Source organism: Echeneis naucrates, chromosome 17 (genome assembly GCF_900963305.1).
Source record: "Echeneis naucrates chromosome 17, fEcheNa1.1, whole genome shotgun sequence".
Lineage (NCBI taxonomy): Eukaryota > Metazoa > Chordata > Actinopteri > Carangiformes > Echeneidae > Echeneis > Echeneis naucrates.
Window position 1 is genome coordinate 16,410,584 of NC_042527.1, and position 64,362 is coordinate 16,474,945.

A 64,362-nucleotide genomic window follows, 5' to 3' on the forward strand; every position below is an offset into this window, starting at 1 on the left:
GACCGAAACAGTTTCTTGGGAAGCCTATATATCTGACAAGTCAGTGTACTCCATGATACTATCCCATAAAACCTTTTGTGAACTACTGTCAATTACATCAAGATTTTACCTCCCATCAAACAAAAATGAAGCATAATCCCATTTTACATTTTTGTTTAATCAGTGGGATTTGGTATTTGATTTGGTAAAAGCAGAGCAGAGGACTTTATTCCAGTGTTATTTACTCATTGAGCTGCTGTTTCTACTGGCTCAGTTAATGATTAACTTGTCATTGATCTGCTAAGAAAATGCCAGTGAATGAGTGCAAACATCACAGATTAAATACAAAATACCATTCATCCTATCTTTGGTCCTAAATATATTGTAAAAGGAATTTAGCCTTTTGCCTGCCTAATCCCTGTGTGAGTTACAGTTGACATAACTGCACAATAAAAAAAACAATCCAGCATCAGAAAATGATCAACTCTGTCCCCCTATTTTTATTTATTTATTTATTTATTTATTTTTTATAAAGCAGGTTTCAGGTAATTGTTTTGGCTGAATTGTCTGGCTGTTTCACTGAGTCTCTTATTTATTGTGCAGTTAGCAACTACTGATAGATCATACTGAGGCATGTCCTTGAGTTAAATTCTAGATATTTTTGTTCCAAATTAGAACCGACATAAATTCAATATCAAATCAAAATCAATTTGACCATCAAAATCTAATCAGCACATTTTTAGTCCTTGTGAATGTTTGCATCAAATTTGAAAATATTTCCTTAAAACGTTGCTGAAATATCACCATCACAAAAATACTTACACACTCAGATAATAGTGAATAAATTCTACTGTACAATAATGTAGCTGACATGACGCATTATTTTATTTATTTATTTATTTGTCTTTATGTATTACAAATCCAGTGGAATGTCCAGATTTAGAAATGGGGTCATGCACCCATTAACAAAAAACAAACAAACAAAAAACAAAAAAATATTTACTCCTTGACTAGACTGTGCATGATCTTTGGACTCAGATTAGATCTGGTTCAACAAAAATAACCCCTGAAGCCAGGTATAGTTTTTATACAAATGCATTGGTGTGCACGAGACAGTTTGAACTTTTCTCGCCTTTGTGGTTACATGTGATGCATGTGTGACATCATTGGATGCAAGGCAGGCTTACAAGGTGGCTTTAGGTGGGGGTTTATTTTCTCAGGGCTCAAATTAGCCAGAGAAGCAGATTAGGCTCCGAGTGTAATAACTCGTCAGGGCACGGTTTCAAAAAGCCAACATTAAACATGTCTCTTAGCCAGTGTGCTTTAAAACAATAATTATTTAATCACATTACAGCCTAAAGTGATGCTAATTTGTTAGTATTCTTCAATTAAGTAAAAAGACTAAATTTGATGAAGTCTTGCTGTCCAATTCATAGGACAGCGAGACTTCATCCCACTGTCACTTCCTCTCACTGTAGAAGGATGTAAAAGACATGTAATCATTTCTTTTAATTCAAGTGGAATGTTCAATAGTAGTAAATAGCAGCATATCCTTAATATTAATACTTTATGCTTCCCTTTTTAGTTATATTTTATGTTTTTCTAGAACCAATTAAACGCAAAAGCACAAAAAAACTACAGATTATTTGATGAAGCTATTAAAGTTCAACATTAAGAGTCGAAATTTAGTTTTATTTTGGTCTGTGACTGGGTAACAGTTTCAGTAAAAGTGATGAGACTGACTCTAGAACAAAATTGTTCTAGTAATAGATTTCTACAGTTTTTGTGGTTCCCATAAAGTTGTAATCTAATAGCATTTTTTTTTTGTATGAAACTGAATTTCAGTGAGTGCTGAGATAGTCTTTGTGCAAAGATAGCACAGCAGTGGGCGGTAATAAGGTGAAGAAGTGCAGTCCTGGCCAAGACATCAAGTACTGTAACTGCAGATCTGTGCCAAGCTGCAGCTCTTGGTGCAGCTAATCTTATTAAAACAGGGTCAGGGCCTCAGCAGACCACCCTTAAAATAGACAGTGATCAGATCTAGTATCAAAATAGTAATTGATGACGACATCAGTGCTAGAACACCTACATGTTTTCCGACCAGACAGGTAAATAAGTAGATAAGTAAGATGAATGTGTGCTTCAGTACCATACAACCATTTTTAATGTATATTAAAGTGTTCAGACCACTAGCTTTTTCATATTTTGTTATGTTGCAAACTTATGCTTAAAAAAAAGGTGCTGCAATGATCGTTGTCTTTCTGGAGCGGTCAGAACATTTATGCCAATAATTATTTATTATTATTTTTATTTACAGAATATCGGAAATCTGATATCAAACTGCAACTTTCCTGATGCACCAATCCCTGTATTGAATTCCTCCACAGTTACATTCGTCCCATCAGGCCAACAAGTTTCATTCGAGAAACAGTGACTTTGATGAAAAAATGCTAAACGCTAAAATATATGCAGCAGCCATTTATGTTTATTTCGGAAGAAGTAATTCCTGAGTTTGATAACTTACAACCCATTTTTTCCCAAGTTGTTAAGAATGCAGCATCACCTGCTGCTGGAGCTCAACCAAGTTCTCCCAGAAAAACCCACCCTACTTCTGATTGGCTGAGGTGGACAGAGTACGCAACTTCACTGCCTGAGTAAAAGTACAGATGCTCCTTGTCAAATATTACTCCAGCACAAGTAAAAGTAGCTTCGTCAAAGTATTACTTACGTGAAAGTACAAAAGTATTTGCTTAAAAAATTACTATAGTAAAAGTATAAAAAAAGAAAATACAGGAAAAGAAAGTAGCTTTATTGTCAGTCTCTCGTTTGTACATGGGCAGAATAAACAGTCTCAAACTCCGGGGGGGGGCAGGGGGTCCAGTCCGTGGAGGTCTGTGGGGGGTCTGGTCTCTGCTGGTCGTGCTGTGTGTTACCTCGTGTTGATTAATAGACTGCCCTGTGTGCTCAATGTCCAGTTCCTCCTCTGCCTCCTTTTATGATCGTACTTCTTGTCATAGATTCAGGATGACGGCAAAAAATGGAGGCGAGAATTAGTGAGTTAGAGTCGCGGCTCTGCACTTTAGCTAGCTCAGCTTATGCTAATGTAGCTAGCTATAAAGCTAGGTCTGTTTCACCTTAGCTTGGCTTGTTAACGCTGGTAACCATGGTAACTAGCAGTCCGGGCTACAGTCGCACACGCAGAGGAGGAGAGGTGGAGTAGGTGAACACAACACAGTACTTTTATGAGTTTCATCACACTGACTATAAACATTACAGCGGCTACAGCTGGCGTTACTTCTCACACCATTCACCGGAGAGAGAGAGAAACATGTTTCTCAAGCAAGCGTATACACAACATGGCTACGTGCTGACTACGTCACACATTACCCACAAGGCCACCTGCTTAAAGGGGAATGCTCAGGCCGGTCACACTGCGCAGTGGCCATGGGACAAGTGAACGAGAAACTGAGGACAGAAGACCCGGAGTCAGATCCCCTAAAGTGGAGCTGTGTGGATATTAACCAGCTGTTTTAGCACAACATCATTGCTGTGCCTATTTTGTGTTTGTAAGTTTCAATAAACTTGTTCCCAACAGGTCTTGGCATTAAAGGCAGTACAGTTCATCTGTTGTGTTCTTGAAATATTACAGCTGTACAACAATTTGGCTGTAAAGGCTCTCCCTTGATCACAAATCATATGCTGAGGGGGGAAATGGGAGGGTCAAACTGTTGTGTCAAACCAAAGGATTATCAGTACCCAAATGCTCTAAATATTTATTTTACCATGACTTAATGACTTTGTTGTAAAGTTGCATCATAATGGGACAATAGCAAGGTGATAAATTAAGCAAATTTGAGGAAGCACAGTAAGATATATCCACAAAGACACACCCTAAACCTGCACCTGCAGCCGGCTCTCCCTGCACCTTGAGACAGAGGTTGTACCTATAGAGCACATTATAGGATATACCGTTTAATCTGGGATTAGATTTTTACCCTGATACCTGCTTGTCCCCTTCAACTTCACATTCAGTTTTGTATTATTTTTTGTGGGTTGATAATTAGACAAACATTTTCATCTTTACTGCCATTTGATGTACCTTTAATTTCAAAGTTGACACTGCAGGACTTTATTCTGCTGTGAATAAAAGTTTAGTTTGAAGTCCTGCAGAAGTATATATTGATACTGAATTAGCAAACCTGTGACTGTACAAGTGACAGTGAGATTTTCCTTCACATTTCTGCTCAAGATGATCATATAAACAGGCCCGCAGAATTTCCATCATCTCTGTGTCATCCCCCTGCTGCTCACCATCCCCCTTTCCCCCTGTAAGCTGACACAGCTCCTTTAAACATTAGCTGCTTTCTTCATAATAGGATCTAAAGGGCTTTAATTGTCATCTGATAAAACTAAGGAGCTTGATAGTTATACTGCACCCTCTTAACCAATTTATACTCAATTAGGATAATGGGGAAACAAGCAAAGAGGGACAGCTTTAATATATTAACGTGATAAAATCATTATCAATTTCCTTTTCTATGATCTGTGTCATCTAGCAAAGTGTCCTCTAAATATTTGACACGAAGTAGTGTCAGAGGAAGTGCAATCGTATCTGAAATTTTGTTAAACATGATTTATCTTTTGTGAACTTTCCCCCCCCAAAAAAAGGTGCAAGAGCACATACGTAATTGTCAAATAGGTGTAATTTATAACCATTCATTTTAGGTTGAGTTTATTTTGGGCCCATTCCAATGCTTGTGCACATGCCTTGTACAAATATGCATGTTCAAACAATCAGATGGAACTAAATCATTATGAATGCTGAACAACTGAAATACAGCAGTGGTCTAATGCAACACAAGGCAACTGACAATGTCTTTTCTTTTACTATGTGCACACCTATCTCTCCCTCTCTCAACAACTGCCTGTACTGAATCCCTCACTAATCACCACCCACTAAGTCCACTGGCTGTCCAAAAGTATCATCTTATTGCTGTCATTTATATATATATATATTTGCCATTGGTAGAAGAATATTTTTAGATCCTGGTGTACCTTTGACTCATTTATTTGTTATGAAAAAATTCAATAGCAACAGCTCTACAAAACACCAAATAGGCCTTAGTTTCATGTCCTCATATGCCACCAAAATCCTTCATGTCATATCCCCACCTGAGAGACGTCTTTAAGTTCTTTTCTTTGTATTTGTAGTAGAGAAGCTTGAAGCTCACAGGCAAAAGTAATGGAATTAGCTGTCTCTAAATTCTTGGAAAACAAAGTTGACAACCAAGAAAAGATGTGCAGCCAAAGCTACTTAACCCAGAGCCACTGAGAAGAATGACAACAAGGTCTTTTGTTGCCATATGGCTTTAAACTATTTAACGTTTAAATTTCCTTAGCTGCTTGGAAATATGTCAAATGCCAAATAAGTGTGAAGTTCTCCACGTGTCAGTAGGTCTCCTGTCCTTGGACACGCGACATTAGGAGTGTTTAATATATGACAACACCTCAATAAAAATAAAACAAAAACAAATTCCCAAACCACTGTTCTGGTAACACTAGTAAAATAAATAGATTGACCTTGACTGACATGAACATGCTGCAAACCATTAGTAGATTAGAGTTTTGCTCTTGAAGCATCTGTGAAAAGAATTCTTCCACCACAAGAAAAAAAAAAAAAAAAAATCCATGAAAACATCAAGGCTAACACTGTCATACAATTTCTTTGTCAGAATGCAAATAAATTAATCCAAAGGATGTGAGCTCTAAAAATTTAACAAATGGGTAACATAAAGAAGTTACTGACTATAGATACAGCTAAGTTGATGCTTGATATTCAATCAGAGGCATTTTTTTGTAAAAAAAAAAAAAAAGAGCTTTTGTCAAACCTTTTTTCATGCACATAATACACCATCAGAAAAAAATCACTTTCTGCAGCTCGTTTTCATGTTGCATTTTGTGTTTGACAAGTAAAAGAGCTCCTAAATATATCTTCAGCTAGGAAGAGTGAGGTCAGAGGAAATCTCTAGTGAAGTCTTTAGGCTAATTAAGGATGGGATTGATCTCTGCAACACTTACTGTAGCACACTTACTGTAGCTTTGATTCTGACAACTGGAGAGGAGGAAACTTTCATGCCACAGGAAAAACCACTTTCTTGTAAGCATCAGATGTCTATTATTATTTCACAGGGCATCTTATTAGTTTTTACTATGTATAATAACTTGTATTCGCTGTAATAACATTGCTTTTTAATTTTTTGCCACTGAAAGACACAATGTGATCAAATCTTTTTTCATTTTGTTCTTAAAATCTACAATTTCAAAAGGCGGCCCTGCTCATAAAGAATTAGGTGCATATTTGAATTAAATATATTTTATGAATACAAGTCTGTACAGTGTGCAGCCACTCGAATTAAAAGTCGATCTCTCTGTCTTTTCTCCCTTACATTGTCTATAATGAAGGGATTAGCGAAAAAGTACGAGCCATTATCTTTCACACAATAGATTTTTTGAAAGAAAGTTTTGTCAAGGCTTCATTAGCAATGACCTCCCTCTGTGGTCTGAATTTAGGACACATTTGGAGCAATTACTTGACCAGAAAACAACTGTCAGTCATTCTTAAAGGGGAAGGATGTCCAATTAATAAACCTCTTAAACCCCGGTTTTACTACCATTCCCCTGCTTTGGTGTCCTGTGTGGTTAAGGAGAGTTTTGTGAGGAGAGAACACCATTATAAGTGCTTGCTGCTCATGACAGGTCCTTTACTAACTTATGTGCAGGGGATTTCAAGGACTTAACTGGGAGTAACAAGTGCGCACACTAGATGTTATTACTGTCATTTGTTTACTTACAGACTACAGAGACAGCATGTGCATGGCATAATCTGTGGTAGGAACCTGAAGGTAAGATTACTTCCTGCATTCTTCATGCATTGTGTTTATTTTGACAGTCATAACAGGGGTGTTTCCATAATGTTCATCTGTATTCTGCTAAAATATGAAAATATTGTAGCTTGTGTGTATCTTGAATTTTGATGCCTTTAAATCTTGGATTTCTGTAGAATACAAAACAAAAACTGCATACCTATGGTACTGTATATACATGCTGAGGTTTAAAATGTACAAGGGTAAACTGATCTAATAGATGATTTATTACTAAATTACTTTTTGATTACTATGAACTAAACATTTACATTTATCTAAATGATGTCAAAGGGCACAAACTTTTTACTGACTTGCTTCTGCATTCTTCCTACATTTTTTTCTTTATCTGATAGCTGCTTGTCATCCATGTCTCCACTGTGTAACTGTTCATTGTGATTATCAGTTGTAACAGAAATTGTGTGACAATAGCATTCCTTTGTGAAGTCTCTTGTGGTAGAAAAAGATGAAAGTAATAGAAGGTACCATACATGGAGTATTTTATATATATTTTTAAAAAGCAAATTTTGAGATCCCACCTATATATATTTAATTTCTGCTTCAATACTTACAAAAGAAGTCAAACCTACTCATAACCTATAAAATGACTCTATAAATGGAAGTGTACAACTCCGCTGTATAGATGCTGACTTGTGCTTTTTTTCACCTCTCTTGTAGATGAGGATGTGAGCTTGTTCTACTTTTGTGGAAACATCTCATTGAACCTCACAGAAGTTATCCTTTGAGGATACATTCCTCTTCTTCACATAAAGCTGCACCATTGCATGTGTAGCAGAAAAAGACCTCTGTACAACAGTTTGCCCCTTTTCACTTGGTAGCAGTTGGATTTTTTCAGACAAGGAAGAGAGAAAGAGGATCGGATGCATTTATCAATGGATACCCTTGGAATTGTGGACGATAGTTGCCTGGAAAACTATGATATGGCAAAGGGTGCTGGTTCAAACAGTGGAGGCAGGGTCCACAGTATTGATGTCATACTGGGGTTCACTAAAGACCAGGACCCTTTACTCCATTCAGTTAGAGATGACAGCCAAAAAGCCAATGAAGAAAATCCACAACACCCTGATAAACAGGCTCCAGACCCATATGGGCACCTTCCAGAACTGGCCGACAGCTCCCAGCACTCGTCCTACCATGGTAAGTCTTAAATAAAATAAAATGAAAAAAAAAGAAGAAGCTACCATCAGGCCAAAGACTCTGACACATTTCATCACAATCATAATGAGTTCAGGGGGCTTTGGCTTTAACCAAGTAAACAAATAAAATCAGAGTTACACATGCCAAGTTTGTCACATTTTTTACGCATTACTGCCACAAAGACTTACGAAGTCTGATGATTTACTTTGTCCAAATGGTTATATAAAAAAGAAAACACTTACATTTGTACACCTTGCTCAAGATGATTAAACACATAGTCACTGGATGCTTGCATTTGCAGGTTCATGCCATAATACTTATATGCACCGCAGTAAAAGAAAGATGAATTCATAACAATCATATTCCGGTTTCAAAATCCAACATAATATACATAAAGCTTGCACTACAAAAGAAAAAAAAAAGCTGTGTGTGTAAGCTGTAATGTTCCTGGCATGAATAAAAGTTGGATTCCATTCAAGTGCTAATATTGTTACTTAATTATACACCAGAGTGGAAGTTAACTGAAAATGTAATGTAATTAGTTAAACCTATGCTTTTCTTGCTGTGTTGATTGGAAGAAAGCTCTATTTAGGCCATCTTATGTTTCATATTTTTCAACTTTGGGTTGTTGAGAGTGTAAAAATACTCAAAGAATTACGGCAGTGCTTGCCCATGCTACTGACTGACAACGACTGACTCAGTGCTGAGTCTTGGCTTAAAAAAAAAAAATGCAAGTGGCTGATGCCTTCGGCGAATCTGTTAAATTTCGGTGTAATACGTGAAGTTGTCCAATTTCAATTGCATTTGTTTTTCAATTACTAATAACTTAATATTATTAAATCATGTTGTAGATATGACCCTTTATCAGGAACTCATTCATCTGCTCAAGATATCTAATGAAATATTGTGATAATCTTGGAAATAATTCAAAACTCAATCTGAGACTTCTCTGTCTGACGAAAGAGGAGGAAAACATCAGCAGTTTGTTGTAATTTTTTCTTGTTTTAGAAGTTTTTCATTTTTGGATTCTATTGTAAAATATCTCATCTGACCACAGAACCTAATCTAAACACATGCTGAGGACTTCACTACAACCAGCAATAAGTCACAGAGTATTTTCTTTTTCCCTAAAGATTGATTATTTACTTAATATCACATACTTTTGTCTTAAGAAGCTTTGAGGCCTCTCAGAAATGGTTCACTTGCTCTACATCAGTTTCTCAGAAGACCAAATCTGGACTATCTCTGCATGCTGCCTGTGCAGAAGCCAACCAAAGTCCCTAGTTAGATTAGAAGAGGCAGGCACTTGGAGATTTAACTGGTAGCATCTGTTACTATGGGATTACTGCAAGGGAAGAATTCAGTGAAAGAAGTGATGCCATTTGGGGTTCACAAATGCTCAACTGCACAGAGGGTCATTAATCTGTTTTATAACGAGGAGAAGATTTCACTTTTTGACCAGACCACATTAAATAAAATAATCAATCACACATAGACAAAATACTTTCTTTTGCTGATATATTTGGTTTAAAAATAGATAACGCAGTATAAAGTAGGTATAGTGTTGTGACACAATTTTTCTCCCCTTGATGTCAATGCCAATATCCAAACTTGTTTGTTAGCCAAGTTCAAAACTGAATGGATATTACTGCTACAGCTCTATAACTTACTACTACCAGTATATGATATGATAGCTGCAAGTTGTCCGCCATTTGTTCATGACATGAACAAATATACTAATGGCAAATAAGCTTATTGATATACATTTAATTTCTCTTTGAAATCAATTCCTTTTTGATGCCCTAAAGCAGCAGCAGTTGTACAAAAATGAAAACTAACAATATGTATGCTCTCCTTCATTAAAGAATCTGACATTTACTCTGGTGATAAGTGTGATGGAGATATGAGTGATTTACAAAAGGAAGAGGATGTTGCTGAGGGGTCTCCGGATGACATGAAACAGGAGCACACTAAAAAGAAGCATAGAAGAAATCGCACAACCTTCACCACCTATCAGCTTCATGAATTGGAGCGAGCCTTTGAGAAATCCCACTACCCAGACGTCTACAGTAGAGAAGAGTTGGCAATGAAGGTCAACTTACCTGAGGTCCGAGTTCAGGTAAAGACTCAAAAATATCTAGCCCTCTAACACAATACTAAATCATCAGATCATTTATTTTATTTTTCCCTCTACTACAATATCAACTACAAATTTCAATATGAATATTTTCAACTACTACAACCCCTGACAGGATCAGAATATAAACAGCAGATAGTCTCTTAGACATTATGTATTCATCGATTCTTCCGTCATAGTATTGTTTCATCTCATCACATCTCTCCAGGTGTGGTTCCAGAACCGAAGGGCTAAGTGGCGACGTCAAGAAAAGATCGACACTAACACCATGAAACTACAGGATTCCCCCATGTTATCCTTCAGTCGCCCCCCAGTGCCTCTCAACGCCAGTCCTGTGGCCAACCCAATGCCCTTAGATCCCTGGCTGACCTCGCCTATCTCCAGTGCCACATCTATGCATACCATCCCTGGATTCATGGGCTCGCCACAGGGCTTGCAGCCTGCCTATCCAAGCCACAGCTTCCTCAACACCCCTCCTGCCATGGTTCAGGGTATGCAACCCATGGGCCCACCTCCCTACCAGTGCCCTCCCAGCTTCAATGATAAATACCCAATGGAAGACGACAGGAGTTCCAGTATTGCAGCCCTTAGGATGAAGGCCAAAGAGCATATTCAGTCAATGGATAAGACCTGGCAGCATATGTGATCTAGTAAGGTACTGAAAACATTCTTGAGCTGCTCCTTTGAAAGTTTACAAACTGCTTTTCCACTGTTTAATGTACAAATGGAGAGGACAAATGACACTAAGGAGTTTGGAGTCTGCTTCTTTTTTCACTGATGCAAATAAGCAACTCTTAATGAATGTGATTTTGTATTTCCACTTAAATGATTCACTTTGAAAGAACCCTATTTCAGCCCCAAGGATAAAGGATCAGATTTCTGTGGGTCATTTATTTTTGGTTTGACTTACTTAGGAATAGACTTTTGTTTGAGTGAGAGAAAAACTTAAGTCTTTGAATTATTACTTGGTGACAAATTTCAACCCATTTATACAATTTTCTGTCTTAATCTAAGGCTGTTCTAAACTTTTTTGTGGAAATTTACTCAAAAGAATACTAAAAAAAAAAAAAAAAAAAAGAAAAACAACAAAAAAACCTATTGACCCTAACTTTGTCTACAGGAACCTGGATGTTCCCCTGATGTGATTTATATGAGGTTTACTATAATGACCACTGCACGGCGCTTTGAGGATGTTTGTTGGTATCTAGTCTTTAGAACTAGATGGTTTTAGCATAAAATTAGTTATTTTTCATGAATGCCTGTTTGGAGTTTCTCTTTGCTCATTTTTATGGACAGCATGTAAATTCTTTATTTCTGTTTTTTTTTTTTTTTTTAAGTTGCAAAAGCGTGTAAAAATGTGTATTTCAAAACTATTTACCCATCTCGATTTCACTTGTGTATAAAGGATGTACAAGTGTTTTTTATTTAATTAATTCAAACAGCCTTTGTGAGAGCATGGAGTCATGGAGGGGGAGGTTAACAGAAGTCACAGAGTGTAATCTGGCTTCAATGCTAATTTAAACAGACAAACTTACCTCTTAACACCTAATTACTGCTTTTAAAGTGATTAACCTTGGATTCTCAGCCATAGACAAAATGCGCTTAGATGGCCGCGAAAACCCTTTTTCAAGACCTCGTTAAGTCATGTCAAATGTGCCCATTTATATAATTTCCAATTTACAGGTACAGCATTTCATGTGCTGTTTTACTTCATCAACATGCTAATTGGTAAAGAATGCTTCTGATTGCATTGATTGGAAAAGATAAATAAATAAAAAAATTAAATCATTCAACTCAGTTGGTTTTAGAATGAGAAAGTTAATGAGTGCTGGTAACCATCTTACGTCTTGGAAAGAAAACAGGTTTATGTAACTGTTGGACCAAAATGGAAAGGAGATGACGTTGCACTGGTGATGAGAAATGAGTTCATGGTGGTACTGGGTGTTTCATTTTATAGTGCATTTGTTGTGCGGGCATTTGATTTATGCAAAAGGGTTTTGTGTTGAAAAGTAAAATGAGCTAATTTAGGTTTTTCTGTGGCTCTTGAAATAAAGCAAATGAAGGGAAGAACTTGCAAAGCACCTTACCAATCCTTTCATTATTTTTTGTCAAAAATATAATAAGAAACAATAATTTAATTGTCATTAAATTACATTTATCAATACCTAACTCGATCAATAAAAAGTACCATTGTCAGTAGTAATCTAAAAGTAATACTGGGTAAGCAGGAAAGACTTGGCACACACATGCCACTGAAAGTCCACCGTGGACACCTTAAATAAGCATAGAATTATCACCAACTCTGCTCCAAATGTACGTCAACCATCTCCATGTTTTGGCCTTTAGAAATGACAGCATCCATACTGTTAGTTGTACAGGTTTTGTTTGTTTTATGATCATCCCTGTTGACAGCAGGAGATGAAATGGCCAAAGAAATAAAAAGGAACATGTCTTTTTACTAGAGGAAACATTTATATGTGTATTTGAATGTTTATAATTATTTTACATTGGTTTTCAATATTATTATATACCATTTATTTTAGGTTTTGAATTGTAACATTGTTTCATGTGAAAAGCACAAAATAAAGTAACAGCAGAAGTAGTCTGTGGATTTTTTATTTATTTTTTTTTCCCCTGTATTCACAACCATTAGTGAGCCACCAACATGACTTAGTGCCGTTAATGAGTGCTGGCATACAATAGACCATGTAAGCTGTGACAGAGCAAGCTGGTCTGACGGAGGCCTGTTGTGTTTGACCAGGACTGTGGAGCTTTGCCAGGCCGTTAGGCAGATGAAGCTCCACTCCATCAGGCCCAACCAGGGGTGTCAGGAGGCCCCGCCTGCTAGGCCGAAGAGGCCGAAGAGGCCACAAAGGCGCAATCTCTAATGGCCCTCCAGTAGCCCAGCAGTTTAACTGGTCCTTTTTATTTGTGAATTTATTTTGAATAATGATCTATTTTTGCATCTTCTGTTAACATAAAAAAAGTATATAAAAGTCTTCATAATAATATGTGGGCCAATTAGGAAACCAAATGACGCAATGAGGGGATTTATTTGTATAACTTGATAAATATTACAATAATAATTTTTTTTTAGGGAAGCAGTTGATAAAGATTCATAGCAGTTATATGCTTCAGCAACTAGGCATAATCAATCAGTGGAAACACGTAGATACAAAATGCATGACAATGCTATCTTTCCCCTCTCATCACACCTGTCATGAAGACTTAATGTGGCAACATCAAGAAATAACAGAGATAAATCCAGAAGGAGAAATTAATTACACACATTATGATGTTATTTTGCTTGGTCAAGCATGACCTTCACTGGGTCCCAGGCTCTAGTTAACAGGCTGACGAGCGGGACGTGGTCCATGGTGGAAATAATAAGGGAAAGGAGCGGAATTAATTGGGTTTGATTAAGAACAGCTTTCAAAGGGACACAATTTTTCCCCCTCTTGACATAATTGCAAATCATTCAGAGGATGGGGGAAAGTTGATGGCTGGCGCCAGCAGCTTGTCTTTGACCTGGTGTATGAGAAAAAGTCTGTCCCTTAAAGAGTTCTCTCTTCCTTGCCTTACACAGGTGCAAGTTTTGTAAAGTTTGTTAAAGACTAAACATGAGAGAAGACTACAGTACATCTTAAACTGCATATTCACTTTCGCTAGATGTCATAGTAGCATGCCAGCATCTCAGATGAAAACAAATACTCAAAGCAAAAAGTCCTGATTAGGCCTTTCGGTACTTACTCTTAGATTAACTATGCTGTACTGGGTGATGTCTTTTGCTTGCTGATTTAATCTCTACTCTCATCCTGTATACAAATAAGAGTCAGCATCAGCAGCTCATTCATTTTACAAAAAGCAGCAAGATCACATTGGAGACTACTACCTTTACCCTAACCAAGTGGCACTGGCTTCAAAGGATGGCAACACAACATGTTTGTGGTAAACTGTACAGCTAATCGCAGCAAATCGATATTTTTATACTCCTAATTATATTTATTAGGCTAAATCTGGGACCTGAGTCCAAATTTCACACATTTAATGTGAGCTGGTATGACAATAAAAGTTCCTTGAATCCTTGTGTGTGTGTGTGTGTGTGTGTGTGTGTGTGTGTGTGTGTGTGTGTGTGTGTGTGTGTGTACAAAACAGGGTTAATGGGTTGCTGCAGGATAATGGGATCTTTAGATTTATTTTTGCATCTCATGACAAACACCCACCAGTGGAACTGTTTGCTTCTCTCTAGAAGCTCAGTGAACCAAAAACCCAGTATGGATGACTCTCAGAGATTTTCTAGTTTTGGCACACGCACATCAAAAAACATTGTCATGGGCAGGGTCAAGATCCTCACTTATGTGTTCAAAAAATACCAAAATGGCATTTTAATCATTATTGCATTTAGGTGTCAACAATGGAGGCACATAATATAATAAACAAAAATGGCTGAAAATGGGAAACAGATGAGCAGACAGTTCAATGACAAGAAAAAAGTCTGAGGCCCTCTGGTGGGGGAGTACAGTATGGCAAGAGACAGCGATAGAGTGGGGTTAAAGCAGACGTCATGAGAAAATAAAGTTTTAAACCCATAAATTAATAAGTACAGGCCCTCCCATTGACTGGCGACCTGTCCAGGGTTTACCTCACCCTCGGCTAATGTGAGCTGGAATAGGCTCCAGCACCCCCCGCAAAAGGATAAACAGTAGAAGATGACTGATTAATGAAGTTAAGTGCAATGGTCACCTATGTCAGATCTACATTTCCAAATGATTTATGCCATGATTAAGACTGATTTTACCTTGAGTGGAAGCAGTTCTTTGTCAGTGCCAAAAAGCTGCAGCAGTTCTACCATTTCCTCATTCTTTTTGTCCTCTTGGGAACTGCTGGAGTCTTTTGATGGTGCACACTCATGCTTAAATGGAAAGAAACAAAAACTGAAAAAAAGAGAATCAACAATTATTATCATTACTATTATTGTTGTCATACAGAACCAGCATAGTAGCAGATAAAAACAGACATCTGCATCTTTGTTTATGTATTTACAGATTTCAATTCAAATAGAAACTAGAACTTTCTCTTCAGTTTTGTTTTCTTTTTTGCTTCTACCCACGACAGAATAGCACAGCCTAGTTCTGGATTAGAGAGACAGGGTGTAACCTCTCTGAAATAAAAGCAGGCAACGGTTATTAATCTTAATCATCATGCGGGTGCATTGTTTAAGCTGTTTTCTCTAATGATCTGTGAAAAAGCATGCTACAGTAAATTGACAGTGGTGCCCAAAGCACCCAGACATGCTTACAGTCACAGATTCACCGTGAACGCTTAGCCTCTTTTTATCATCCACCTGGAGGAAAGTTAAAGACACTAATGAACCTCAAACCTCCGCGTGTCTTTTGACTCTGGGAGGAAGTCAGCAAACGCCTTCCAGCAACAGATAAGAAAATATATGCAAAAATAACAAAAGCACAAGGAAGAAAAGTTTTTTTTTTTTTTTTAAGTTGGTTGCTTGTATTATATATGCCTACCAGCACTTGCCGATAGTGAAGCATGCCACTGTGACATTACAAATGTAATTTAATGTCAGCAACTAGACAGTTGAACTGATGCTAAACCGGTTTTGTTCCATGCTAACTCACAGCTGGATAAATAAGAGTGTAACATAAGCAATGTGAAGGATTTCCCCGGTACTTCGGCTATATTACCATTAGCAAACACACCTTCCACTGAACTTAACCACCACAATCTGGAAAACGTTTGAGAAAATTTAAATCCAGAACAAACTAAGAATCAACTTTTACCCCAAAGCCACGTCCTCCATAACAGGCACAATCCGCAGCTGTTATTTCTCTTTTTAAATCTGCATTGCTGCTGCTGTTGACTTATCACAGATTGCTTATGCTTGTTTTTGTTGTGTGCCCTTCCCACTGTATATTATTTTCTTATAAACACACCTCGGCCTCTGCTCTTGAAAAGTTTAAGGTTGAGAGTCGCAACCGTTTGAATTTACAATTTTAAATCCGGTTGCTACTGTTTGACTTCATTCGTGTCATTTTTCTCATTCCAACGATTCGGTTTTGTTTAGAGTATTTCCTTCAGCCGTTAACCAAACAATTGCGTAAACTTGTGCGGGCTGGAGTGAACTTACTGGAGGAATGTGAGCCGTTTACAGGAACAGCAGTAATGGCTGCCGGTCTCACTTTGGGCCATTTCGCTTTCCGTAGTTGCACGTTGCCTCCCTCTGCCGGCCTGTTGCCATAACGACACTGCCGATCCTGGATCAGCCGCCGGATGAGACATGGGTCTCGTGGTCCACTGCGATTGGTCAAACCGCGGAATGTTGCCGACCAATCACAGGCAGACATCTGTTCGCTGGAGCGACTCTAAAATATCGCCCTCTCTTCCTCCTTCGGCAGGTAGTCAGACATCAGACAGGGCAGCACCGGCGGCGAAAGTCAGGCTAAAGTCAGGCTAAAGACAGGCAAAAAAATGCAAGCCTTGGGTGTAGTTGCGGTGATATTGGCAGTATACTGCGTTAATGCAAAGGTTTACTTTCGGGAGGAGTTCCTGGACGGTGGTAAGTCTGACTTTTGCAACAGTGGCTAATTCGTTGCATGTTAGCTTGACTGTTATCCATCAATCTTTCAGAAATATCGTGGAGTGTTTTGCTAGAAGGCCCTTTTACTCTTTGAAAAACGCGATTATTATTCGTTGACAATGAAAAATGCCAAATTTTTCAAGTTGGTAACTTTATTTTAGTTGTAGGTAAAATAAATAAATAAATAAATAAAAATCAGCAAGGCCGCAATGGTACTTAACGCTATATCACACTGTCAAAGTTAACAATCCTGGCCGAAGTTGCACGGCAAAACTGACAAACCAAACAAATGAAACCGGTTTTACAGAGTAACTTCAATTGATGGACTGCGGGAAACAACCCCATATAAGCGAAAGAGAAGACTCTTCAGGTGGTAATCCCCAACAAAATAACTTTTTATTCCTGCTCAGATGAATGGAGAAGTCGCTGGGTGAACTCCAAACACAAGTCCGACTATGGAGAGTGGAAACTGACGGCTGGCGACTTTTACGGAGATGCTGAGAAAGACAAAGGTAAGAGTTAAATACTACATATCATTAAACAATTATTTGTTTACACCGGAAATAGGTTTCCATTGACATGTCACTAGATTTTGGCGTCATAACATCGCTTATAATTGTATAAAAAAAGGTAACATGTTTCTCTTGCTAAAGGTTAGTGTGTGTGCCCACCCCTCCCCAACCCCTCCAGGTCTTCAGACAAGCCAGGATGCCCGTTTTTATGCTACCTCTGCCCGTTTTGAGCCTTTCAGCAATGAGGGCAAGTCTTTGGTCATTCAGTTTACAGTCAAGCATGAGCAAAAGATCGACTGCGGTGGTGGCTATGTGAAGGTCTTCCCTGCTGATTTGGATCAGGCTGCAATGCATGGAGAATCCTCATATTACATCATGTTTGGTAAGAGATGTTCACAGCACTGCACAAGTCAGTGATTATAACAATGGGATTTGGATAAAGTGGTAATTAATGTATCTTACCCAGGTCCTGACATCTGTGGCTACAGCACCAAGAAGGTCCATGTCATCTTCAATTACAAGGGCAAGAATCACCTCATCAAGAAAGAGATTAAGTGCAAGGTAATTCTACCTACTTAAATGTGAAAAAACAGATTTACTGTATATTATAAATAGGTACCATTGACTTAATTCAAACACTTTCTTCTAGGATGATGAGCTGACCCACCTGTACACACTCATCCTGAATCCAGATCAGACTTATGAGGTGAAGATTGATAATGAAAAGGTAGAATCTGGCAGTCTGGAGGATGACTGGGACTTCCTCCCTCCCAAGAAAATTAAGGACCCTGAAGCCAAGAAGCCAGAGGACTGGGATGACCGTGCCAAAATTGACGATCCTGATGATACCAAGCCAGAGGTAAATGATCCTGCAGATATGACTTGGGAACGTAGTTCTACTTTGCATTTGCAAATTGTGCTGCTACACCCATGGAAATTACTGATATGAGGAGGAGGAATAGTTATTTATGTTCACAGCAGTCCAGATCTTTAAAGAACTATAAAATGTATTCACAGTTTTGTCATTCAAGTTAATTTAAGGATTATTTGTTTGCATTTTTAGGACTGGGACAAACCCGAAAACATTCCAGACCCTGATGCCAAAAAGCCTGAAGACTGGGATGAGGATATGGATGGAGAGTGGGAACCACCCATGATTCCCAACCCTGAATACAAGGTAAATTAAAAGTAGGATTCTCATGTTTAGAGTGTCTGAGGACAATCACTGCTAATGTCTTTGCAACACGATTAATGGCGTTTCTATTACAGGGAGAATGGAAACCTAAACAGATCGACAACCCCAATTACAAAGGGGCATGGGTGCATCCTGAGATTGACAATCCTGAATACGGTGCTGATTCCAACATCTACAAATTTGACAGCATTGGTGTTTTAGGTCTTGATCTTTGGCAGGTGAGAGAGCGATATCGTCATTGGGGAGGGGGGGAAATGTTACTGATGCAATGAAATGGAGTATAACACTTGTTGCTGTTTTTTCCCAGGTGAAATCTGGAACCATCTTTGACAACTTCCTCATCACAGATGATGTGAAGGAAGCAGAAGACATTGCCAAGGAGACATGGGGTGTGACAAAGGTATGCTAATGTCAGGACCCTCTTTAAGGCACATTTTTGTATAGGCCAACATGAAACCATTGTTAAGAAATGTGGTTTGTGAATATATGTTCACTTTCCTTAGGAACCAGAGAAGAAAATGAAGCAAGAACAAGATGACCTGAAAAGAAAAGAGGAGGAGGAGAAAAACAAAGAACAAGACACTGAGGGTGATGATGATGACGATGAAGAAGATGGGAATGAAGAGGAGGAGGAAGATGAGGAGGAGGAATCAAAGGACGACGTAGAGGAGGCACTTTCAGAAATGGAAAAAGATGAGCTTTAAGGAGCCATTAGAAACTGTCCTGTATTTCCCAGGGGTATTGTGGCTGCTGTGCATCCTTTCCCTGAGATCTGGACACAACTCAACTTGGTTGGGAGGGGTTAAATGTAGTGAAGTGGGGCATGTGGGTGTTATTGGACTTAGTTTTGCTTTAATTCTGGTCTTGATGTTACCCTTTTGCCCCTGAACAGCTCAATTGATTGTAAGGTTTTCCACAGTCCATTCCTCATTTTGTAATAGAACAAGGCGGCACTGACAACCACTGGTTTCTTTATTTGATTGATCCACACATCTAATTTATGTGCTTATTCCCTTACACACATGTTCCTTCATTAGAATATTTTGACAGCTGACCATAACCTGTGATTAAAAAGTGGTAATGATTACAAAAAACTGAGCTCAGCAAGACTCCAATGTCACTCTAGTCAATCAAAATGCACATAAAACGCAAACTACAAGAATTACAGCAAATCAAAAAATAAACAGTAACCTCAAATTAAATGTAACTTATTTTGGTTATGTCTTTAGCACTGACTTTATTTTACTTTCCATGCCCTGGAAGATCTAAGTGCATAATGAACCGGTGTTCAAGGTAATGTGGTGGGATCTGCATTTTATCCTGAAAGTCTGGGCGAACAGACAGGGAGCCTCTGATGTGACTTTTGACATCACGAAAGGTCACATTTCTTTTTATTGGACAGAATGTTATTGATACCAAAGTTTTTATTAAAAGACTATACCTTACTGTCTGGTCATACTTTACTGTATATGCACATATCCGAAGTTCATGGTTTATATGCAGGTTGTCACCAATGAGCCATGAGTAAATATTTAGAAATCTGCCGTCAGCTCAGATTCCATGTCTTCAGATGATGACGGTACACAATTACAGGCATTTCATGTGCAGTCACACTAGTTGAGATCTGGAACGCTAATGTGTGCGTGCGATAAATGGTCCGGTTGCATCACTTCCCCGTACTTTTGTTCCGCCTCTCGCTCCATGAATGGCCTCCATAACGGTTCATCAAAAGAAGAAATTAATAAATAAAAATAATAATCATTACACTTTCATTTCCCATGGAGGTCTGGTAAGACAGCCGGATCCCTTCGATTAAAATTAGATTGAGATTTTCTTCAATTCCTTGTTTTCTAATAGTTTAATACTGCCAAACTCAGGTCAGCAGAAAAGGTATCAAAATTAAATACAGCCAGAACAAGACAGGTCTTCCTATATTTATTAAAAAAAATACTTTATACTATCCAACATTGGTATATTTATACACGAAATTGTGATAGATCGCTTTACAATGAATTGCCGGCTTGCTGGAAAAAGTATAATTGCTTTGGACTTCATGAACACAATATCAGTCTATAATATAAAAAGAAACTGATAAAGCAGCGATATCCAAAAGCTTGCAAGCGCAAACAACTGCGCGGTTAAAAAAAAATATTTCTAGCTCCAAACCATGTCAAGTAAATGCAAATTGGAAGGATATTACTGGATGGATTGTGTTATTTGTGTTGTATACAGCTAACTGAAGTGTATAACTACCTTCAGTGACTCCACCTGTGGCCCGTGATTCGGTGTATTTTATTCTAGGTCGCTGACTCAGTCAGGACTAACCGATGACTCACCTGTGAATTAACAGGCATTAGTTGTTGCTGTAGGCTCTTTCCCTAATGCTGTGACCGCCCCGGATCGGATCCCCCCTCGAACCAGATCCCACTTGAACCAGAACCATAACCGCGAGCCGTCCGGGCTCGTTCACGCTCGGTTAAGGGGCGTGCGCGCGCTCCCGATACACCAGGAAATATGGCGGCGCTCATGACTCTCAGTCAGGTAAGAACATCCAGTATCTGAAGAAAAGTCTGTGAATCTTAACATCTACCAGCATCAGCTGACCGTGACAGGGGTGGTTTGCTCCCCCCACATCGCCGTTTCATTAGCGGTGCCGGACTTTGACCAGTGGATCCGTATTAGCAACCTTTCGCTGCCAGCTAAATTGACATGGGTGGCTACATTAACTAAGGACAGCAAAGTTAATGTGCGTTTTAATGACAGGAGGAATCTACGTTTAGGATAAAGACCCTGTTGTTTGTGGTGAGCTGAGGCTTTAAGTAGTTAAGTCTGAAGAAAAACAAAGCCAAAGTTAGCTAACGTTAGCTGTGTGTAGCCAGTCTTGCCTCTCCTAACGGCCATGTATGTGTGCTCGATGACACCTTCATTTATAATTTAGCAAGCCTTACATTTCATTCCTCTCTGTGATTTGTTTTTTGTTTTAGTTATCCAGTGGAAATCCAGTCTATGAACACTATTACAGACAGGTAAAGTTGTGGTTACTGCGCTAATCATCACAACCATGCCCAATGAGATTAATGTTATCATACAAATGAGTTATCAGACATGGTTCACCTAGTGTCTTGTTATTGAACCTCTGCAGCTGGATCCAGGGAACACAGGGAGAATATCAGCTGGAGATGCAGCTCAGTTCCTAAAGAAGTCTGGGCTGTCGGACAGTACACTGGGGAAGGTGAGTTTCAGACACGCACACACACAAAACAATCTGGTGTGTATATCATTATCATCTGATAATCTTTAAAATTAATTGTTGTCTTCTTAGATTTGGGATTTGGCAGATTCAGAGAGAAAAGGCTATCTGGATAAACGGGTAACACAAAATTTCAGTGTAAATTTGCTTTGTAAGTGATGCTGATGTGTGCATTATATACCAGACTTGTGTTGTATTCTTCCTCTTTTGTAGGGTTTCTTCATTGCTCTGAGGCTTGTGGCCTCAGCACAGGGTGGAAATGACATCAGCCTTAACAATCTCAACCAAAATCTAGCTGCACCCCAGTTTGTAAGTCCCAAAATGCAGTCCATCTCACAAAAAAACTGTGCAAGTAAATGTGTTTACTGTCTTTTCCTCATCCTCATGCATCTGCTGCTGTGTAATACTCAAATCTTCACTTTGTCTTTTACAGAAAGACTGTAACAGCCCATTATTAAGTGTTTCATCGACAGCGCCTGACTCACAGTGGGCAATAAAAGTAAGTACATTGTTTTCAAAAACATTCATGAGGCTATTTGCAAATACAATTTATCATCTAAACTCAAGTGTTTTCTTCTTTTCCAGCCAGACGAAAAAGGGAAGTTTGAAGGCATTTTTGAGAGTCTGTCTCCTGTAAAGGGCCTCCTCTCTGGAGATAAAGTTAAACCAGTTTTGATAAACTCAAAGCTACCTCTGGATGTGCTAGGAAAGGTGATATGACATGTTATGATGATGTGTGCATAAATAACATGGTATTAACTATCCAAAACAACATGTGCTAATTTACGCTTTGACTGGCATTTTTCTCTAGATTTGGGACCTAAGTGATGCTGATAAAGATGGACATTTGGACAAAGAAGAATTCATCGTGGTAAGATGCTAGATTTAGTCTAGCACAGGAAATGTTTGGAAGTAACTGCTTATGATCCAACAATGTTTTTAACAGTTCATAATAAAAAAAAAAGAAAAAACAGTTTTTACCAGTATGTATAAAATAAAATGATTTCCCTGCTGTCTTAGGCCATGCATCTTGTGTATAGAGCCATGGAGAAGGAGCCAGTCCCTGCTAGTTTACCTGCTTCCCTCATACCCCCTTCTAAAAGGAAAAAAACCGCAGGTGCTCTGCCAGGAGCTGTGGCCGTGCTGCCTGCTCTGGGCCTCTCCGGGCTGATGGCTGGCCCACTTCCTCTCAAGGAGACCCTGCGAAGCACCCCCCCACTGGGCAGTGCTACTCCCCTCAGCACCAGCACTGTCAACCTCTCTCCAAAACACTCCTTCAAATCTAGCTCACCGGTATGTCACCTCAGCTCCTCCCCTGTGTTTCTCTTGACGTGTCATTGAATGACAGCTTCACTGCCTTGATCAGTCTTTGAGGAATCAAGTTCAAGGGTTGAAATTAATGTCACAAATATATAAGAAATAAATGAATATACAGCCAACTAAAGAAACAGTAAGAAATATCACACATTAAATAATCAAATTAAAGTTGAATGCAATACTATATTATATAGTTATGATCTAGTTTTTTGTGTTTACAGGAGCTGATGTCATCATGCATGTGATATTTTACGTTTGACGCAATTTAATTTAATCTTGGGCAGGTATCTCATGAAGAGGTTTTTTTTTTCCCCTTTTCTCCAAATGGGTATTAAATGATTAACATAGATGTTTCATTAGCTTTCAATTCCAACATACCCAGAAGAATTAGACAACAGAATTCTGTGATTTACCCCCCCCCCCCCCCCAGATATAAATGTAATAGAAATTCATAAATGTTAATATTGGAATTATTTCTCAGCCTTCTCATATATATATATATATATATATATATATATATATATATATATATATATATATATATATATCTTGTCGAAACAAACAAAACAAACTAAAAAAATAACGAGTTGTCTGAGGTACTTTGACAATGCAGGTGCCTCATGGATTAGAGTTAGTTTTTTTTTGTGTTGGTTTTTGTAAATGCAGTGGCCTATAGTCCTGGGTAATCTTGGGATGTATGACGATGTAACTTTCTGAAGGGAGATAGTTTATTAGAAATTAAAGGTAAAATTGTGTGCACCAACTTCTTATGGAAAAGTCAATACAATTTCGTCTCCTTGCTTCTCCTGAAATAAGCGTGACCAGAGTGGAACCCAGTGGTGTTTATAAACCAGTGTTTCATGTATTGATTGTTTTCCTGCTGTTAATGGTTGGACTTGTTTTGCCACATAGTTCTAAGCATTGTTCAGAGACCAAGGTACTACAGTTGCCCAGATCTTTCACCTGTGGCTTTTGGAGAAACAGGTTTTCTTTAAGGAAAGAGGCATAAGGTTCTCTGTTTACAAAAGATCACCTGACATGGCACTTGTTGAGGTGTCCTCATTTTTTTCAATGACTATTCTCTTCCCCTCCTTTAAAACCTGTTATGATTTCCCCTAGGTGGTAACAACAAGCTAAACTGTCCACACCACATTCTTCATTCTAGGCATTCTTGTATATAACTTCTGTTGAAAATAATACATTATATTTCCAGTATCTGCTAAAGTTCTCATTAGGTTTTGCAGTAATCAGATTTTTACTCCTAAATTTGATATCAAAAATAACAAATCCTCATTCTGTTTGTGGTGATCATTTGAAAAGCAAACTAATGCAGATTCTTAGAAAGTGGTTAGTGGTGACTTGATGGTATCTATAGCAGATATATTCTTGCTTTGAGTCCTAGTGTACTAAATTTTCTACATACTACAAAAAAAATTGTAGCAGATGTCCCTTTCATCTGAAATCTCATAAATGTTATTTTTTCATTTCAGCCAGTGGTGAACTGGGTGGTACCAGTAGCTGATCGGGAGAGATATAATGACATTTTCAAGCAAACAGACTCTGACAATGATGGCCTTGTCAGTGGCGCTGAGGTGATAGAGATCTTCATGCAGTCCAGTCTCTCCCAGACAATGTTGGCGCAGATATGGTGAGACCACAGCTCTGTTCAGATCACATTCACATTTTCCTCATTACCTCCACAACACTTGTCATTAACTAAGAGCATCACAGTGGCTGAAGAGATCACAAGCAGAGAAATTCCACACAACAGAAGTTTATGATCGCTCAAAAGATCAGAAAATTTATGGAAAATAAATATTGTTAGCACTTTCTTTAGTGCTTTTTAGAAATGGGTGATGTTGAGAAGGACTTGCATGATTTTTGTGTTTGCTTGTGCATTCTTCACCTGTTGCCTCTATTTACTGTGCACACGTAGTTGGGATTATTAAGGGATGTGGGATTTGACCTAGTTTGTTTGGTTTAGTTTATTGACATGTTTTCTCAGGTTACAGCATTGTGGTGCTGAGCTCTTCCAGCCACTATAGGATGTAATACATATGTCGACAGCAAAAAGAAAAGGCAAAACGTTGAAGTAAAAATGTAGTTAAATACAAAACACTCTACATGTCGATGTTTCAAAGTAAAATCGTCACACAAAGCACAAATCATTTGGCCACTGTATTGTATACCATAGCACCATCTTTTGGCCAGTTTGAGTCTCTACATTTTCTCATGGTGCAAAACAAACCACAAAAGTTATTTTAGTATGCTCCACCAAGTTAACTGGAAAATGTTCTTGGAGTTTTTCTGTGGATGTTGAGTATCATTTTCTCACCCTTCTGTCTGCAGGGGACTAGCTGACACTAAACAGACAGGGAAGCTGAACCAGGAGCAGTTTTCTCTGGCCATGTATCTGATTCAGCAGAAGGTCACTAAAGGTGTGGACCCCCCCTCCAGCCTCACTCCAGACATGATTCCTCCCTCAGAAAGGACGACAGCATCAATGGCTGTCTCTGTGAGTCCCAACTTCAGTTAAATTTCTTGTTTTTACTTTCATCTGTACCGTAAGAGTCTTTTCTTCGCTGCTGCTATTTGCATTTTAAATGGTAAGATCTGCCATCTGGTTATCTAATTCTGCTTTGCAAAACTGTTTTTTTTTTTTTTTTTTTTCTTTGTATGCTTTTTTCTTTTTTGAGCGCTTTTCTATCCTGTCAAACAGAGCTATGTGGGGCTTATGGCTTCTTTGAGACCTGAACCTGCTGCACTAGCTAATATACGAAGAGTGAGTAGTTGTGCTTTGTGTCACAAGGTGGCGTGTTTGTTCTGTCATATGTTTTCTGTCTCTGTCTGAACTGACAGGAGCAAACAGAGCCATGTTCTTTTTTGTTATGCATCAAGTTTCCCACTTTACTTTGCCAACTAATTGGAACACAGAATTTATGAGATCTTTGCTTTTTCAACATATTGGTGCTTTGGTTTTTGTTGGAGTTTCCGCAAATCAGTTTTTTCTAAACCTTTATTAAGAGCCACAATGCCACCTGCTGTTCTGTTATCAGAATTGCTCTGTCTCTCATGGTATACTATGCAAGCTAATGTCTGAGTATTTCACTTCATTATTGAAGGAGCCTTGAAATATATTATGTTTTCCATATTGTGTTTGTCAAAGCTCACTTCCTAAAAGTCTATACAGATTAAGGACCTGAAAAATTATAAATTAGAATTTATAAAAATGGTTATTTTCCTTTTCACTGTAATGCAGAAATGAACAAACGCTTTGAATAAGATACCTTAATATAGATTCTGCCCTTCTGCAGTATTAACCAATTACTATTGTAAAGTCTATAAACAAATATTCAAATGAACGATGTACAAATACATGAGCTTTTGTTAATATTGTGCATGTATTGTCATTGGCAACAAGTAGCTCTTTTACTTTCCGAGATTGAACCTGAACCTTAAAAAACAATTAAAAGGGAAAATTTGATTCAAATCAGGTCAATTTTCATGCATCGCCCTGATTTGAAAACCATTAATTACCTCGAAGCCCGATATGTTGAATATTAGCATATGGAACAAATTTCACTGCAGAGATAAATTGTTTTACCATGTCCTGTATGAATTTCTTCCCACATATGTATTGTCAGGATCCCTTGCTCATTCCCTTGCTGTGCAAGCTGTTTGTCTTTCCTTCCTGTGTCTTTTGTTTTGTTAGACATATCAGTGGGGAGCTCCTCTCTCCCTCCATGTACCTCTCATGACCCCCCCCCCTCCACCCTCCCTTTTGTCCCCCTCTTTCTGTCAGAACATTCCCTTAATGTCTTTATTGCATAAGTTTCATCCTTTCCATGCCTCTCTGTATTTTTGATCCCACCGTCTGCCTGACTCGCATCCTTGATCATACCCTGTCACCCAAATTACATTTTCTCACATTCAACCACCTCGATGTCTCTGGCCTCAGGACAGCGCCAGCTCCACGGGGTCGGCAGAGCTGACAGGCATCAAAGAACTGGATGACCTCAGCCAGGAAATAGCTCAGCTGCAGAGGTGAGCCCTTGCACCCTGAGTAACAGGACGATAGCTTTGTTTCACTTCCTCTGAGAAAAAGGAGGGGAGCTTGTAGTAAGGTGATGTTTGGGTTAAGGATCAAGGCTCTTTTAGACTATTAGTTATGTCTGTTTATGATTTTTAGCATTTTATCTCACACAGTGTCCATTCTTCCACAACAGCGCTTAGAAAACAACGTGATCATGGAGCCTTTCTGATGCTTTTGTGGCTATCTGAGATGGTCAGAGGAAGTGTCAGTTGGACTAAAGATAGTACAGATGTAAGGCAAAGTTACATGAACCACATCAGGACAATGTATATCATCTGAAGAAAATAGTTTTTATGACCTGGTGTTAACAGCCATCTTGGGTGATCAGATCACGTTTGGACAGCTCTGAGAACAGATGTGAACACATCCTCAGACTCGAAGCTCATTTCCTCATTTGAATGTCATCTAGGGCAGATGTGGCCACATTATTTTACATTTATGAACCCAAATGCAAATGCTTACGTTTTTATTTCCATGCAATGTGAGTGCGATATGAACTCAAATGGAAACTTCAGGCAGGCACATGTTGCACACATTTGTCAATTTTATGACCACCTGAGGTGGGTATTAATTCTAGCTGGCTAGGGTTTGTCACAAACACTGGTTTGTCTTTCAGTTATGCACATTGCTTATGTTGTCTTTTTTTTTTTTTTGTTCTTTTTTTAAGATGAAATAGTTTAATATTCTTACTCTTTTATCGTGTACTTCATTCATAGAGAGAAATTCATTTTGGAGCATGAGATTAGAGAAAAGGAAGATGCCATCAGGCATCAAAACAGTGAAGTTCAGGTAAGACGAAGCAGAAATTTACGAATCATCCATTTATTATTTAAAAATCCTAGAATCCATCTAGGTGCTTGGAATAGGACTCTCTTGATGCAAATAAGCTGTAGGAGAGTAATAAAAGCTTGCAACTTCAAACAACTGTTTGTTTGTGTTTGTCGTTGTCTTGTGGACCTTCAGGACATGCAGAATGACCTGGACAGAGAAAGTAGTAGTCTGCAGGATCTGGAGTCCCAAAAGCAGGATGCCCAGGAACGTCTTGAAGAGATGGATCAGCAGCGCTCTAAGCTGGAGGGGATGCTCAATGATGTCAAGCAGAAGTGCCAGGAAGAGTCACAAATGGTTTGACACTTGACTTATTGCTCCCCATACAGATCTTAATTAGGCTAGTGCAGTCACTTTATGAAGCATATTATTATTATTATTATTATTATTATTATTGAGTTTTGTTTTGTTTTAGTTTACTCATTATTATTTTTATTTATTTATTTTCTTTTTCAAAAGGTCGTTGGGTGTCCTCAAGTAATGTGGCTGTTTATGGGCTTTGCTGACTTTGTGTTTTGGGGAAATTACACACATATTAGGCCATGCAGTACTGCATTGCTAATTCATCTGGGACCACTTAAGTAAAAAGTACGTTTCATTTAAGAAGTACATATAACGAGGACCACCATCATACTGCACTGCACGGCTTTGATCTGTTCTAACAGCAAACCAAAATTTGAGTTAAAGCTATAATTTCTATATGTGTAGCAATTTAACCATTACGCAATCAATGCTTACAGATACAGAACTCCTTCTTCTCTAGATTTCGTCCCTGCAGAACCAGATCCATTCTCAGGAGACCGACCTCCGAAGCCAAGAGGACGAACTGAGCCGCACCAAGGCAGACCTAAGCCGGCTGCAGGAGGAGGAGGCCCAGCTGGAGCAAAGCCTGCTCTCCGGTCGTGTCCAGCTGGACAGCATCATCAAGTCGCTCAAAACCACCCAAGAAGAGATCAACCAGGTCAGTGCAGATGGACAGACGGCAGGTTTTACAAGGACATTCTGCCCAATAGACCTTTAACTGGTTAACTTATCATTATGAAATTGTAGAGATTTTTTAGTCAGTACAAATGAAGCTCATTTGCTACTTTGTTTGCTTCCACTTATTTAACCATTGTTTTGATGTACCTCTTTGAAGTGTCATGAAGTGAAACTATTGTGTCACAGTGGTTTTGGTTATTATCTTCACCAATTCAACCACTAACCACCACTTGTATAAGCTGCTGAAAATTTGGTAAATTCGTCAGTCTTGTTTACTGGTAGTGGAGAAAAATCTATTAAAATTTCAGAATTCTGACCAGATGTACTTTAGTAAAAAGTTTTGAAAGTAGTAAATCCATCTGTGAAAAGGAAAGGGAGTTTCCAATGTTAAACCACTTTTTTTTATTAAATGAAAAAATTATTTGCATCATATACTTTTGTGATCAGATAAAACTGTCTTTTTTTTTTTTTTTTGTATGTTTAGGCCCGCAGTAAGCTGTCGCTGATCCAGGACAGCCAACAGGAGATGACCAAGACCATTGAGCAGTACAACAGTACTCTGAGCAGCATGAATGGAGGGAACTTCACCAACCTCCCAGACTTGAGTGAAAGCTTTACTGAGAATCGAAATGGGGGTTTCAGGAGTGTGGTGAGAAGATGATGAATTTTCTTTTCTGGCACAGGATTTTTTGTCTTAATTTAATAGTGTTGTTTCAAGCCGAATTTCACAAAAAATATCAGACACTCCGTATTTGTTCTCCTTTGTTTATAATATGGATTTTCTCTTTTCATTGTCATCTGAATGTATTTCACTCTGTCATTTGAGAAAATGTTTAATTTGTGTTTTGTTTTTTCCCCACTAGGATGATTCTTTCAAGTCTAAGATAGCCATGTTCAACAATAGCAGCACTAAGGAGCCCTCAGCGGACCCCTTTAAAACAGAAGACCCCTTCAAGTCCGACACCTTCAAAGGTCTGAACACCTAATATGTTTTGATGCACTTCTGTATCTTTATTTCAGTAAGGATTGTGTTTCCTCTATACTCGTGTTCTCCTGCACTCTCCTGTCGTCGTGTCACTTTGACTAGTCAGCATTATACCTAAATTATACCTAAATTAAGCATAAGTGCATTTGGATATCAATGCAAAGACCAGAGTTTGTTCTGATTAAAAAAAAAAATAATAATAATAATAATAATAATTACAATGACAACTTATTTTCAGAGGTTGAAGCTGAATGTCTGCTCTTTTCTTTTTTTGAATTTTTTTATTATTATTATTATTATTATTATTATTATTATTATATATATTTATTTATTTATTTAAAGATCCATTTGGTGGAGACCCTTTCAAAGAAAGTGACCCCTTCAAAGGCACCTCATCTGAAGATTTCTTTAAGAGAACAGACAAATCAGACCTGTTTGGATCTTCAGACCCGTTTGGCAGAAAACCTACCATGGCTGCCAAGGTATCAAACATATATTCTTCAGTAAAAGCCACACAATATTTTTATTTAATGAAAACACACCTTCACTATCAATAAATAGATAAAACGTATGAATAGTTCATTTAATATCCTTGTGCTTTGCATCCTTCTGTTTCCCAGCCAAGTGCCTTCAGCAGTGGTGACCCTTTTAACAGCCCAAAACCGAAGGATTCAGGTACTTTGCTATTCACAAATAGCACTAGATGTCAGCACACAGGGGAAGATTTTATTCTGGGTCCTCTGAGGTGTATATGTAAACATTGTGATGAGGTCATTTATATGTGACCTCATAGATCACATTTTAGGGACTGTTGAATGTGATATCACACGACTACGTTGTTGACATGCAGCAGTTTCTTCACATTTGCTAAAAACATTCATTTGCACTCGAAGATGAGGTGATGACAGTTTCATGAACAAAGTTCAAAGTCCAGATGACCTCATGTTTTTGTGAAGGTGTTGTATCAGAGTGCTGAGGGAATTTTCTGTTTCATATGGAGACTGATTAGACTAAAATTCATATTCTAAATATGACACTACAGTATTTGAGACAAAGGTGCAATGTCTAAATTGATGAAGTGATTATATTTTCTTTTGGCCATTAGTCAGTGATGTAACTCAGGAAGGGGACAAGATGGCAACATAGCTGCTTTAACTATAGTTCTTTTTAATTTTGGTAATCATCAGCCCAGTAGATTTGTTGTATATCCTTTTCTCCTTATAGAAGAGGTTCTAAAATATCCAGTTTTTCTTTAATGTTATTTGGGGTTACACTAAATATATTTCAAGTTATGTACCTAGTGAATAAGAAAACAAATGCACAAACAATGTCATCATAATGCTCTAAATGCTTACAAATTTTTCCCTGAAGATTTCCCGTAATCTGACAGCTGACTATGAGAGAACATCTTTGTTTTGAAACTCATCTCAAAGAGCCATTCTTTGCCATTCTGGGTGATGTGTTACATTTAGATTATATTTTGGGGGGCATTAGGGGCAAACAATTTTTTACTCACTGTGGCTTCAATTTTTCCTGTGGTTTAGGGCTATTTTTAGTTGAGTACCTACGCATTTAACTACAGGCCAACTAAAAATACTCCCCCTACCCTGGAAAAACAGGAGGCCTGCAGGAGCCAAGCATAACAGAAACTCTGTGACTGCTGGTCCTGCTCTACTATAATACACTGCCACTCCTTTAACCAGTTCATTCCTGCCTCTGTCCCGTTTTTATATCTGCTGCTATTGAAGTGTTCTGTCTCCTTTTGGTGGAAAAGTTGTTTTAAGTTGGTGGCCGTTCCTGGCCAGTGCTCTGCCATGTTACACACCTTCAGAAGAACACAGAGGCAACTGTAGACCTGAGCTGAGTTACTGTGCGTAAAAGAAAACACTGCGTACTTCACATGAATAGGGTCTCTTGTGGTTGCACATTTACAACAAACATATTCTATTACATTATTTTGTTTTTTCACTGTAACCATCTGTAGTTTGCCCCCCCTCCTTTTTTTTTTTTTTTTTTTTTTCTTTTCATTAAGCGGCATGCCACTGAGCTTCAAAACAACCCGGGCACAGTTCTGGTTAACAGTACACCAACTGACGCCTTTAATTAGATGATCAGTTGCATACGTCAGGTTAAACAAAACCTCTGCTTTCCAGGTTTTTGCAAAATGTCATGGAAAATTAAACAGTCACGCTACACAACCTCCCACCCCCCCCCCCCACCCCCCTTTGGAAAGCACACGTAGGCCTTTTCAGAATAAGCAAGATGTAGAGATGATTTTTGAATTTGTGGTTTGGGGCTAAACTTCATTATCGTTTCTGGGTCTTTCCATAAATATATTCAAATATTCCAATTGCTTTTCAATGTATTCATGTCACAGATGTGTTTGGGACAGCAGACCCCTTTGGAAGCAGCTCTTTTGGAAGCAAGGCGGGGGGATTTGCTGACTTTAGTCAGATGTCAAAGGTAAGGTCTTGGGATTCATGAACCAGTTGCACCATAAAGCATAATTTTCCACTAGAGTTGTAAAAAGCTGCGTTTTTAATTTTGCTCCTATCATGGCCGATTTCTTATTTTTCTGCTAGTTCATCACATTTATGAAAACATTGTCTTTGGTATGAAGCCAAAGACTTTAGATTTTGGCTGACATTTCTGTTGGCATTCTTACTTTGTGTGATAGTTGAGTTTTTCATATTTTTTTATGTTGTGTAAACAGAAGTCGGACAACCCTGTACTCCCATCAAAGAAAAATGTGCCTAACCGGCCTGCACCTCCTTATGGTAAGCCCTAATTTTATTGGTTGTGTGTGATTGCTTGCTGCTTAATGTGACAGTAATGGTTCATCTGTGTTCATAAATACAATAATAATCATTCACACCAATTTTGTCAGTCAACCTTGCTTGTTAATTTGCCACTTGTCACAAAAATGTGATGGCAACAACATTTTTGTGTACTCCCTGTGGCTGATCTGTTTTCCTACCTAACTGGGTTTTTTTTGTGGCCCAAATGGGGAAAAAAAAAACTTGCCTGTTCAGCTGTGTGGCTGCAGAGAAAGTAATTTCTTTGAAGTTGAAACAGGAAAGCCGGTGGCAGCAGCAGTATGGCTTTTAAAGAGATGCGGCACGGCTGGTGTTATAAAGGCATGACTTAATTTTTTTTTGTTCTCAGTGTGGTAAGATTAAAAAGACACTTATCTCTGCCACTTGGATGCATTCAACTTTATGCTTATCTTGTTCCATTGTGTATTGGTGAAGTCACACAGCACTCACAGTCCATGCCCAGCACATGCCCTTCCGCTGTTACCTTGCACTTACTTTTTTAGCAGAAGCCTCACCGTGAGAAAGTTGGTGTTCCCCTTTGCTTCACAACACACAGTGGGGGTAGAGATGAGTGGCTACCGTTAGACAGTAAGCCAACTTTGAAGATAGTCATTACGATGGGGAAGTGAGAAGCCCACTTTCATAGTCATTTCTGAATGTGTAATTGTCAGTCAATAGCATAATTAGTTTTGATCGAGTCAGGCCGTTGTGGTCAAGCAAATTGGACAAATCAAACTTGATTTGAATGAAAATGCTGCAGCTGATTTGATAAGGTAATAGAGATAATTTCTTTACTGGAAGCCCTCAAATTTGCACATGCAATTTACTGCAAGGTAATGAGATGAGCAACCGTGGCCAGATGACTGTTGATATAGGAAAATACTTTGAAGCTTACTGTGAACACGGGTGGGTCAACCTTTTGCAATTCTGTTTTTCCAAAAAAGCAACACTGCTTCAATGCTTCATTGAGCCTTACTAAAAAAATGTGGTAAACACCTTTTTTTTAAGCCAATGTCACCCCTTGTTAACTACTTTGAACTTAAGGCTCATGACTTCCTGAAAAATGTATTATTACACAAGTGTTAAAATTGTCAGATTGTTTCCCCAAGGGGGGGACTGTTGTCAGCCTCTATGATCAGGCCACCAGAAGTGTTTTTGATATATTGATTTGGTTATTAGTTTTTCTTTAAATGTCTTCCTTCTCCAGTAGGTGCTCTCAGCTCAGCTGCGTCAGAGCCACTCCAGAGTGTTTGCTCCACAGCAGACAGTAAAGACTCTTTTGTTACGACAGACTCGAGCAAAACATCCAAAGACTATCCTGTGGGTTTTGCAGATTTTCCCTCTGTAAGTGTAGCGTGCTTACAGCTTTCTGTTAGAACAAGTACCTTTGCATAACCCACTGATCTCTTGATCTCACTCTTCAGACAGTAGAGCTGAAGGCTCAGGGGTGTCAGGTCTCTGTCACTAGGTCCAGAGAGCGTTCACACAACTGCTGTTTTTACTGGCTGTTGACTAACAACTGACAGAGCAGCTAAGAGCTTTTTAGCGGCTTCGCATAGACAGATATTTGCATTTGCATGAGTGACTTCGTTCAGTTCCAGTGTTTGTGTGTGTCTGACGGCCTGCTCCCGTTGTCCAGCTGGTTTAAAGGAACTTGCATGCTTGTAACTGGCTTCAGCTTTACCAAGAGGTTACGATCAATACATTTTTACTCAGTGAGTTTGCCTGGTCAGGTAGCACATGAGGAATGTTTCTCAAGATTTGATGTCCAACCTAAAGTCTTACTCTCTGTCAAAGCATGATATGCCTCGAAGCGGAGCACAGCAATGTAAATCTGCCTCTTTGTCCTCCACCTTCCGCTTCTTTGCCGTCATGTATGGGCTAAAAGCTGAGCATGCTCTCGAGTGGAGAGTTGATGCATGGAAGCTTTTTGTGCCTGGTTCGTATCATTTGACTTGACACAAATTTATTTTTCCTTCTCCCGCCAGCATGATAGTTGTGAAAGGGATTTGTTGAGGGTTTTCTTTTTTTTTTTTTTTTGCTTTGTTTTGTTTTGTTGTTTTATATGGAGCTCTGTATTGTAATCTTTGTTTTTCTGCCAGGATCAGAACAAGTCAAGGTAAGACTGTACAAGGGTGTGGTGGTCAATCCTTTGCATGTGAAAAACCTGTGTGCACGGCATAATCTGAAAAGGGTTATTCATGAGCACGGTCATTTTCAATCTATATCATCAATCCAAATACTATAATAGTGCAGCTTTCTTAGCTTTTTTTCATAACATCCCAGTGAATTCTAAATGTGTATATATTGCAAATATTTTTTCTTGACTAACTTTAATATTTCAGTTTTGTGTGGACATATTGGTCAATAGTCTGCCTAATTAGAAAAACAGAATTTTAAATTTGCATCTGTCATTCCTTGTATATCAGCCTTCATCCAGTGATTTGTCTCTTTTTGTGTTGACTTTTCATCTTGCATTCCTGAGTTTTTGTCCACATGTAATGTTTGTTTTCCTACCTCAGTTTGGAAGTGAGAGCCAGCAGCTGGAGTGGGCCAAGCGGGAGAGTGAGCGCGAGGAGCAGGAGAGGCTGATGAGGCTGCGGCTCCAGGAGCAGCAAGACCTGGAGCTCGCCATCGCTCTCAGCAGGGCCGACATGCCCAGTGCCTGAGTAGGCATGTCACACAACATCTTCACGGTCCTATCCCTTTCCACCGATAGCTCTCCCGTCCACAGGCTCATGACAGAAGCACTGACACTGGCCCGAAATTGACTAGCAGCCCCTGTTACCAATTCATGTAAGAGACCAGAGTTTCTCCCGCCATGACTGGACTCCTGTCAAATGACTCCATATTTAGCAACCGGTTAAGGTTCATTGCTCCCAAACTACATGGCAACTATAATCAGGGACAATACGGAGCCACTCGATTTAAGCATGGCTTCATCCTGCAAGAACGTAGCGATTTAACGCAACCCAAACCAGCAGGGTACCAGACTACAACCTATATCTAGCTCCATATTTCGTTATGGTTAATCACCCTGCCTTAACCAAAAGCTTGTTTGTTGCAAACAAAAAATGTTAAGAATATTTTACTGTTTTATTTCTATACAAAAGCAATGAATCTTTGGTGTATGAAGTACTTGTAAAATGCACTGTATAAACTGTTTTATATAACCTTTAATTACTCTGAAAAATTCATGCCGAAGGTTGAACCGTGGGCACTGCCGAGCCCGCTAGCTTGTGTTTAGACACGTACTGTAAATATTGTTTGATATCGATTTTATGTACTAGCCATCTTCGAGCAAAGATGAGCAAAACCTGAGTTGGATATAGGCATGAATATGGCATGATTTTGACTTGTTCTTTTAAATGTTACAAGGGATTCCTGCCATTTCTGATCGTACCTGCTATTTATGAACTTTAAATACATGACTTGGAGAAATGTTTGAATATAATTACCCCTCAACAGGGGGCACATACACACATGCTAATAGGAAGTTTTGGCAATCCCTGAGTATTTTAGTCCTAATTAAGCTTTGGTTAAATATGATTTAGTGCCCTATCATCAGTTGCCACTTGTATTTACAATAATTGAAATGCCAGTGATAATCATTGACGTCTTCCTTTCTTATAAAGTCCAGTGAACCTGGAGCTCTGCTGCACCATCACTCCGATGGCAGAAGCCTGCATGTGCACTCCCATACAACTAAAAGCCTCTATAAAGTGGAAAAAGTGTAAAAACTACCTTGTTAATACTGGTGCTGTTAGATTTACGCTTTGTCCTTTTTACTTCTGAGACTTTGTCACAGTACCACTAATGCACGGTGACATCTGCTTTCAAACTTTTTGCTTTTCTCTCCGATCAACTCTCCAGATTTTCTTGTCTGGATTTGTTTTATTTACTCAACCATTCATATCTTATGATTCAGTCAGAGGAAATTTGCTTAAAAGCCTTAAAATATTGCTTCCTTGGAATCATATAACACTAATCAGGTTTATTCGGCACATAATGTATGCACTGTACATTCCAGACCTTACTGGACATATACAGAGTGACGACGCCTTATTTATCTACATGTCAATATTATGACATAATATTGCACAATATGTATGTGATTATAAAAATATGCTTACTTTTAAGTTGCTGAAGACTGTACCTACTTTTAACTGAATAAAAATGATTTCTAACATTCCTGGTATAAAGTAGGTATTTTAGTTTTTAAATGACATATCTTACAGTAACCACAAAAAGGAGGGGTCAGTCATATGACACACAAAGCCACAAATAATTGAATTGAAAAATAAAGATATCCTGATGAATAAAGAACAGAGACAAAGAGAGTTTGTGGCCTCGACTGACAGCAGTTTAATTCTATTTTTAGGTTTTAATCTCCTCTCTAAAATAGTTCCCCGTAATTTAAGACGTATTGTTTATGTCTTCAAGTTCTGTATTAATATTGGAACAAAAAAAAGGTGAAATGAGAGTGATACATTTGCATCCACCGCTTCAGATATTTTTTGACTTGGAGTGTACTTCCTCTTTTTAAAAATAAGATCAATTATAGCTCAAGTTCGATCAACATGTTGAATTCAAATTCTGATTTGTATATGAAAGCTTGCGGGTTTGGTTCACAGGCCTGGGGCCTTTCTGTGCAAAGTTTGCATGTGATCCCTGTGCCTGTGTGGGTTTCCTCCCACCGTTCAGAGACATGCATGTTTAAGTTAATTGGTGACTCTAAATTGTCCGTAGGTCTGAGTGTGAGTAGTTGTTCTTCTCTATCCGTCTCTGTGTGTTAGCCCTGTGATGGACTGGTGACTTGTCCAAGGTGACCCCGCCCCCTCTCCCAATGTGAGCTGGTATTGGCTCCAGCACCCCCGTGACCCTGAAACAGATAAAATGGTTGAAAATGAATGTTATATATGAATGCTGTGCTGTAAATGTGGGCTAGGATGACAAAAGGTGTTGTTTGAAGAGATTATATTAGGATAGTCTTAAAATTGGTATTCAAAAAACCAACCGCAAATTTTAATGACCGACGTTTAATAAGTATCTACTTATTTTAAAAAAAGAAAATGCCGCCTCTTCTTGATGCCTCGACTGAACTCTGCCTTTGATGCGGCTGAAACAAATACTCCCTGACACCGTGCAGACATAATATGCAGAGACCCAGATACTTTGAAACTGTAGTGCAGAATGACTCTGTGTAATTGTAGTATTAAGGCCCTTTGATGTCCTACTATAATTTCTACCCATCAGAAATGGAGTCTAAGGGTTCCCTGATGAGGGTTTGCTGTGCCCCTCTGTCCAGACGGCTCCTGGCTCACTCTGTAATTATGGAAATGGAGTGTTTGTATTTATAGGCTAAGCCCACAAGTGGCTGCCCTTCTATGTCTTGCAGCTGCATAACATCACGGTGGAAATCAAATGCCCATGTTTTGAAATTAAAGAGGGTCTACAGTTGCACTGTGTAATGGATCTGCTGCTGTGTGAATCTTCTGCATCTACAAAGGGAAGCAGGAGGCACACAGCAGTGTTATGAAGTTGGTGGATGTGGTTCATCAAACTAAATGTGTGAACAAGATTTACCTAGAATGAGTGCGTGTGCGTGTGCGTGTGTGCGTGTGTGCGTGTGTGCGTGCGTGTGTGTGTGTGTGTGTGTGTGTGTGTGTGTGTGTGTGTTAAAAGGGTTCCCAAGTAACACGCTCTGAATGAACTCATTCAATTTCATTGATTTTTTTTTTTTTTTAATATTTACAATAAATACACATTTACAGTAAAAAGTCATTTATCTAGTCATATAAATTTAAGTAAAAAATAATACACAGGACATCAAGCCCTGATAGTGTAAAGAGGGGCCGGAACCAGGAGTTTCACACCAGAAAATCAGCTACAAACAAGGAGTCTTCAGTAAAATGCTAGAGCAGAAGGCCATTCAGACATTGAGGCAGTTTAAATAAAACATTGTCTTTGCACATGTCGGGCAACTGTATGTGCATTTCACTCCTGTCAACAAGAACATGTGCTATTTTGTGGCCATGTCTTTCTGTCACAAAGAGCTTTACAGTAGCAGAGTCAGAGAAAGGCACTTGTGTTAAACACAGCATTCCAGTTCTGTCAAAGAAGAGTAGTTAATACAGGGCCAGCCCCTTCTTGGTCTGCCTGCTCTAAAGCAAACAAAGCTTTTCTAAAGCTCTTATAGAACCAAAGTAGTACCAGCTACATTATTGGAAAATAATAACGCTATTTTTTTTAATTATTCAAATATTATATTTATAAAAAAAAAGACTTTGGTCATGTTTAGAACAGTTTAAATAAAAAATACATCGATTGGATCACAATAAAAATAACAACCCATCCATGAACACAGAGTCCTTTTGTGTGGGCTCCTTCACATGTGTCTCTTCATGTGCAGGGCCAGGTGGTCAGACCTGGAGAAGGCGCGTTCACACAGGTGGCACTGGAAGGGCCTGTGTCCGGTGTGTTTGCGGAAATGACGGGTCAGCTCGTCGGAGCGGGCGAATTTCCATCCACAGCCTTCCCAGCTGCAGTGGTAGGGCTTCTCACCTGCGAGGTCAGAGAAATGGGGGACTCGTTAGAAACATGCCGACAGCGGAAACTTGGGACTCGGAACGCCGCACTCGCTGCGTAATTGCGCACAGAAACGGTCTCGGAGAGGATCTGAGGATCGGACTTACCGGTGTGAGTCCGGAGATGCGCCTTCAGGTGTGAGCTCTTGGTGTAGGTTTTGCCGCAACCAGCGAAGGTGCAAGTGTGCGTCGCCGTGCGCTTCCGCGGCCATGTGCGCCGACCCCTCTTGGGTTTGGACTCCAGCAGCTCGAGAGGAGACGAGGGCGGCGTGAGCATCACCCTCTGCGCACCGGGCTGCAGGCTCAGACTGTCGTCGTACATGCCAAAGGCGGAATGCGGAGCGTGGTAGGGCATCTGCAGCTGGGGAGCCTGAGGGTGGTGCGGGAAAGCTGCCGGCGTGTGGTACTTCTGTGGGAAATTCATAGACTGGCACATTTGTGCCTGGCAGTCCGAAGCTCCCTGGTCGTCGGGGCTGAGAGGCGGCGTCATGTTGCTGGCTGCCCGGGGAGAGATGGCCAGCCGCGGCTGCTCGAAGGACATCATGCACGAAACGTTTCCCTCTTGCTTGATTTTGCTGCAGCTCTGAGGCACCATGCCCAAAATCGGGCCGTAACTGTCCATGGATGGCTCCACTTTGATGTTGTCCTGGCGGGGGAAAGGAGCGGTGTTGATATAAAACCTCCCCTGAACGCTGGGATTGCGCGTAATGCCATAGTTGTTGGTCCCCTCTGAGCGGAGCAGCTCTGTCATCTGGCTGGCGCCGTACGGGGGCGGCGGGGAGCGGTGGTCGTCTGCCTGGTAGGACGGCACCGAGTTTCCAGTTGTGTACATGCTGGGCTCCACGGTGCCCACGTATTCCGCCACGCTGTCTGCGCCGGTTGTGTTGGAGAGAATAAAATCCAGATCCAAAAAGTTACTCAGATCCTCGTCGTCCTTTTTGCTGTAACTGTCCAGGCTCTGTACCATTTCAAGCATCGAGCAACTGCTGGAGACAACTTTGTCCACATCTCCTTTGAACCTCTGCAAGAATAAAGATTTATTATTAGATAAGAAAAACGTGTCAAGATGAAAGTGATGGACACAGCAGCTGGGCAAATCTCTCAACTGCTGCCATTTCTCTTTTCCTTTCCTTTTTAACTGAAGAAAATGTTTTTAGTTTGTTTGTTTTCTTAGACACAAACACAAAACAGGTGAGAGGAATCTAATTCCACTCACGCAGAATAATAATAGAGACGGTGAACTCACGTTTTCCCACGTCCTTTCTCTTTGGTTTGAGAATGTCGAAAACGACGGCAGCATCACTCCGGATAAAGCCATGGCTTGCTGAAATAACTATCTCTTGTCAAAGTCGCGCCGGAGTCTGTGCGCCCTGTCTGTCGGTGTCACCTCTCTCCGCAGCCGCGCTCCGAAAGACCATGAACAAGTTTCAAAGTCGAGAGGAGGCACCCCAACCTTATAAACTCTCTGGCCCGAGTGCGCTCGGCCAATTGTGAGAGCTCAGGAAACAACGTAAAGTTTGGTAAATTTAGCTCTTTATAAAGCGGCTCCTGCAGGCAGAGGTCTCAGTGAGCTTGTGGCTCTTACAGTAAGAGCAGACCGGCCTATAAAGCGCAGGCCCTCCCCCAGCGTGACGCACACGGGCCAACCCACCTGGAGCTGGAAAAAAAAAAAAAAAGTTATAGGCAAATTACAAACACACGGGCAATATAGCAACCATAGATACTTACGTAATCCCTCTGAAAAGAACAAGCCTAATGGCAGAAACTGCAGGGGGGCCAAGCCGCACCAACAGCTTAATGTAAAGCCTGTCAGTGCCTCATTTAGTCAGCGCTACACGAAAAAAAGGACATGTGGCTGTTTTGATGAGCAGACTGGTGCGTTCAAACGCAGAAAATAAGAATTATTATTTAATATAGAGCGGGCAGGTCTATAAAGAGGCTGCTCATGGCGCACACATCTGATGGCTGTGGCCACAAAAGCGGTTGGAATATATATTTATATAGATATTCTCTTCATTCTAATAAGAAAAACTAATGCTGCTCTTCTCTTTGGGTTTTGGCTTGAGACGTTCCTATATTAAAACAACATGTGTGACCGTGTAGTATCACTGTAATGTGGAGGCAGTGCGTATGAAGATGTCCTCTGCTGCTGTCTCCACCTGTTTGTCTCGCTCTCGGCTCATTATCATTAATGGCACATTGGTTTTGTTCTCACTCGGCAGGCTTGTCCAAACAGGCGCCAGGCTCGTCTGAAACGGCTAACTGCGGCCTTTTAAAGCTCTAACCACTGGTGATGTAAACATGATTTCAGGTAATGCCCCATTCAGGTGTAAATGACAGACGGGCTGGGGGGCTGCGGGGGTCGGCTGGGGTCAAATTTACATCACAAACTCCTCCGCCTTGTTGTTGTTGTTTGTGCGCAGGGATCTGGTTTCTGACATGAAGACAGTCTTTGGGTTTTCTCAGCGGGACTCCTCCGGCTCCAAAGGGTCACCAGGCTGAAATCAAACTTCGATTATGTTGTTTCTCCACGGACAAAATACTCAGCTGATAACTGAGTTTTATTTCACCCGCACCCTTGTCTCCTTTTATACACCCAAAAATAACAAATAAAACAACAAGTCATGCATAAATCCCAAAGGCATAATAACAACCATAAGTTTCACTTTGATCAAACATCACAATCTGCAGCAGTGGTGCTTTGTTCTGATATTTAAAGATGTATATGAGCCAGAGACTGCTCAGAAAATATAAGTTGTGAGTAATTATACAGGCTGAGTGGCTCCTGTCCTCTTATAATATAATTTTATGCCTGGAACCCTTAACTAAATCAGTCATGTTTTAGCTTTTGGCACAATCCCTCTGAAATGTAGTGGACTTTAGTTTTTAGTACCTGAAAATGTGAATAAACGTGTGATTGCATATGTGATTGCAGCGCCCACACGTATTAAAAAACAGAACATGGTCATCTAAGCAGACACCGAACAACCTCGCTCAGGAACTCCTGACTGGCTGAATCCCCTCTCATCAAACTGTCATGTCCACCATCATCAGGAAACCCTGTCAGTGCAGCTGCGGGGTGTCCACATCCTGATCCTTGGTCTGCACTGTGTGTTCAGTGGAAAGTGCGTCACATGGCAGGAGCCCGGTAAGGCCGCTGCCTCTGACCCCTGCTCCACTCAGCAGTCCTCTGCTGTACTATCAGCAAGGGTGAGAAGACTCTCACTTCCTCCGTTACTGTCACCTTCAATGCATTGCAATGCCTCAGCGATGAGTTTAAGGAACTAAGTCCACTGCTGACCTTTTAGTATGCAGTGATCTTTTATAATGTCGTTTCAAAAACCACCGTTGTATATCACAAACGTTCGGAAGCTTTTCTCACTCTTTGCAGTTTTTTCTCTAGTTGAGTATCGGCTGCTCTATGGCTTCGTTTGTTTGTACTGAATATCATACTTTCAATAACCTCACTAACTTGAGCTTTATTTAAAACGTTTGTCCAGACTGACTTGACTCTTTGTTTGGTTTTTTGGTTTTAAGGGGACGTTATTTGGACTACAGCAACGCTTTCTTGCACTTAGAGAGTCGGTATTGGAAAGGGATGGCTGCAGCCAGCTGGTTAGCCTGCTGATTTCAGTAGAAAAACAGATGAAATGGATTATTAACATTGCTTTGCACCCCTGGAGACAGCGCTTGGCAAGTATTTGAATTAAGTTTTCTATGTAGCGATAACAAAATCTAAAAAAAAAAAAAAAAAAGGCAGCAAACCTGGCTTTGTTGAAGTGTAATCAAAGACTCACTAGTACAGTGAAAGCTCACTTCTACGTATTGACTGATCATTTCTCATAGATGTTGTCAGAAGAGAAACTGAAATATGAAATAGGTAACTTGTGGCAGTTTGAAGGGTTGTATGTGGGACGTTTCATCTTTCATCTGCATTCAGCAATTAATTGATATAGATATTGCATTCGTTTTTGGAGGTTTTCATGTATCAGCTGTAACCCACCCCTAAATTTGGCAATTGCCTGGATAAATCCCCCTTAGCAGATGTAGCAGCTGTTTTATCCATCTTTTACAGTGACTCATTGTTAAATGTCATTTTGTAACCAGATCTGGTTAACAGGAGATTTGGAACAGAATTACATAAAGACTTTACTAGAAAATTTTGCACCAGGTGGATTCAAATTCAGCCCGAGAGGACTGAAACATTTGCACTTGAGTTACCTGCAATGATGTGAAACTGCCCACGGTGCATGCTGCTCGGTGAAGTGTAGCAAAGGGATGGGAGAGGGGGAAAAAAAAAAAAAACACAGCAAAGTGTAGCTGGCACGTCTGGTGTCTCCTCGGTGGGAATGCTCACCAATTTGCATGACGTTTAAGAGACAGGTTTGTATTTCATTCTGAGCCGTCACTTCCTGTGGAGAAGTGTACGTACCCGACAAGAGAATTTCATTTGGGGCAAACTGGGCGAATGTGCGGGGCCTCACGATGGGTGGGACCCTCTTTTGACTGTAGCAGCGCACATAAAAACATTTCTCAGTGGAGGTTTCACTTAGAGATCTGAAAGGAGTTCATAAAGTAGTTGAATTTAATTGATCCCTGTAGGAACATTCGCTTTTTGCTTGCTCCCTCTGCACGGAGATCAAAGGTCCAAACCAGGACAGACACCTTGGAGCTGCTGGGGATTTAGCGTCCTCAAAACATTCTTGACCCTGTCCTAACCCTGAGGTCAAGACAGCCTCCTGACCTTCAGCCATTTGGGTGAACACCACATTTGATTTTCTCTGCTAAACAGGAACCACTGAAACAATATCAGACAAGTGTTAATGATAGATGAGCAGCATTTCCATTGAAATCTCTGAAAGTCTTTCCCTGAACTGACATTTACACAATACCTTTACCATTGGGCAACGTGTGTGTCATTTCACAATTAAAAAACTTGTATGTGCTGCTGACTGGTCTCTGTAGTCAAGTCACAAAATTATCAACACGTTTCCGAATTATTGCAGCAGTGTCACTAATCCTTTGTAAACTATAATTTTACTTCACACTTCATAGAAATACTTTCCCACATAACAATAACAATTTAACAATTCTGTATTAAATTGGGACACAAAGAAAAGAGGCAGTCTCTTTAAAAAAAAAAAAAAAAAAAAAACCTCCCAGCTCTTGTGGCACTTAAAGACAGAAATAAAAAAGTTTCTTAAAATAAAGAACAAATATTTTGTACAATTCAAGCAATTATAATTATGAGAGAAATGACGAACCCATGACTGTTTCATGTAAAGCCATCTTGGCATCATTTTCACTTGTGCACACATAAAAGAACTATACTGAGGTACAAACAGCGCAGCTTATTGTAAACAGCATAAAAGTGAACCTATTTATCTGTGCATCGCTAATTATTCTCATATTCTCCATGGCCCCGTGTTGTCCCTTTCAGGGTGTTATTGACCCGTCAGTGACATGTGTAAAGTCACTCATCATGTCCATGTCGGGTCTGTAAGTCATCCGTCACTGTGGTGAGGATTTGGACATCATCAGCTCTGCCTCATGTGGCATACGCCACTAACTTCCATGGAAAAACAGAGTGTAAGTCTAAGAGGCAGTGCTGGGCCTGCATGGGCCGTCCTGACTGAGCGAGAGTCAGTGAGAGTTTGAGAGGGAGTGGGATCCGGCTCTGGGCTTATATAGCCCAGTTATTTTTAACCACCCACCCCCTGCTTATTACAGCGTTTCCCCCCTGGACAACTCAGGAAGCACGTTTGGCTCCTTTTCCTGCTCACACGCGGCCAGATTCAAACAGAATCAAAGAATGATAGCATTGAGGCTCTCCATCCCCCTGTTGGAAAAGGAAAAGGAGGGGGGGGAGAAAAATGTGTAGGAGAAAAAGGTTGGCACACGCCATCTGCGTGACATTCGAAGAGCTGGCTCCAGTCCTCCTTCAATTTCAGAGAGCTTCAAACATTTACTAAAACACGCCGCGCAGAGAAAATACATTTGTACCTGCTGGGAAGCATTCAGCAACATGTCTTTAACAAATTAGCATAACTTAAGAGCAGCTGAGTTTCACTGTTAAAGATAACTGTCACTAACAGAGACCGGCAGTATTTACAACTGTTAATTGCACTGCACTCATTTGAATAAGGTGCTGCATAACACTGCCTGGTTGTTTACACTGTTGAGATGCCAAAGTAAACTGGAGAACAGATCACGACCAAGCCATCATCTCCCAGACAAACAAAACTGTGATATTTCTGACATATTCAGGATTTAGACGGGCGGTTTTGATGGTTGGACTCTAATGAGAAAAAGTCATGACAGAAATACATTGAACGCATCACATGATGATGATTTTTGAACACAGTTGAATGAAATCCTTAGAGGTGTAAACTAAACATTTGAATTAACCAATTAGTTGAGAAAAAGGCCATTATTGGAAACACTTCTGAGTACAGTGCTATGCATTCACATCACGCGACACTCAACGGGGACACAAAATGAAATAACACCTCTGTGTGTTGTTTTAGGCACCATTATTTCAGGCAGGTGTACTTAACAAACTGTTCCCTCAGCTGCTGTGTTGATAAACGTCCAAACAGCACCAAAATGAGGGGGAAAAAACCTCCTCTCTCTTTCCTCTGTAGAGAGAAGTTTTTCATTTTGCCACTTTATCTGGGTAATAAACCTGTTTATCGTCTGTGCACACATTAGTGAGGTGAGACTTTTTGAAAACAAAGGGCACACATTGGTTCCACGCAGTGTTTCACAGCAGCTCTGCACTAAAACAGCAAGCGTCTGGCTTCCACAGAACCCGAACATGTGTCTCAACAACCAACATAGCTTTCAGCAAGTGTTATGGAAACCCACCTTTTACAAATATGCAGCTAACTGTGGCTAACATGGTTGGAATAATGGCTACATGTGGATATAATTGAGCCAGTAGAGCACCGGGGGGATGGGCCCCAATTTATTAGCTGTTAACACCAAGAATCATACCGGTCCCACTCGTCACACTACACACATGGCTACACTGGCTGTGAAAATGGTTTTTTTTTTCCTTCTCCAAAGTGCAAAGAAAGGTGCTTTTTATTTGATAAATGAGAATAGGCAGGCTCTCAGGGGCGTGAAGTGGGCCACTCTGAAAACACTGGAACATTTTCAGACCGGTCTGTGTACACATGACAATTCAAAGAGCTGGTCAGGCTGAATGCACACCGTGAAGTACAAATAATTTTGCTGTTAGAAATATTTGCCATCCCAAATGAATAGCTATAGGTATTTTGGAACATACCTTTGCATGCTTTCTTGGTGGGAGTTAGTTAAGAAGATTGAGATCACGCTCACTGTTATTTGCTAAATACAAAAGTATGACCAGAAACCATTTAGCTTTACCTTGCACCAAGACTGGAAATGGGAGGAAAGGAGATTTCCAGTCTAGATAAGTTCCATATTTACTTTAAAAACACGGTGTCGATCTTCTGATTTGGCAATAAGCTGAATAAACACATTTCTCAAAATATCAAACAATCATCATTGCAGTTTACTGACTCTGCTTTTGGAAATGAATTTGTTGAAATGTATTATTATTTATTTTATTTTTTTTAACGAATCAAGCTCTCATCTGTTGGTATTTTCTGTCAACATGTAAAGTGGCTGACTGACATTGATCAGAATGATGACACTATAAAAAGTCTATCCTTCTGAAATCAGTTTTTGGTTCTTCGCTGTGGTACAACAGCCTCAGACCAGTGCACATTTGAACATGCCGAGGTAAACTGTGCCAGCTGTTCAAATAGCAGAACCCCGGCCTTGACATAGGTTCCCCATTGAAGCCGCACTCTGCTTGATTGAGTGATCCAGTCTGCAGTACACTTTATAGTGTACACACCTCGAAATGGCGACATTTGTAAAAAGGCTAATAAAAACATTCCTGCACCGAGGAATGCTCCAGGTATTTCCTCCCCTACACCTGGTTACGATTCCTTGAGTGCACTCGTCTGTTTTCACAGAACTGCGCTCTTTCAGAGGCTGGATATTGATCCTTCACTCCTGAACGGGGTTGTGTTTTGCTAAACAGGTGATGCTGAAAACACAGCTCGTGTTAAAAGGCCAAAGCCTGATGCAATTTCAGCCCGAGCTGCTGGTAGATTATTGGTGTTTTGTGTGGGAAGGGAGTGTGAGTAGCAAAGTGATGTTGAAATAAATGGAATTACATCGTGCGTGGTAGTTCTTGTGGTCATCTGCTAAAGTGTCATGCACAAAGGTGAAAAGGTTGGGATGTGTCTGAATCAGGCTAAAACAGGATTATGTGACTAAATGTGTCTGAGGAGAATTTCTCAATCTGAGGGTGAGTGCCTCAAACCGGCTTGGAGATATTTGATAGGTCTTGATATTTATGGTTTTCTAAAGAAACACGTCCCTTTTCACCTTAAGTTCAGCCCATTTCTAACACTCAGTCTGTAAAAACAGCTGGATGATGTCCAGCACCAGTGAGGAGCTGTTGGCTGAATTCAAATGCTATTGTGGTTTTTAAAATTAAAATGATTCAGATTCAGTTCATCACAACCCTACAAACACGTCGGTCAGCTTGTGAGTGAGTCGCGTCACAAAATGTGAAAGTACCTCCAAAATTTAGAGCTAGAGAAACAAAATGACTCTGTGATTTTGGAAAAAAAAAAAAAAGGGCATCTAGAAGGCAAACATTTGATCTATTCAGAAAAAAAAAATCTGTTAGAAGAGATTATTCCAAATTTGTGAAACTGTGTTACAAAATTGCTGTGAAATATTTCATACCCTTAAAAATATTTCATTGACTAATTGAAGATATTAAAAAGTTAGATAGAGATGTAAAAAAAAAACAAAAAAAGAAATCTCTCCGAACATCCAAATATTGTCAAACATATATCAATTGTTGTAGCTGCCTGAGGCGGCCAAGTGCCAGAATTTTGTCCTTCTGTATGTCTCAAGGCCAGGAAGCATCACCAGTGTGGCTGCAAGCCGTTCAGCACTCTGTCAATCAATAACTCATCAAGCTGTCACTCTCAGGGGGTCAGACATGTTCTCCTGAACATTACAGATGCTATCTCAAAGGAGCGGAGAGAAATTAACCCCGAGTCAAGCTGCCATAAAACACCCCTGTTTCACAAGCGAGTGAGGGGTGAGAAAGATGCTAACATGATATCCAGAGTAAGCAGCTAAATAAGGCTTTTTTTTTTCTTTTTTTTTTTTGCTTGCACATAATATCTGAAGTGTATTACTGTTTGAGCGATGGAAAAAAAGTGTCAGATTCAGTTAGACAAAAATGGTGGTGGTAAAGTAATTTCTGGGTGCAAGAAGCACTAAATCAGTTAGAACAGTTACAGGGAGTGTACAGGTACTGAGGGTGTATCTGCAACTGAGTAATTTAGATTTTTGGGTTTGGCTTCAAAAAGGCAGAGAAGATAACAACTTGTGGTCGCCAACCAAACGAGATCCGGTGTGTACCGACTTTTTGACACGCGCAACACTCAGATTTTGATGTGTCCCTCTTTCACTCTGAGGCTGCTGACAGGAATTGGTGTTTGTAGTGTGGTTTTGTCAACTAACCAGGTGGGTCCGTGATGCACGGCGCTAATCCACACCAATGCAAAATATTCAGTTCATCACGAGTGAAGTGTGCTACCTCAACGGAGAGAGTGGTTTGCTGAGCCACATGTCGGTTTCCTCTCTAACTTTCAGCAGTTTCTTTTGTGGGTGCGTTAAATCCACCAGTGTAACGTGATTTAAAATCTGTTCAAAGTCATTTACAGTTGGAGGATTTCCATCTACTTTAAATACGTTAAAATCTTACTACTGTAGCAGAACTGAAAATGCCCATACTAAGAGTCAAAGACGACTTTGAAAACTCCCCCAAGGAGAGAAGTGAGTCAAATAACTTCTGAAGCCGCATACCTAATTGATTTATTTACTACACCTGGTTTCAATGAATGGCACCAAAGCGCAGGTTACTGGCCTACTTAACACTTCAACTAAGGTATAATTAACCTACTGTATGGCTCGGGGGGCCTCGCCCGACTGGTTCACGTCAACCCCCCTCCCTTCGCCCCACTGCTCTTCAATCACCTGTATCTCTTGTATCATCTGTGTCTGTTCACGCACTTCCTGAACGGGGGCCCACTGTTCTGTCGATCAGGCAATAATTTGTGTGTGATTAAAATGACGGGGGTCGGTTATTACTGGAGCTAAATGTTGGGGAGTCAGGACTTTAGCAAAAGTGGAACTGAAAACAAGAGGACGCACAACTTTATAATTGATACCACGTCCGGTTCAGGACTCAGCGCATGCTTGGTTAATATGATATGGCCGGTCAGGCCTCTTTGTGAATGGCTGAGGTTATTACTACAATGAGGGACTACTGACGTGACTTCGCAGTGGTGAGTCTCTTATTCATCACCCAACTGTTCCCAAAATATGTGCTCATCTTGTGCTGTCACAGTGAATAGTACGTCCAGCACGCTATGTGTATGTACACAAAGACACACACACCCATTGCTTGGCAACAGCTTGTGCTGTGACTGTGAGGGAAAAGCCGACACGCAGCAACCCTCGCTCCTCGGCGTCTGACCCGGTGACCGCGTGTCTGAGGCTTCTTCACAGGTCAGAAGTCAGAGTGGCTGCTGCTGTTAGTCTGTGACCTCCGGAGAGCTCGGGGATCTCAGCCCCCTCAGACTTGACTGGCTGCCCAGGAGCTCTCCTTAAGCACTTAACAGGCCCATCTTGTTTAAGGCTCAGCTCACACTGTCAAAACCTGTTCTCACGGAGTCTCATCACAGGACCTGATGCTGGTGTTGTCCTTTGACACTTCAGGCTCGACTCATGCCCGTCGTGTTTGTTGTTCTGACCTGAGCTGTCGAGATTGTCAGCGTGCCTGGGCACTTCTCTGCAGCGGGACAGGTCATGTGCTTCCACCTGCGGCAGGCTGACAGGATAAACACACTTGATCCATAAATGCATGCGCTCTCATCTGGAAGGAAAACCAAGCAGCTTTAAGGTGACACCCTCAATCGCAGCTGCTCTGTTTAACCAGAGGCACAAACACAGTGCAGGAAAAAAAAGCTGCTAATCCACTTCTCTGTGATGCAATTCAGCCTTTTTTTTTTTTTAAGAGATAGACAAAGGCTCACTTTCTAATGACAGAAGGCTTCATCTTTGAGGAACTGCATTCCACCACTAATGTGGCTCCCAGAATAATGTTTTGCATGCAAATGAAGCCAATAAGAATTCATTTTGAGGTGGTGGATGAAACAATTTTTCTCAGTTCTGCTTTAGACATTTAAAGAAGTCAGATAGTAGTTTACTTGCGTATTTTGAGACTTAGCATTACAGAGGTGTACTCTGGTTTTGTGCAGCTGGTAACCACTTCCTGTTTTTCGAACAGTGAATCTTCTCACAGTTTGGCCATGGTTTCCTGAAGTGTGTGTTTCGTGTGTGTGAGCATGATCATTTGTGTGTTGTGGGTTAACGCAAACTGAGGTAGTTTGCAAGTTTGCAAAGAACAATCACGGTTCCTCTCTGCTCGGTGGAACACACCTTTTTTTTTTTGAGCTGCAATTTATCTGATTCTTTAGTAAGAATGAAATTAATTTAAACTGAGCCGACGTGTGCAGCCATGCAACCTGAGTACAGCTTCACGTGTGAACGCTGTGGCTGAGTTTATGGCGGGATGGTGTCACGGAAGAAAACAAAACAAAGCTTTATTTGTGAGTGGTATGTGCCAAAGCGTCTTTGTCATTCATGCCATCAGGAAGCTCTTGTATCATTCACGGGGCCAGAATCACACACCTTCCTGCTCAGCTTCAATAACAGATCGAGACTGAAATCTTGTGTGTGTTCACATTGTCTCTTGATCTCTGCATCTCTGTTGTGCGTCGCGCCTGCAGTCAGCTCAGCGGTGTGGACCTCACGCAGTCCCTCCACGTTCACATTCTTGCCTGTGCTGAGGCCTGAGTCGAATGTTGTCTTTCAAATCGCGGATTAACAGGAACACATGTACACCACTTGTGTATATAATGTGTGAGTCTGGTTGAGTCAAGGGAACTAATTTATTTTAGCAGACTTTGAGGTTGGAGATTTGTACTCATCTGGCACTTTTTGTCCTCGCACCATTACATTGCACAAGTCTGACGCTGTTGGACAGGAAACACAAAGAGAGGATTCACAGCTTGCTCTGTTCTCAGCGTTTGATACCCACGACGAAAGATTCAAATGAGATAACGTTGACAGATAACTTGAACAGAAAGTCTTCTTGAAGGCGTGAGGTTTGGCTTTAACTTTGTCAACAAGATATTGCTAATCAATCGGTGGCATACAAAAAAAAAGAGACTTTTCATGGAGAACTGAGAAAAAAATAATCCAACAGCTGCATCACATAGACACTCACACACACCACAAGTTAGAGAAGTGGGCCTGACTTGTGGGGGAAGAGGTTCCCCACTGGTTTTACGCAGAGATAAACAGCACATTTTGCCGAAAATAGATTCCCTTCATCTCTACTTGAGCTAGAATTTGTGCAACCACATTGAAGGTTTTCCACCCAACCCTGCTGTTACCTGTTAACTGAAGAACTGAGGAGCAATATGAGACCTTCAGGGGCCCGAAGCTCATCTGTGAAGCCTGAAACCTACAGCAGTCCCCCCGGCATGCGAGGGGTCCTTCTCCAAATACTGGGTGAGATGTCCTCCTTTATCCTGAAATATCCTCATCAGGACAAAATGGGGTTATAATGGAAATGTATGGCAGGGTGTGTCATGTTATGAGAATCCCACAAATTATGGGCTGGTGGGGAATTGTTCTAATCCAGCAAACCAATGCTGCGGAAACAGAGCTGCCATTTTGGAGAAGGGGAAGGAGTCAGTTATTTCCTGAGTCCAGGCCGAGATCTGATGGACCACGGGGACGCTGTGTGGGCCCTGGTTGTGTTTTGTTGGGGGGGGGGATGTTGGGGCCCCCGAGGTTTTCAGGGTTTGGGGGTTTTTGGATCTGCATGGGTATAAAAATACCTGCCAGTGAAATTATAAGACAGCATGGAGGTTAAGTTCGGGCCTTGACTTTCATTTGTTCTTCTGATTTTCTCTCTTCCAGCAGGAAAGAGTGAGGAACAGCCATCAGAGATAGTGTGATTTCAGCTTTTTGGCCTGTAGGCCTACTTGGTGTCATTCTTCACTAATAATTCAATGTACTTGCTCAGACAAAGCTTTCATCAGATGTTCAGACGTAAAAGGGTCCTGGATCACGTTGTGTTTCTGCAGTGTACTGCTTTTCTTGGAATGTGTACCAGCTCTTTGATTGTTCTGTTTCCTGTGATTTCAGAGGCCCTTTGTTTCTGGATGGTAAGTCACTAATCAGGGAACTCCGTCATAGCTCCCCGTCGTGGGGCTGCTCTCTCTCCTAATGTCAGCCTCTGCGTAATGATATTTTTGGCTCTGCTCTCACGTCTCACAGTCCATTGAAACAGCAAAGAAGAAAAAAAAAATGTACGTTGGCATGAATAGCCACCTTTAGGAATGTGCAGAGTAAAGAAAAAGAGATTGTGGCATCAGTGGCAGCTGAAGGGGTAACTGCTCCGTCACAAGGCAAAGCTCCAAAAGTGAACAAAGTAAAAGTAAATCCCTCTCAGCGGGGCCTTCCCCTCACCTGCAGAGGCCTGTTCCCCACTTCATGATTTATGATATTACAGGCTACTGGATTCACACAAAAGATTTTTTAACATTGATTTTGTACATAAAATGTGCGAGTCGGAATTCATGCAGCTAAGTCTGGAGATTTATAATGAGGTCAGTTGTTTTTTTTTTTTTTTGTTGTTTTTTTTTTCACTCTGGGTTTCCCCCCATCTTCTTTTGCTTAGACTGTGGTTTCATGATGTGTTATGGGATCCATGAAACAACAATGAAACCAGATGTGCTTAGTAATGTGTCTATGTACAGTCTTCAAAACTTTGCAGAAGTTGAGCCGTGAGCACACCATGTAGTCAGTGTGAGAACTGAATCTTTCTGGAAGGACTTTTATACCTCCTCTTAAAATAAGCCCCCTCCCATTGGCTGAGAGCTGGTCATTGAATCACATCAGGCCAATTAGAGAGTAACACTTCCTTTGCTGTGAAAGATGTTTCCTGTTGATAGTAAGCGTACAGCCTGTTGAACAGCAGAATTGGGGGGGGGGGGCTTATTGAAACGCTGCCAGTGTTTCCCTAACCTTTGCACCCTTTGTGGTGGAAAAAATGATGCTGTCGTTGGGGCGAGATTTGTGTTTTGACTATGTAAGTGTGTGTGTGGTGACCAGCAGTGATCAAACCAAGTGAATCTACTTGAGTATATCATTTTGATGCTACTTTCTACTTCTACTTCATTATACTTTACTCCACTACGCTACTTAACCTGTTGAGATTTCACATGAACAAAAACTGTAAAATACAGCAGTTTCTAAAAGTTCAAACCAAGCTGGTTTCAAAAGGTTTTGGCTTGTAGCCAAAAAAAAAAAGCAGCATGCGTTAGGGCCTTCATATTTTGTTTCAGGTCTGCAAGGGTTTATCAGTTTCACCAGAAAGGATTTCCCCTCTAAACTCTCAGGCAGCTTCATTTAAACAAATTACTGCATTGTGAAAAAATAGTACTTTTCATACTTGAAGTATATTTGATTCCCGTACATCTGTACTTCAGTAGGATTACAAATGTAGGATCACAAAAACTTCACTTGAACATTATCTGTGCTTCTGATCGAGCTGTTAGCGGTTCTTCCACACATACATGGCAGGAAGAGTTACTCGAATCGCAGCATACACACAACATGGATGTTCTATGAATCTGACTCATTCCTGCCGTGTCACGTCTTCCTGTGTCGCAGCCGGGGCCGACAGCAGATCCTGCTGTTTCACATGTCAGTGCCAACCCGGAGATCTGAAGTGGTTTGCTCCCTGTGGGAAGGACAGCCTCGCTCTGATCGACTCAGGCAGATCAAGTTCCAAGGTTGTATTTACAGCGGCCGACTGATCTGATGTTTAACTCTTTGAGGCGCAGATGTGTTTTCAGACAGAAACCACATGAGAATCATGTTTTTAGTTGTTTTGGGGTTTTTTGTTTTTTGTTTTTTTTTTTTTCCTTTTTGACATCTGACATACAAAACCTAAAAAAAAAAAAAAAAAATCCTTGAAGTCTTTATGCTCATGTTATCTCTGAAAACTTCTCGGGAAACGGCTCTGTCTGCTGACCTCTCGCAGGGTTGCAGTGACCAGTCTCACCCCTCACGCCCACCTGCTTCTGCGGCCTGCATAGACTCATGGTTGTTTACCTCTAATGGGACTCTGCTGCGGAGTTAAAACCGAGGGGCCCGATGGTTGTGGCCACAGGTTGGAGGAATGTCTACCGTCTGGACGGGAAAATGTAATCAGCTGAGATCAGCGAATTAGAGGCCGGTTTCTCTTTCTCCCTTCGCGCTCTCACTTTCCCTCTATATGCCTCTCTCACATGCCGTCCTCTCACTTTTTCTCACTCTCTCTCTCTCTCTCTCTCTCTCTCTCTCTGAGTCAAACATGTGCGCACACACACACATTTACACATGCTCTTTCAGATGAAGAAAAATGACACCTTTTCTTTCAGCTATTTCCTCTGTTTTTACATACTTGGACCTGGGGTACAAGAGGCAACCTTGTGTTTTCATGTGACAAAACACACAGAGGTCTGTGGACCTCTGTATTCCAGAGAAGTGAATAGCCTAATTCATCATTCGGGGTTAGGCCTGTCTAAACCTCATCAGGGAATATCTCTATCTACACTTAAAAAGTGGGACTTTTGGCGCTGCCTCTTGAGCCTAAAGGAACTTAAACTCAAGTCTTGTCCTCTGTTTGACTGATAACTTCTCTGGAGAATCAAAATTCCTTAGTTAAATGTGGTTTCGGCTAAAAGCTGTGAGGCAGTTTCTCCTAAAAACGTCTCATTCAACAGAGGAAATAACTTTTTTTTAGCTGCTTTCAGAAAAAGCAAACATCTATGGGGAAAGAGATATCCAGAGCATTCATCTGAACGCAGCGCTGTGTAATAACGTTTTTGGTAAATAAAATATACAGCGTGGGAAAAACAGGGCTAATGATGAGGACTATTCATTGTGTTGCTCCATAATGGATTATTGTTACTGGTGAAGTCATCGACAAAGGATTCAGGAAACAGTGCACGCATGTAGCGGATGTGAAGCATAAGACGAAAGGCGAAGCTTACATGCGTTTTAAGATATGTGGGAGAGCACATTTCTTTATCATGAGTACACCGTAATTGTGACTGACATCATGGTCGAATGTCCGTTTTAAGCAGAACGTGTGTCCAGAGTGCCTCGAGTGGTGACCTGGGCTTCGAGGCTGCGTCCGAAACCAACCGCTCCACAACCAAGAGTTAAACCTAAACTCTGAAGTCCATTCCCACACCATGGCACGAACTGCGTCACATTGTCAAACTGCCCAAGTTACTTGTCGCGTGACTCAGCAGTTGTCCATGATGAGATACAGTAAGAATAATTCATAAGTGGCCGAAAGGTCAGATTCACTCATTTACTGCTTGACATCGTGTAAATAGTTGACTGTTGCGCAGGGCGTGAAACAGGGAGTAAGCAGACTTACTGTATATTATTAAAACACACTTCCTCCTACCATCACTAACCCCAGGTGTTGCCAAATCCACAAGGACTGAAATCTGACGGATTATAAATCGAAACTGGAAGTAAAACCGCATAAAGCTTTAGCAAAAGTTGCACATTAATGCAGCTTTATTAATGTTATGATATTTTAACGTTTTCAAGTTTTTGCTGAAGGAGCTAATTTTCCTTATCATTCACTGTTTGTTTAAAGCCACGATGGTTTATGAGTAATGGTATTAGAAAATTCAAATCTTTTTTTTTTTTTATAGAATTACAATAGAACTCACAGCATAAAATAAAAAGGCTTATGCAAAGACATGCGTCAAAATGGGACCTAAGTAGATCCAGAGTAGCTTTATAAGTATTTATTGATCTTCCAGCACTGACAAGCGTACTGCCGGTCAATGCCTTCATGTGTCACAATGTATGCATTAAAACTCAACAGAGGTATTATTTCTGATAACTAAGTGCTCTTAGTGGGTGTAAAGGGTAACAGGTCAACCACAGGCACGCTCAGCCTGCGCTCTAAGTCTTCTGCTGCCCGTCACGTACACTCACTCTCACACATTCTCACTCGCTCTCACACACATGTTGATAACCACACTTGTAATGTGAACCTTGCTGCCGAGGAGAGCAGGCCTATAATTACAGAGGGACAGTGGGAAAGCCATAATCACAAAGACCCAAATATAAATCTGAATCAACAGATGAGTCCAGATTGTTTCGTTCCCTCTGTTTACACAGCGACGTTTTGATTTACATTTGGAACTGGAAAAACCTATTGTCGCTCACACCAATGTTAACATTTCTCTGATTGAGCCTTTAAGAAGCCTGTAAGTGGTGATATGCAATTGTGCATTTGTGTTTTTGCTTTCACTCAGAAGCCACATCAAAGGTGCTTTTCTGTCTTTTGACAGTCAATAGAGAAGGCAGTTTAACTCTGATCTTAACCTCTAACAGAAAAAAACTACATTGATTTCAATCAGTGGTCGGCTGTGAAACACACGCCTCTACGCTACCTTAAACAGATGCCACAGTGTGTTTCTGTTACACACACAAATGGTGCATTTCCACTATTTGAGCCCAGCTGGCGGAAACCGTTAGGCGAGCAGAAACTACGACACCTCAGTGGCATGAAACGCAGATGTAATGCACGTTTTCTTTCCATATAAGCACACATTAATTTAACCAGTGGTCCGGTCACCTGTTTATAGGACTGTTGGTCACTCATGAGCCTTGACCTGCACAATGAATGGCTGGCAGGTTATTTTCTCCGTTTGGAACATTTTGCTTTTTTAACGACATATTAAGCCCTCAAATATGTTTTTCTAATGTAACTGTTTCAGGCCTGGTTTGGCCACTGTGTGAAATCTGAAAAATACACAACAGGACTCTCTCTCTATCTATCCATCCATCAATCAGTCAATCAATCAATCCTTCTATCTATCTAGAACAACTCGTCCCTTTTTTCTACATCTGCCTTTTGATGTTTGTTGCTGTAGCTTAAAAAAAAAAAAAACTGATGTCGAAAACACTGTTGTTGCTCAATGGCAATTGCCTAAGACACCCCATTCCTGGGAAATGAATGTGTGCCCTTGTTCCAATTTTAGTTTTTGCCCGCCACCATGGGCTGCTATTTGGTCTGCCATTTCTCAGGGTTGTGGGCTTCTTTAATGAGCACTTTGATCCCACTCAGGTCTGGCGCTGGTGTTTACGTGACCCTGAAGAAAAAACAACAAAAAAAAAAAAGAAAGAAAGAAAAAGGCCAGGAAGAAATGGATCCCATTCTCTGCTCCAGGCTTCTGAGTTGTGGTGTCCAGTCTAGCAGCCACTTTGGGACCCTGTGTGGACCCTCACCTCCAACTGACCACAGAGAGGTCATGGCTGAGTGCACTTTCAAGTCACCCCAAGAGGGATTTTCTGTGGAAAGCACAAAAGCAGATGACTAATACGAAGTACAAAAATGAAATTAATGTCAAAGCATTTTTAGTCCACCTGTCAGATTCCTTTGGATTATGAGTTCTCATTGCAGATATGAGTGTCAGTTGTTCTTCTACCTTCAGTTGCAATATAACATGTGCTCTTGATTAAGATTTTCCTTTATCTGCCTCACTTTTAAAGTACAACATATTCTTGGCATGACGCAGCAGATATTTCATGTGCAGCCCGGCTTTAACGTGAAGCAGCTCCGTTGTCAGTGTGAAGGCTGAAACATTCTTGTTAAATTATTACTTTTGCATGCTTTCACTACAACGTCCATAAAATCCACAATTCCACAGGTCATTTTCCTCCGTGAAACTCAACCGGCTGTTTTTCCAGCACAGAGATTCAAAATGTTATTTTTTCAAAGTGGAAAAATCTGCATTGAGCCTTCGGAGGGTAGAACTCATTAAAAGAGTCAATTAGCCTGATTTGCTCATAATGCAATATCAACGTTAAGCTAAGCAAATTCAAGTAAAGGATCAATCTTATTTTTCTCAAAGTCTTGGCAAGAAATTCTGACATATTTCCAAAGATGTAAAATTTACCTGAAGGAGCCCAAATAGACAACTTAAACATTACCAGCAATTTGTTTTCCAGTCAAAGGAACATTGCTTCACTCGCCAAAAGCTGAGCTGTTTCCAGCGTGATCACTTCTTCTACTCCGCTGAAGCTAACATGCTAACCAGCTGACATCATCATCACTATCAGGTTGGATCAGGTTGCAGTTTAATTACGGCACATGCACATTGCCCAGAGCAATTTGGATTAAGGTTCAAATCAAATCTTTAAGCAAACGTGTCGGTTTCACATCCAGACAGCTGAAGGAGCCTGAAGCTCAACATGAAAAACCTGCCCACAGAAAGAAAAGAGAGAAAGTTATAAAAGTTAAATAAAAGTCAAACATTCTGGTCTGAAACATTTCGGTTTGGATCCCTTTTAAAACGCTAAAATTATAGAGCTGTTTTTCTGTTTTATTTTATAACACAGATATTTCTTTCTTTTTACAGTTTTATAAAATACACTTCTCGCTTCTCATTTGATTTGGGAACATGCTACAGACAAGCTGAGAACTTTACTTTAGGCCAAATAAAAACCCAGATGTAGTTTTGAAAGCAACTGATTATTTCCTTGACGGCATCACCATGAATTTACACATTCCATTCCATTAACAACAACACATTTGCATATCACACAATGAAATACATGGACTGGCAGTGCATAGTACTGAATGTCCTTTACGTATTCATTGTTTGGCATGAACGCTCATCTAATGATGGGCTGAAGAAAGCTTTTCCACCATGTGCCGAGAGTACACCGAATCAACCAACCATCCAAACCAGCAGCACAGAAACCTTATGAAATGCAACTAATTAGTATGATTCATATACCTGTATGCTTTTCACTGTGTGATCTAGTGATAATTATAGCATGGTGAATTGTATCAGATCGCGTTATTTCAGCTATGTGAACATATTGGCTGCTTGATTCATCGTGAAATAGTAATCTCTAAATCCTGTTTGAAAAGGAAGACAGGATATGCAAAGTCTGCATAACTGCCAGGGTGACAGGTGTGTGCATGTTTGCTTTTGCAAAGTCAACTTGAAACTTGAAAAAATGTAAACGTATTTACATTAGTAAGGTATGTGCCATTTGTATTCTTAGAGTTTTGTCAAATGTATGCCTGAGCCATTTTCCCATCCTCTGTTCGAGCAGGAAAGACATGTCATGTGCGACCTGGGCAGAGCCAAGAAGACGACTTGCATGTTGACTCAGTGAGTCACTGCACGGTCTTTGCTGCTTGAGCTGGGCTATTCATCACAAGGGCAGATGGCCATGTGAGAGGATGGAGGAGCAGGATCCGTGTGCAGGTAGACGGAGACGGACCCATCCGCTTCACAGTCCACACACACTGATTATAAGGCAGGAGGAAAAACACACATGCAAATGAAACAGAAACTTACACATTCACATGGATGTCCACGTGCAAAGGTTGGATTGTTGCAAGAGAGATCAGAGAAACAATCAAGATGTAGTAGGCTGTCAGACTGGATACAGACCTTTGCCTGGACTTGCTTGTTGTATGCCCATCCACGTGTTCTGGATGCCCATGTGTCAGTGGTTATGAGTCACGGCAGACAACATTGTTTGCCCGGGCTGCTGTGACTCATCACATACTTGCTGGATGGGACTCTTTTCTCATGCCTTAAATACAGTATCTGTTTGACTTGAGCTTTTGTGAGATATTCTTATTTTCATTTTTGGCATGCTAATGTGGTCCGATCCTGAGAGTTGACCCGTCGCTGCCCTTTTTCTTCTGCTCTAATCTACGCCTTGCTTGTCACGCAAGACAAATCGGGATTTCTGCAAAGGAATCTGCTGTGTTGTCAGAGCACGATGGGGCCTTTAACTGCAAACAATGGTGTAGGATACTGAACTGTACTCCTACACACGTGGACTAATAGCTGTTGGCTTTGAAAAAGTGCGTGAGCGACTGTCGAAGCCATGTATTAGTGCTTGACCAAGGGTTACAGCCTGATGAAGACAGCGCTCACCACAGTGCTGATATAGGCGCCTTATCTGTGCCCCAGGATCCTTATGTCAGCCATACACCACTTCAGCAATAGAGTTTTAAAGCCACAGGGAGAAAAAAAAAATGGCCATAAACATAAAATGACTGACTGATAGCTGCAGTCGGTTGAAGGATGCCCTTTAATTAGCGTGTTTTATGAGCCCAGGATCCACAGTGAAAACATGTTCGTGCTGTGCCGGAGAGCAAACACTGCCTGGGAGGTCAAAGTGGCTGTAGGGAGTTCTGGCTTGTCCTCAGACCAAGTTCATTCATCGGCTGTCTCATGGCAGACCTTTGGCGCCCATATTGGGGCTTTTTTTTTTTTTTGTTGAAAATTGCACGGTGTATTACAGTGCGAGTAATGAGTAAATTTTTATGTGAAACAGTGACAAAGTGTTAAGATGGAAGGCATTGCTCTATTATCAGTACCGTTCAGATACGTATCATTTAGAGCTGTCACTTAAAGAATAACCTGCCAAACTATAAAAATAAAATAAAAGAGACCCAACAGATCCCCCAACATGTAGTTTGTTGGAAACCCCAAAAGGTTGTTTACGCTAAACATCGTGAGGAACAGTTGGATGTCGGATGACTCACTTTATTTACAAGCTAAACGTAAAAAGAGGCTGGTCGGTGTGAATTCATGACTTTTTTAAAAAACAGGAATGATTTGCAACAATTTTAAAGGCAGAAAAATCGACTGCTTTCATTTGAATCAAGAAGTGAGAATATAATCGACTTTCTTCCCCCAACGGAAGAAACCGTGAACTGATCTGATCTCTTCATATAACCTGGCATGACCCGACATGGTGCTGAGTAAGGAGGGTTTGGTTAGGGCTGGCTTGACACCCACACTAATACTGCAAATATATAAATATTGCAATACTTTAATGAGTAGCTTGCTTCCTCAAAAATTATTGTATTACCACATTGTAAACAGTACGACAATTTATTTAAATGAAATTTAAATAAAGCAGAGTGTCCTCATTGGTAAAACCGTATCCTCTATAATTTCCCCTCTTTTAAAGTTGATTACGCCATTTCAGCGTCTTGTTTCTCAGACAGTAAAGTTGGCCAATGTTTTCTCAAAAGGAAAAAAAGCAAAAAAACAACAACATATGCATTCACTAAATATCGGTGTGTTATAATCAGACTGTAAAAGCAGCAACAAAAACAACAATCCAACTGGGACAAACCTCAAATCAAGAGGGCTGACATGCCAACTTTGGCAAACAGGTAGAGTGACACTCAGCCGATTGTCTTTTGTGTTTGTTGGCTCTTGGTGCAGATGAACGCAGGAGTGATATTCATGTCTTTCTCAAGATGATTGGCTATTCATTAAATTAGGTGCTGTGATCTCCAGTTCCTCTAAGTGACCTTGAACGTACACTGAAAATAGTTCCTGATGGGAAAGTGTCCTCCAACCGAACATACTGTAGATCTCCATTGACTAGTGAATGTTACAGTCATCAGTGTGTGAAATATCAATATTGTTCAATAGTGTGCCTTTTCTAATAGTACTTGAAAAAAAAAACACATACACACACACACTCAATCCCTTGAGATCCACAACATATTTGGTTTCACCTGCCCCTGAGTGGGTGAACCAAGTCCTTATCCCCCACATCACAGACCGGCCTCTCAGCCGAGAAAAGCTCTTTAAATGATTGGAATATTTCAGATGCTCCTCCAGACAAAAGAAGTCAAAATAAGGGAGCCGAGTGAGAGGCAGGAGAGTTCCCACCCTCTGGTCAACCAGAAAGAATGGCCGGGTTAATCCCAGTTTACACTGACCTCACTCATCAGCTCCTCAGCGCCGCACTGACAAACGTGAGTACGGGGAAGATTCCCCTCTCACCTGCAGACAGCGCTGCGCCTCGGGCCTAACCCTGGAGGTGACGACAGACTCGACACGGCAACCATCAAGTCTGTGGGAGAGAGAGATTAAGACACTGACAGTAAGTAAGAGCAGAGATGTGGTGCTAACCCTAACCCCTGTGCACGCGGTAATATTGTAGCTTGTTTTCTAAGATTATGTAACCAGCGCAGCAAAAGTTTATATTAGTTAGTTATAAGTAATCACAGTTGTGATTGTCAGATGTTAGACTGACTTTTCAGCCGTTGGCCGAACCCACAGCGCAGTTGGAGGATGTGACTCGTGTTTGGTAAAGTTTAGAAAGAACACAAGTAGTTTATGTCTTGACAGACATCTGTTTCTTCCTTTCGCTGTGCAAAGCTGCATTCAAAACATCTCATGTGAAGAAGAGCTGAGAGGCAGGTTGAAGTGACGTTATTCAGAGTGACTGACCAATACTTTTATTTTTATTTTTTTCGCTGATTATATCGTCAAGCGGTCGGTTTGAAGAGATCGGAAAGCTGGGTGAAAACGTCACTGGGCTATTTACTGAATTTCAAAGAGCGAAATCAGGATGAGACTCAGGATGAGATTCAATCAGACGCATACCGTTTTCCCATCCTTCAATGTTTAGTCGTTTGGATTTATGAACCAAGGTGATTTATGCAGAGCAATGAAAGAAGATGCCAGAACTAATATTTAAACCAAATAATATTTGATGTTTTACATCATGTTAAACAATAAAGCAAATCAGAGCTGCACGTGGACGTTTTGCTTTTAGGCTGAAACGTGAGCCTTGCTCCAGATATTGGCACCGTTCTGTTCTTGTTGCTTCATGCTAGCGCTGGCTCAGCATTAGAAAGTATGCTAAATTTGCCAGTCATCAAAAATCCTTACCATTTCCAGGTGGTACATTTTGTACAAGTTTGGATTTGAAATCCAAAGGATAGATGCAAACTGGACTGGCAAAAAAAATTCCACTCCACGTTGAAGAGAAAAGAAAGAGAGAGAGCGACATTGGGGGGGAAAGTATAAAAAAAAAAATCTATTTATTATTCATCAAGCCCCCGTTTGTTCCTCCACTTTTCAATGTCACGGAAAGCAAGCTTTTCTCAGCTTTAGTCTGACAACTGATAATGTCCCTGCTATCGTTCAAGGTAAATGCAGAGTTCATAGGAGCAAAGCTGTTTGCAAAGCACTGGGTGGTGACATTAGTTTTGCAACAATTTGTTTTTTCATTTTGGACTTATCTTTATTTCTTTTGATAAGGTGAAGCTGATTCATCAATGTCAGTGGTGTTGGGTTTGTTTTTTTTTGTTTTGTTTGTTTTTTGCTTTTTTTGCCAGCAACTGGCTCATTCAATTTTCAATATTTCACAGTGACTAATGTTTAAACTATATGTTATGCATATATTTGCTGGATGATAGCAAAGGTTTCTATCTCAGCAGTGTATTTGGGTAACACCTAGAAATCCACTTTGTACACGTTTTTGTAGTCACGTAGGTTAAAAGGTAGTGCAAGTGTATTTTAGGCTAATAAATGTACAACTACATTCCAAGTCTATTTACCTGTCTGCTCTGGTCTCATCCTTCACCACACCCTCCATGTGTTTTTATAGCATAACGCCTATAGATTCATGTAACTGAACTACTCTGTTCAAGCAGTGAAACGAAAGGAATGTCCCATCAGACACCTGCATTTTCACAGTAGTGTGTTTTTTTCCATAGTAAATATAAGACACATGATATCATTCCACCACTTTGGGCGATATTTTATAAAACCAGTTTAATGTCCTTAATTTCACATTTACAGTTTTCCATGTGAGCTGTCTGCGCCAGTCAGTAACATACAACTTGTGCATTTGGAAGCCTGAATCCATTAACACATTACAGTAAACCTACACTGAAAATTACAGTCTGATGTTGTAACTTTTGAAGTGTCATATA

General features: G+C 40.3%; 4 protein-coding genes across 6 annotated transcripts; 3 read left to right on the forward strand and 1 right to left on the reverse strand.

Annotated features, from left to right (window-relative positions):
• Positions 1-7,780: 7,780 nt before the first annotated feature.
• Positions 7,781-10,840, forward strand: LOC115058117 (retinal homeobox protein Rx2-like). Its single transcript, XM_029525427.1, has 3 exons — positions 7,781-8,057; positions 9,923-10,176; positions 10,403-10,840. Exons 1-3 carry the CDS (start codon positions 7,781-7,783, stop codon positions 10,838-10,840), a joined length of 969 nt encoding a protein of 322 aa, XP_029381287.1.
• Positions 10,841-16,587: 5,747 nt separating this feature from the next.
• On the forward strand, positions 16,588-19,941 carry calr3b (calreticulin 3b). Of its 2 annotated transcripts, XM_029524198.1 has the most exons (10): positions 16,588-16,768; positions 17,200-17,301; positions 17,480-17,683; positions 17,768-17,862; positions 17,951-18,160; positions 18,365-18,478; positions 18,571-18,714; positions 18,804-18,896; positions 19,000-19,167; positions 19,253-19,941. In XM_029524198.1, exons 1-10 carry the CDS (start codon positions 16,681-16,683, stop codon positions 19,382-19,384), a joined length of 1,350 nt encoding a protein of 449 aa, XP_029380058.1. In that variant the 5' UTR covers positions 16,588-16,680; the 3' UTR covers positions 19,385-19,941. The 2 variants fall into 2 exon arrangements, with proteins under 2 accessions (XP_029380058.1, XP_029380059.1); XM_029524199.1 differs by having other exon boundaries at positions 19,000-19,390.
• A 943-nt stretch (positions 19,942-20,884) lies between these two features.
• On the forward strand, positions 20,885-36,955 carry LOC115057251 (epidermal growth factor receptor substrate 15-like 1). Of its 2 annotated transcripts, XM_029524195.1 has the most exons (23): positions 20,885-21,037; positions 21,481-21,522; positions 21,639-21,728; positions 21,819-21,866; positions 21,960-22,055; positions 22,180-22,245; positions 22,332-22,457; positions 22,558-22,617; positions 22,767-23,039; positions 24,554-24,711; positions 25,413-25,578; positions 27,022-27,107; positions 27,873-27,945; positions 28,120-28,281; positions 28,748-28,945; positions 29,450-29,614; positions 29,829-29,937; positions 30,293-30,432; positions 30,571-30,625; positions 32,328-32,413; positions 32,664-32,727; positions 33,974-34,110; positions 35,289-36,955. In XM_029524195.1, exons 1-23 carry the CDS (start codon positions 21,011-21,013, stop codon positions 35,433-35,435), a joined length of 2,574 nt encoding a protein of 857 aa, XP_029380055.1. In that variant the 5' UTR covers positions 20,885-21,010; the 3' UTR covers positions 35,436-36,955. The 2 variants fall into 2 exon arrangements, with proteins under 2 accessions (XP_029380055.1, XP_029380056.1); XM_029524196.1 differs by lacking the exon at positions 33,974-34,110 and having other exon boundaries at positions 20,892-21,037; positions 35,289-35,418.
• Positions 36,956-38,498: 1,543 nt separating this feature from the next.
• On the reverse strand, positions 38,499-40,919 carry klf2b (Kruppel like factor 2b). Its single transcript, XM_029525003.1, has 3 exons — positions 40,600-40,919; positions 39,462-40,374; positions 38,499-39,330 (listed from the first exon to the last, which is right to left on the reverse strand). Exons 1-3 carry the CDS (start codon positions 40,669-40,671, stop codon positions 39,155-39,157), a joined length of 1,161 nt encoding a protein of 386 aa, XP_029380863.1. The 5' UTR covers positions 40,672-40,919; the 3' UTR covers positions 38,499-39,154.
• Positions 40,920-64,362: the final 23,443 nt, after the last annotated feature.

Excerpts from the sequence above, each read along its gene's own strand:
- LOC115057251 (XM_029524195.1), top strand. The coding sequence starts at position 21,011 with ATGGCGGCGCTCATGACTCTCAGTCAG. Across the intron at positions 21,729-21,818 it reads CGGACAGTACACTGGGGAAG|ATTTGGGATTTGGCAGATTC; the intron begins GTGAGTTTCAGA and ends TTGTCTTCTTAG. Across the intron at positions 22,618-22,766 it reads ACAAAGAAGAATTCATCGTG|GCCATGCATCTTGTGTATAG; the intron begins GTAAGATGCTAG and ends CTGCTGTCTTAG.
- klf2b (XM_029525003.1), bottom strand. The coding sequence starts at position 40,671 with ATGGCTTTATCCGGAGTGATGCTGCCGTCGTTTTCGACATTCTCAAAC. Across the intron at positions 40,375-40,599 it reads GAGAAAGGACGTGGGAAAAC|AGGTTCAAAGGAGATGTGGA; the intron begins GTGAGTTCACCG and ends TTATTCTTGCAG. Across the intron at positions 39,331-39,461 it reads GCATCTCCGGACTCACACCG|GTGAGAAGCCCTACCACTGC; the intron begins GTAAGTCCGATC and ends CTGACCTCGCAG.
- LOC115058117 (XM_029525427.1), top strand. The coding sequence starts at position 7,781 with ATGCATTTATCAATGGATACCCTTGGAATTGTGGACGATAGTTGCCTG. Across the intron at positions 8,058-9,922 it reads CCAGCACTCGTCCTACCATG|AATCTGACATTTACTCTGGT; the intron begins GTAAGTCTTAAA and ends CCTTCATTAAAG. Across the intron at positions 10,177-10,402 it reads TACCTGAGGTCCGAGTTCAG|GTGTGGTTCCAGAACCGAAG; the intron begins GTAAAGACTCAA and ends ACATCTCTCCAG.
- calr3b (XM_029524198.1), top strand. The coding sequence starts at position 16,681 with ATGCAAGCCTTGGGTGTAGTTGCGGTGATATTGGCAGTATACTGCGTT. Across the intron at positions 17,684-17,767 it reads CTCATATTACATCATGTTTG|GTCCTGACATCTGTGGCTAC; the intron begins GTAAGAGATGTT and ends TATCTTACCCAG. Across the intron at positions 17,863-17,950 it reads AGAAAGAGATTAAGTGCAAG|GATGATGAGCTGACCCACCT; the intron begins GTAATTCTACCT and ends ACTTTCTTCTAG.